General features: G+C 36.7%; 2 protein-coding genes and 3 long non-coding RNA genes across 5 annotated transcripts; all 5 read right to left on the bottom strand.

Moving 5' to 3' along the window:
* Positions 1-354: 354 nt before the first annotated feature.
* LOC125145221 lies at positions 355-1,696 on the bottom strand. Its single transcript, XR_007143555.1, has 3 exons — positions 1,598-1,696; positions 626-685; positions 355-472 (listed from the first exon to the last, which is right to left on the bottom strand). It is a non-coding gene; the product is annotated as an uncharacterized LOC125145221 (long non-coding RNA).
* A 5,037-nt stretch (positions 1,697-6,733) lies between these two features.
* On the bottom strand, positions 6,734-30,241 carry LOC113650017 (uncharacterized threonine-rich GPI-anchored glycoprotein PJ4664.02-like). The gene is made up of 13 exons (XM_047816444.1): positions 29,882-30,241; positions 29,608-29,672; positions 29,133-29,308; positions 28,845-28,957; positions 28,351-28,415; positions 11,064-11,239; positions 10,257-10,492; positions 9,985-10,049; positions 9,515-9,690; positions 9,246-9,358; positions 8,516-8,580; positions 8,237-8,412; positions 6,734-7,705 (listed from the first exon to the last, which is right to left on the bottom strand). Exons 4-13 carry the CDS (start codon positions 28,857-28,859, stop codon positions 7,614-7,616), a joined length of 1,179 nt encoding a protein of 392 aa, XP_047672400.1. The 5' UTR covers positions 28,860-28,957; positions 29,133-29,308; positions 29,608-29,672; positions 29,882-30,241; the 3' UTR covers positions 6,734-7,613.
* LOC125145220 lies at positions 17,879-19,337 on the bottom strand. Its single transcript, XR_007143554.1, has 3 exons — positions 19,220-19,337; positions 18,231-18,290; positions 17,879-18,082 (listed from the first exon to the last, which is right to left on the bottom strand). It is a non-coding gene; the product is annotated as an uncharacterized LOC125145220 (long non-coding RNA).
* A 6,305-nt stretch (positions 30,242-36,546) lies between the features above and the next one.
* LOC125145224 lies at positions 36,547-37,717 on the bottom strand. The gene is made up of 3 exons (XR_007143557.1): positions 37,634-37,717; positions 36,802-36,861; positions 36,547-36,663 (listed from the first exon to the last, which is right to left on the bottom strand). It is a non-coding gene; the product is annotated as an uncharacterized LOC125145224 (long non-coding RNA).
* Positions 37,718-60,556: 22,839 nt separating this feature from the next.
* On the bottom strand, positions 60,557-64,072 carry LOC113650041. The gene is made up of 7 exons (XM_027158073.2): positions 63,758-64,072; positions 63,464-63,528; positions 63,177-63,352; positions 62,955-63,067; positions 62,063-62,127; positions 61,765-61,949; positions 60,557-61,414 (listed from the first exon to the last, which is right to left on the bottom strand). The coding sequence occupies exons 1-7, from the start codon at positions 63,848-63,850 to the stop codon at positions 61,323-61,325; spliced, it is 789 nt and encodes a 262-aa protein (XP_027013874.1). The 5' UTR covers positions 63,851-64,072; the 3' UTR covers positions 60,557-61,322.
* Between the last annotated feature and the right edge of the window lie 8,017 nt (positions 64,073-72,089).

Below are 72,089 nucleotides of genomic sequence, written 5' to 3' on the forward strand. Positions count from 1 at the left end.
TCTGGTGTTGTAGCTGCTGTCGAAACTGTTACATTACTTGTAGTAGCATTTGCTTGTGTAGTAGCTGTAGCGTTTGTAGTTGCTGCTGCTGTAGTTGCTGTCGAAACTGTTACATTATCAGTAGTAGCATTTGCTTGTGTTGTAGCTGTAGCGTTTGTAGGTGCTGGTGTTGTAGGTGCTGTCGAAACTGTTACATTACCAGTAGTAGCATTTGCTTGTGTAGTAGCTGTAGCGTTTGTAGGTGCTGGTGTAGGTGCTGGTGTTGTAGGTGCTGTCGAAACTGTTACGTTACCAGTAGTAGCATTTGCTTGTGTTGTAGCTGTAGCGTTTGTAGGTTCTGGTGTTGTAGCTGCTGTCGAAACTGTTACATTACTTGTAGTAGCATTTGCTTGTGTAGTAGCTGTAGTGTTTGTAGGTGTTGTTGTAGATGGGTCATTTGTGCTTTGTCCAGTTACAGATCTCAGAATGATACCTATAGAATTATTATTATTATTATTATTATTATTATTATTATTATTATTATTATTATTATTATTATTATTATTATTATTATTCAAAATCTGCAGTAAGGAATTATGGGTGAAATAATAACAGTGAAAAACATCAGCCTAGAATAAGAACTTACTCAGTATGAACACGATTCTCAGTTCTTTTGTCTTCATCCTGAATGTTTCCTAATAACACCCTTAAATAATATTACACAAATCATTATACACTTTTCAGAAATCAAATCATTTTAAAATGTTGTACCACATTGTGTTCTATTGTTTTACATTATGCTATATTCTTCATCTTCATTCAGTAGAGTTATATACATTGGTAAGCAATATCAGAGACTATTAATCATTTTTCGATACCAGTGTTTTTGTTTTTTTTTCCACAGCATTTATTGAACACTCATTGACAACGCCTAAACCAGTTTGGGATGTTTTCACGATGCTGAAACACCTGCCTGCCTTCATGTGTAAAGATATTTTCCAAGAATAGATGGGAAGATATTTTTAAGATAGATTAAGAACTCACAATTCAGGTTGAGAATGAAAAAATGATATGTTTTCCTCTGCTCTTTCACTGGACACCTTTACCTAATTTTTTCTAGAACATGATAGTGCCAGGTCTCATTGGATTTCCAGAGATTGCTAATTTTTTTCATCTAAACTAGCTTGACATTTTCCTTTGCAATATCTATGATCTTAGCTGACACATACGTGTACAGTATGTATTCATATGCATTCACAGACAATTACATTTTTTTTTAAAGCTGGTTAACGGTGCACTTAGAATGCACATTACATGTATATCACAACATCCAAAAAAATTAAAAGAATTTTCAATTTAGGTCCGCCTTTGCTTATTAAAAATCTCAATAATTTTGAACAGTATCCTTATGTCTAGAATTGTACCTGATTGATAAAACAAGAGCAAAAAAGCAAATAACATTTAAATAGATGACAAAATATTTTATTAAAGTCAGTCTTATATAGAGACAATTTATATCTAATATCCTGATTATGTATTATAAATGTTATCATTATTTCATAGATATGAATACATTATTTCTTCCATCACTAATTAATATGCAAAATATTAAACTCACCCAGATGATTTGTAATCTTTGTAAGTGTTCAGTTAGAGTGTTATAAAAAGTCCTCAGTTTCAGGTCCGAATCATAGTCCCCGTATTCAGGATACTAAGGCAATGCTTGTCTTGGTTTGTGGTTTATATAGGCTATGAGTTGGCACAATAAATAAACCTATTTTTATTTCTTTGTTTCTCCTGTGATGCTGATTGGGAGATGATACGTGTCATCAGCTTTCACGGCGTCACACATGACTTGACACTCTCAGGTTTGTTCTCATTCTTGTCTTGAATGTACATTACAGACTGCATTCCACTGTTGACTTATACAAGTTCAGAGAGGGAAAGCTTCAAACTTTGAGCATGCATCATAATCCTCATTATCAATCCTATATAGAAGTATATTTCATTTACAAATTTTTGAAACAAAGCTGACAATCAACAGCTGATATTTCCATTCCAAAGAGCGGCTGTACAACAATACTTATTATAGAATCTCTCAAATTTCACCACTGTTTTTCATCACAGATTTATTGTTTGGTTCTAAAATACAGAAATCCTAAATGGCTTGGCCGGTTTCCTCCCCCGGTAAAAAGACATGCATGATAGGTTGATTGGCATCTCTGGAAAAATTGTCCGTACTGTGTGATTGCGTGAGGGTGCATCCTGCCTTGATGCCCGATGACGCCTGAGATAGGCACAGGCTCCCCGTGACCCGGGGTAGTTCGGATATGCAGTAGAAAATGAGTGAGTGAGTAAATGGCATGGATAATGTAGCAGCTTTTGTTGTATAGATAGTAACAAGAGAAAAGGTTGCCATTACCCTGAATTTACTGCAAATATGCTGTGTATATTTTATTAATACTAGGTGGGTGACATAAAGGATATAAATCACCCAAAATGTTCTTCTGTTTATGTTATATAGCCTTTCTGTAAGCTATAGCCTTCAGATTTCTTTAACTTCCAGGTTCACTTCATGGGGAGTTGAACGTGAAATGTATTAAAATTAACAATTTATTCATATTTGATTTAATGTGTATGTGAATTCTAGATTGTATGCGCTGAAAAATGTTTTTACAGACACTGACTATTTTATTGTGTGCTCTTTCCTTTGTTTAATGTTTGTTTAAACTTTCATGTTTAATAAATGCATGTCATCTGAGATATTTTTGTTTTCATATGCTGAACATATTTTTGTTTGCATTCTGAAGTCTAAAGACGTAAGACAAGGCATCAGTTTGTTATCCATCACTGAAGCATTTGTTTTCTGTTTCTTCATGTTTGTTGCTTTGAGCTACGTGATACATGACTAATAATGAAACTTCTTAGTATTAGCATCTGACTACTGACATATAAGCAAATAACTGTCATGGTAGGGAAGGTAGGTTAATTGATTTGAATTTCTTACAGAACCACAATTACCTGATTTATTTATAATGATTTAGAACTGATTTTTGTGTTTTTTAAAATTGAGTATATAAAACTGTTCATGAAGCACTTGTGTGTAGTTCTGACAGGAACAGAAAGAAAGGTGCTAGTGACTAATACTGTAGATGAATTATGTGGTAATTAAATTAGTCTGCTTGATCTTTTTCTTAATTTTCAGAATTAAATAAAGTTTTTCCCTCATCAACACATATTCAATGACAGAAAGTTGAAGCTATTTTATAAATTTTAGAAATAGCATGATGCCTATGTACAACTGACACATTTATGCACAATCGCTCCTCTTTAGGAGTTGGTGGATTTGACATTCATTTTCAACGTACTTGTCATGACGCGGGGCAGGATACGGACCCAGACGCAGGATAGCAAAACAAAACAGGGTTTAATAACAAAGGGAACACGAAACATGACACAGACTGAAGACAAGACAGGACAACAATTAGCACAATTAAATACACAAGACAATCATGAACACAATGAGGAGCAGGTGTGGTGACAGGAAGGAGCAGACAAAGGCAGGGCAGACACGTGACGAGAAACAAACAAAACTGCACGTCTCCAAAGTCCGAGCTGAATCATGACGGTACTTTAATCAGCAATTTTCATTCTTACGTAAATACATGTAGTAGCTGATGGGTATAGTGACCAACATGACATTTGTTGTATATATTAAATTAGGTTTCTAAAATAAGTTTCTATGATGTCAAAACATTGGAGGACGTTTTGAGTATACGAATTAAAAAAATGTATTCGATTCAAGTACCCCTTTCATTTTTTAGACATACTGTAGTGGCAGCTTGCTGTTTCTTGTTTAGTGGAATTGATTTGCATTCTTCTGTTGAATTATTTTATTTCTAAAGCACATTTTACACAACTAAGTTGTGTACACAACATGAAAAAATATTATCCTCAACTCAGATTGTAATCAGAAATATTTTAATTCAGATTTAGGAGTCTTCTTCATTTTCACTCCTGATGAGATTGGATGCATCTCTTTGTAAACTGGCAGACAAAATGTTCATGTTAGCTTCATCAATAAAGATAAGTGGACCTGTTTTCAAAGCAGCCATGCAAGCCCAAGCCTTGACACTACCACCATCATGTTTCACAGATGAGCATGTATCTTTTGGTTCATGAGCAGATTCTTTCGTTTTCCACACTTTCCATCACTTTGCTAGAGGTTAATGTTGGTTTCAGAAATTTCATGGCTAGTTTCTGTATTTTCTTGTGAATTCAAGTATGATATTTCTAGCCTCTGTATTTCTGCTCTTAAAGTCATCTTCAAAAGTGCAATTGAAGTACTTTATCCCCTGCCATGTGAAGGATGTGGAGATGTTACATCCGGACATAAAAGAGTGGAAAAGACATCACTCACTCATTTTCTACCGCTTATCCAATCTTCTCGGGTCACGGGGAGCATGTGCCTATCTCAGGCATCATCGGGCATCAAAGCAGGATACACCCTGGACGGAGTGCCAACCCATCACAGGGCACACACACACTCACACACTACGGGCAATTTTCCAGAGATGCCAATCAACCTACCATGCATGTCTTTGTACTGGGGGAGGAAACCAGAGTACCCGGAGGAAACCCCCGAGGCACCGGGAGAACATGCAAACTCTATTTTTTTTCCACCGAGGCAGTTTGAGTGCTGGTTCGGAACCTAATTTAGAACCAGTTCTTTCTTTTTCGACAGCCAATGCTCTGAACCAGGAAAAGTGGTTCTTAAGTAGCACCAAAACGTTGCTGGTCTAGACTTAAGATCTGCTTGCGTCAACGGGTGGGGGCGGGGCTACTGTTAGTGCATTTGATAATGTACCTTAAGTATACTAATGTTTAATTCACTTTTACTTTACACGCAATAAGATCAATTATCAGCACACATGATAGTAGGTAGCTACATGCTAAGGCGACCTTTTTTCTGTGTTAATGATAAAATAATGTTATGTACTTTATCGATTACAGCCTCCGTTTATACAAATTACACGGAGCTGCATGTACATGTTGGATTCGCCGTGTTTGGATGCCAATGTAGGTTCACAAAACCATGAGCATTAACAGTATAGCAACATCCGCCATTGGTGATGTTGTGTTTGTGTTTGCCGCTGCTGCGCTAAAGTTGCTGGGAAATGTGACACGTATACAGTGACGTCAGACTCGGCTCTGTGATGGCTCTCTAGCTCATGTAAAGGCAAACGGGTTCTTAGAAGGTTCGCCAGTGGAACCAACTTTGAACAGCACCAGCACTAGCTCTGAACCAGCACACGGTTCTTTCTGGTGGAAAGGGGGCATAATTGCCACTTTCAAGAAAACCTGTCTGATGTTGCTGTATGAATTTGGGATTAAAAAAATATAAAGAAACATGTTTTGTTCAACATTTCTTTTTTGTTAACTCTAAGAAAGCATAACAATATTTAACCACAACATGAAAATGCTTTAATCATCAGCAGAGATGATGCTAATGAAGTAGGCAGTTGAACAGAGAGGTTAAAACAGTAATAAACTAACTAGATTCTTCATAAACCAAATGCCACACTTCAGTTACGTTGTTAGAAAGCTGTGAACCACCATGAAAAATTATTATCCTCAACTCAGATTGTAATCATTCATTCATTCATTCATTCATTTTCTACCACTTATCTGAACTACCTCGGGTCACAGGGAGCCTGTGCCTATCTCAGGCGTCATCGGGCATCGAGGCCAGATTGTAATCAGAAATCTTTAAATACAGATTTAGTCTTCTTCAATTTCACTCCTGATGAGATTGGATTAGTGTTAGTTACAGTATGAGCACAAAGAACTGTATAATCAGTGTCTAGTTTTCACAGGATGAACTACTACCAAGAAGAACCAATGGAGAGTTTAAAATGATCCTAAAAGCCTCCAACAAAAATTAAAGTGAAATTCAAAAAGTTTTCACATTTCAGAGCTGATTTGGGGTTTACGATTATTAAACTTTTTTTTTTTACTGGAAATATTATTCAGTCTCTGTAAGTTTACTTGTCATGTGCATAACTAATGATATGTAATTTGCCAGTGAATTAATTAGGAAAGAATCAAATACTGAGCAAGAGATTCCCAAATAATTCGACTGGACAAATTTAAAAACCATAAGAAAGCATACATTTGTGGGCACATACTGTATGATGATTCTGAGTCTGTTTATGACGTTGATTCCGGTTATGATTCTTATTCTGTTTATTATATTGATTCTGTTTATGATACTGATTCTGGTTATGATTCAACTTATGATTTTGATTCAGTTCTTGATTCAGATTCAATTTATGATACAGATTCTCTTTATGATTCTGATTTTGTATATGATACTGAATCTTTTGTGATTCTGATTATATTTATAATAATTTTATGATATATTTTAACCAGTTTAAATCATAACATTCCCTTTGAACATTTTATGTTTTATGGATGCACAAATGTAAAATTCGTTTTTTGTCCATCACCATGAGGGTGTGCTTTAAAAATGAAAACCACTAATGGTTTATAAACTATGCCAGTCAGAAACTTAAAAATAACCACAATTAAAATGATTAGACTGGATTATTACAAATACTGGATAGTCACACCTTAAACTGGTTTGGTTAGGACATACAAGAGCAGGAGGAAAAAGCTTCATAAAGGAGTAACGACTATCTAAACAGTGATTATATGAGAGAAGATAATTGACATTAAATAAGAGCCAGTAGTATAGATTCTCATGAGTTTATTTGAAACTGATTTATGCATTTATAAATATAAAGTGCTGCATTCAATGCAAGCACAATACACCATGAATCTTATTTCAAGAAAAACATAAAATATAGAAAGATACCCTAGATACCCACTGCAGTAAATAAATACATATATAGTGATAAGCACCTTACAAAAGAACAAAAAGGAGGATTTTTTTTTGTAAAGTGCACCAGTTTATAGAACTTACAGTATACATAACATTTTCTCCTTCATTGCTTTGTATATTAGGAAAGAACTCCAGATTAAGACACGTATTAAATAAAGTCAAACCACAATTCTGTGTTTTACAGAACAGTTCATTTATGTGTTATTTCATTCATGCTTAATTAATTTTGTCTAAAACATAATTTAGGACATCGTCTGGATTATATTAAATAATTTGCAAAAACCCTCAATACTTTGTTTTTTAAGCCAAAGTGTCACATGCATCACCAAAGCTGGTTCGATAGATAATGTTTTTGCATGTGCATTTCTGTGCAAATATACTGTTATAAATAAACTTACTAATGTTAACTTAGATCTATCATAGAATAGTTTCCATTTGATAAATACAATTCCATCACTGTAAAATAGACTCCAGGATTGAGTAATCCACAATCAAATACAAAGAATATGTTACAAGATGTCAAAATAATTAAAGCTACAAGTATTGACCAATCCATATTATTGCACATTCAAACAAGTTAGCAGATTCTTATAATGCTGTTCCTATTGTACTTTTTACACATACACATTATTTAAAATCTTAGCTCGGTATATTCACATGATTCATTGAGGGAACTGGATAGTAAAACTTGGTAAAGGTTCTCATTCTTAGAGGAGGATGTGGTTTAGCATCAGCTGGACCGTGTGAACAGAAGCGACACAGCCACCATGAAGCACGCCATGAGCACACTGATCCTGCTGCTGACATCACCTGAATTAAATACTGTTGAAACAGAAATGACTTGTTAGAACAAAAGGCACTATGATAACAACAATACAGGATGATCAGTTGTTAAATAAAAATGAAAGGTGTGTTCTCTAATGCTCAGGACCAGGACCATGATGACTTATCAGTTGGACAGTATACCGTGACACAGTGATTTATAAGTTGAATTTTAAACACTGAAATAACATTTCCCCAATGTTTCGAAGTTCTTTCGAGTTTTCAATGCTGATCGGTCTTGTCTGGCGAGCGCTCCACATAATCCCCATAATTAAAAACATACTTTTAGCTGCCATAATGTTAGATATAAGGGCATTGTAAAAGAGTATGAAATGTTATTGATTTATAAACTACAAATTGCAGTCTCTGGCTAAATTCCTGTAAAGTTATAGCATGTTAACAGTTACTCTGCTTTGTACAGGGTCATGCCACAACACCCTGTCACAGGATATTATATTATTGAATATCCCTAAGTGTTTTATTCCAAGCATGGATATTTCTTACTACATAAAATATGTATGTACTACTTACCCGTGCCATTCACTGTGATACTGGTGATAGAGATCTGAAAAGGAAGGTTGCCATTTTTGGCTGCTCGAAACATAGTTTGAGCAATTCGGGTGGTGTTGGGATTTCCAGCAGAGCTGTTAAAAGCCAAGTCCATGCTGTTCAGAATTGAATCAGTAACTGCTTTAAACGTTCCGGTGCTGGTTAGACAAAGATAAAGTGAGTTAGTAAAGAGAAATGTGTGTATTGAAATTTGGTTTTATGGTCTATGAGGCAAAATGCTTAAAATAAACTTTTAATTACCTGTAGTTTAACATGGTTAAGAGACTGAATGAATTTGGGAAGTCTTGAGTGAAAAAAGGGTTAAGCTGCAAAGAAGTCAACAGTTGATTAACAAGGGAAACTTTTCTACAATTAAAATCTTGATATTAAAATTATATATATATATATATATATATATATATATATATATATATATATATATAAGGGAAAACAACATCAATAGCTTTCACATATACAAGCATATGTGCAAAGTGCTGAAATGTATATACTGTATACATCATTAAAAAAAAATACATTCTGCAAATAAATACAAGACAGGCACAACAGGACCATGTACAACTCTAGTAGGATTAGAAATAAAAACACTGCAGAGTTTGTGATCATTGTGTATCGTGTTCTTTCAGCTCTGCAGGAACCTGTAATCTAAAGGTAACAAGCTATCAGACTACACCGTCATAGGAATAATATATAAAAAATATCAAGCAAAACATAAAAAAGTATAAATCAAAACTTTTTATTTTTTATATATTATTCTTGACATACAGTACTTGACAAGTTTGCTATAGATAAAAATGTGCATTTTAGTGATTGAATCCCAAATTTGAGTGATTTATATTAGTGGAACTTACTGTGACTATTAGTCTATATCTGTATTTCTGCATTTCATGCTTGTATTTGTGAAAGCGACTAATTCTGTTTTGCATTTTCACAAGTTCACAATTAAACCAAAGGGTACTAATTTCATACTTACTCCATTTTTAATCATTAATGTTCTGGTTGTGAATGAATCTGAACTAGTATTTGAGAGATCTGCTGTAAAAGTGCCATTTGTTACAAAAATGACAGTCACACCGATTGGCTGATCTGAAAAGAGAAATATAGGGTATAAATGCAAATATTTGGAAGGACAAACATGATGCAAATACAGTGTTTTAATTTGTCATTTGATATTTTTTTTATTAGAATTCTTTTATAAATGCCAATCCTCTGAGAATTATTATTTTATAAGGTTATACTCACTAAGGACAGTGATTGCGCTGGGATCAATTAGCGCACTAAAATTACTGTTACTATTTACAGCCTCCTTCAGAGCAGTTGCTGCTGCTTGTCCAGATGGGATGGGAGTTGTGGAGTTCTCGTCGAATATCAGCTCGACATCTGCATCTGTATTTTGGTCAGCACGTGTAGATCGACCTCTGCAGGAAAAAAATGTTGTTAATATTACATTCTTGTGTTGTATAAAATTCTTTAGATTTTTTTTTAGATCTTTGCTAATTTGTCCGAACAAACTTTAACTCTGAATTTCTCTTAGGGTTGGAATTACATGAATAAATTACTCTTTTAAACAGAAAAATATTACTGTTTTACTGTTTAATTTTTAAACATTGTATCCCAGTACAGAAACATAATTTCTCATCTACAATGTATGAAACATGTAATATGCATTTAAAAAAAAAATGTGTGAATTGTAAATTTAAAATGGTTCTCACCTGAAAGCTTTGACTCTGCAGCCACGGTACTTAGAGCCAAAAAGAACTGTATAGATTTGATTCAACTGCAAAAAGATGATATTTATTGTTATCCTACAGTTAGAGCTTTTTATTACTGTCTCTGTTTAGTCAGTAGACAAATATTTTGTAAATTTATCTCAAAAAACATCTGTTTTAGATCTTAATTTTGACCACAGTAGAGAAATGTAGTTTTCTGTTCTGAATAATTTCACATTGTTTTATAATATTTCAGTGGATTGTCTGACACGTACCAGTTGAGTCACCTGTGCAGCCAAAGATTTAAATGCAGGAGTAGTTGGATCACCTAATTCTGTAGTAAAAGGAGTCATGAGACCAACACTCAGGTCGACAGTTGGCTGTGGACGAAGTGTTACAGCTGCTGCTGTTGTTGTTGTTATTGGGGAGCTGGAAGTATTTGTAAGGATTACTACCGCTGGAGTAGTTGTTGAAACTGTTACAGTACCAGTAGTATCACCTGAATTAAATACTGTTTAAATGAAACAGAAATGACTTGTTAGAACAAAAGGCACTATGATAACAACAATACAGGATGATCAGTTGTTAAATATAAATGAAAGGTGTGTTCTCTAATGCTCAGGACCAGGACCATGATGACTTATCAGTTGGACAGTATACCGTGATACAGTGATTTATAATTTGAACTTTAAACATTGAAATAACATTTTCCCAATGTATCGAAGTTCTTCCAAGTTCTCAATGCTGATCGGTCAGAAGTCGTCAATTATTTATTTTTTTGTTTTTAACTTGTCTGGTGAGCGCTCCACATAATCCCCATAATTAAAAACATACTTTTAGCTGCCATTTTGTTAGATATAAGGACATTGTAAAAGAGTATGAAATGTCATGGTTTTATAAACTACAAATTGCAGTCTCTGGCTAAATTCCTGTAAAGTTATAGCATGTTAACAGTTACTCTGCTTTGTACAGGGTCATGCCACAACACCCTGTCACAGGATATTATATTATTGAATATCCCTAAGTGTTTTATTTCAAGCATGGATATTTCTTAGTACATAAAATATGTATGTATTACTTACCCGTGCCATTCACTGTGATACTGGTGATAGAGATCTGAAAAGGAAGGGTGCCATTTTTGGCTGCTCGAAACATAGTTTGAGCAATTTGGGTGGTGTTGGGATTTCCAGCAGAGCTGTTAAAAGCCAAGTCCATGCTGTTCAGAATTGAATCAGTAACTGCTTTAAACGTTCCGGTGCTGGTTAGACAAAGATAAAGTGAGTTAGTAAAGAGAAATGTGTGTATTGAAATTTGGTTTTATGGTCTATGAGGCAAAATGCTTAAAATAAACTTTTAAGTACCTGTAGTTTAACATGGTTAAGAGACTGAATGAATTTGGGAAATCTTGAGTGAAAAAAGGGTTAAGCTGTAAAGAAGTCAACAGTTGATTAACAAGGGAAACTTTTCTACAATTAATATCATAATATTATATATATATATATATATATATATATATATATATATATATATATATATATATATATATATATAAAGGGAAAACAACATCAATAGCTTTCACATATACAAGCATGTGTGCAAAGTGCTGAAATGTATATACTGTATACATCATTAAAAAAATTACATTCTGCAAGTAAATACACATCAGGCACAACAGGACCATGTACAACTCTAGTAGGATTAGAAATAAAAACACTGCAGAGTTTGTGATCATTGTGTATTGTGTTCTTTCAGCTCTGCAGGAACCTGTACTCTAAAGGTAACAAGCTATAAGACTACACCGTCAGAGGAATAATATATAAAAAATATCAAGCAAAACATAAAAAAGTATAAATCAAAACTTTTTCTTTTTTATATATTATTCTTGACATACAGTACTTGACAAGTTTGCTATAGATAAAAATGTCTCTAATGTGCATTTTAGTGATTGAATCCCAAATTTGAGTGATTTATATTAGTGGAACTTACTGTGACTATTAGTCTATATCTGTATTTCTGCATTTCATGCTTGTATTTGTGAAAGCGATTTGCATTGTGTTTTGCATTTTCACAAGTTCATCATTTAAACCAAAGGGTACTAATTTCATACTTACTCCATTTTTAATCATTAATGTTCTGGTTGTGAATGAATCTGAACTAGTATTTGAGAGATCTGCTGTAAAAGTGCCATTTGTTACAAAAATGACAGTCACACTGATTGGCTGATCTGAAAAGAGAAATATAGGGTATAAATGCAAATATTTGGAAGGACATACATGGTGCAAATACAGTGTTTTAATTTGTCATTTGATATTTTTTTTATTAGAATCTCCCTTTACACCCTTGTTTGTTATAATAACCTCCACTCATCTGGGAATTATTGTTTTTTAAGGTTATACTCACTAAGGACAGTGATTGCGCTGGAATCAATTTGTGCACTCAAAGTACTGTCACTATCTACAGCCTCTTTCAGCACAGTTGTTGCTGCTTGTCCAGATGGGATGGGAGTTGTAGAGTTCTCGTCGAATATCAGCTCGACATCTGCATCTGTATTTTGTACAGCACGTATAAGCTGAGGTCTGCAGGAAAAAAATCATAGTTAATATTACATTCATGTGTTGTATAAAATTCTTTAGAAGTTATTTTTAATATGCTAATTTGTCCTAACAAACTTTAACTCTTAATTTGTCTTAGGGTTGGAATAACATGAATAAATTACTCTTTTAAACAGAAAAATATTACTGTTTTACTTGTATGTGAAAATTTTAAACTATGTATTCCAGAATAGAAAATTAATTTCTTACTACAATGTATGAAACATGTAATATGTACATATAAAAATGTGTTAATTGTAAATTTAAAATGGGTCTCACTTGAAAGCTTTGACTCTGCAGCCGCGGTACTTAGAGCCAAAGCGTTTTCTGTAGATTGGATTCAACTGCAAAAAGATGATATTTATTATTATACTACAATTTGTGACAGTGATGTGATATACAGCTAAGTATGGTGACCCATACTCAGAATTCGTACTCTACATTTAACCCATACAATGTGCACACACACACACCGTGAACACACACCCGGAGCAGTGGGCAGCCATTTATGCTGGGCCCAAGGGCACCTCAACCGTGGCCAGCCCGAGACTCGAACCCACAACCTTAGGGTTACGAGTCAGACTCTCTAACCATTAGGCCACAGCTTCCCCGTGTTAGAACTTTTTATTACAGTCTCTGTTTAGTCAATAAACAAATATTTTGTAAATTTATCTCACAATCTGTTAAATCAGTAAATGTGTGCACATCCCACCTTCCGGCAGGTGCAGGACAAAAGAAACTGTTAAAGTAAAAAATTTGTAATGTCCGCAACACTTTTAACCTCCCATCTTTATTAATTAATTAAAAAAAGCAACGTTTCGACCCTCTTGGGTCTTCTTCAGGCAAATGAAGCACATTTGTCAAAAAAGGGGGGATATATAGGCCTTGCAATCAACTGACCCACCCTGTGATATTAATTAACTTAATTGGGTCTAAACAAGCCCAATAACCCCACCCTTTTCTCAATTAAAAGAACATGTTCATAGAAGAACAATACAATGAAAAACCACTGCAATGGAAGAAGCAGCTCCACACCAGCATACATGCTCAAAAACAACATGAAAACCACCCCACATTTACACAAAAGACCACAGAAAAATAGTCAATAAAAAAATCTCACAAAACATCTTTTTAGATCTTACTTTTGACCACAATTGTGAAATGTATAGTTTTCTGTTCTTATAATTTCATAAATTATTTCACATAATTATATAATATTTCAGTAGATGGTCTGACACGTACCAGTTGAGTCACCTGTGCAGCCAAAGATTTAAATGCAGGAGTATTTGGATCGCTTAATTCTACAGTAAACTCAGTCTTGAGACCAATACTCAGGTCGACAGTTGGCTGTGGACGAACTGTTACGGCTGCTGCTGTTGCTGTTGTCACCACTGTTGTTGTTATTGGGGAGCTGGAAGTAGTAGTTATTGTTGTAGCATTTGCTTGTGTAGTAGCTGTAGCCTTTGTAATTGCTGGTGTTGGAGGTGCTGTCGAAACTGTTACATTACCAGTAGTAGCATTTGCTTGTGTAGTAGCTGTGGCGTTTGTAGTTGCTGTCGAAACTGTTACATTACCAGTAGTAGCATTTGCTTGTGTAGTAGCTGTGGCGTTTGTATTTGCTGTCGAAACTGTTACATTACCTGTAGTAGCATTTGCTTGTGTAGTAGCTGTTGCGTTTGTAGTTGCTGTGGAAACTGTTACATTACCAGTAGTAGCATTTGCTTGTGTAGTAGCTGTTGCGTTTGTAGATGCTGTCGAAACTGTTACAATACCAGTAGTAGCATTTGCTTGTGTAGTAGCTGTGGCGTTTGTAGTTGCTGTCGAAACTGTTACATTACCAGTAGTAGCATTTGCTTGTGTAGTAGCTGTAGCGTTTGTAGTTGCTGTCGAAACTGTTACATTACCAGTAGTAGCATTTGCTTGTGTAATAGCTGTTGCGTTTGTAGTTGCTGTTGAAACTGTTACATTACCAGTAGTAGCATTTGCTTGTGTGGTAGCTGTGGCGTTTGTAGTTGCTGTTGAAACTGTTACATTACCAGTAGTAGCATTTGCTTGTGTGGTAGCTGTGGCGTTTGTAGTTGCTGTTGAAACTGTTACATTACCAGTAGTAACATTTGTAGGTGTTGGTGTTGTAGTTGCTGTTGAAACTGTTACATTACCAGTAGTAGCATTTGCTTGTGTAGTAGCTGTGGCGTTTGTATTTGCTGTCGAAACTGTTACATTACCTGTAGTAGCATTTGCTTGTGTAGTAGCTGTTGCGTTTGTAGTTGCTGTCGAAACTGTTACATTACCAGTAGTAGCATTTGCTTGTGTAGTAGCTGTAGCGTTTGTAGTTGCTGTCGAAACTGTTACATTACCAGTAGTAGCATTTGCTTGTGTAGTAGCTGTTGCGTTTGTAGTTGCTGTTGAAACTGTTACATTACCAGTAGTAGCATTTGCTTGTGTGGTAGCTGTGGCGTTTGTAGTTGCTGTTGAAACTGTTACATTACCAGTAGTAACATTTGTAGGTGTTGGTGTTGTAGTTGCTGTTGAAACTGTTACATTACCAGTAGTAGCATTTGCTTGTGTAGTAGCTGTAGCGTTTGTAGATGCTGTCGAAACTGTTACATTACCAGTAGTAGTATTTGCTTGTGTAGTAGCTGTTGCGTTTGTAGATGCTGTCGAAACTGTTACATTACCAGTAGTAGCATTTGCTTGTGTAGTAGCTGTGGCGTTTGTAGTTGCTGTCGAAACTGTTACATTACCAGTAGTAACATTTGTAGGTGTTGGTGTTGTAGTTGCTGTTGAAACTGTTACATTACCAGTAGTAGCATTTGCTTGTGTGGTAGCTGTGGCGTTTGTAGTTGCTGTTGAAACTGTTACATTACCAGTAGTAACATTTGTAGGTGTTGGTGTTGTAGTTGCTGTTGAAACTGTTACATTACCAGTAGTAGCATTTGCTTGTGTGGTAGCTGTGGCGTTTGTAGTTGCTGTTGAAACTGTTACATTACCAGTAGTAACATTTGTAGGTGTTGGTGTTGTAGTTGCTGTCGAAACTGTTACATTACCAGTAGTAGCATTTGCTTGTGTAGTAGCTGTAGCGTTTGTAGATGCTGTCGAAACTGTTACATTACCAGTAGTAGTATTTGCTTGTGTAGTAGCTGTTGCGTTTGTAGATGCTGTCGAAACTGTTACATTACCAGTAGTAGTATTTGCTGGTGTAGTAGCTGTAGTGATTGTAGTTGCTGTCAAAACTGTTACATTACCAGTAGTAGCATTTGCTTGTGTAGTAGCTGTAGCGTTTGTAGTTGCTGTCGAAACTGTTACATTACCAGTAGTAGCATTTGCTTGTGTAGTAGCTGTTGCGTTTGTAGTTGCTGTTGAAACTGTTACATTACCAGTAGTAGCATTTGCTTGTGTGGTAGCTGTGGCGTTTGTAGTTGCTGTTGAAACTGTTACATTACCAGTAGTAACATTTGTAGGTGTTGGTGTTGTAGTTGCTGTTGAAACTGTTACATTACCAGTAGTAGCATTTGCTTGTGTAGTAGCTGTAGCGTTTGTAGATGCTGTCGAAACTGTTACATTACCAGTAGTAGTATTTGCTTGTGTAGTAGCTGTTGCGTTTGTAGATGCTGTCGAAACTGTTACATTACCAGTAGTAGCATTTGCTTGTGTAGTAGCTGTGGCGTTTGTAGTTGCTGTCGAAACTGTTACATTACCAGTAGTAACATTTGTAGGTGTTGGTGTTGTAGTTGCTGTTGAAACTGTTACATTACCAGTAGTAGCATTTGCTTGTGTGGTAGCTGTGGCGTTTGTAGTTGCTGTTGAAACTGTTACATTACCAGTAGTAACATTTGTAGGTGTTGGTGTTGTAGTTGCTGTTGAAACTGTTACATTACCAGTAGTAGCATTTGCTTGTGTGGTAGCTGTGGCGTTTGTAGTTGCTGTTGAAACTGTTACATTACCAGTAGTAACATTTGTAGGTGTTGGTGTTGTAGTTGCTGTCGAAACTGTTACATTACCAGTAGTAGCATTTGCTTGTGTAGTAGCTGTAGCGTTTGTAGATGCTGTCGAAACTGTTACATTACCAGTAGTAGTATTTGCTTGTGTAGTAGCTGTTGCGTTTGTAGATGCTGTCGAAACTGTTACATTACCAGTAGTAGCATTTGCTGGTGTAGTAGCTGTAGTGATTGTAGTTGCTGTCAAAACTGTTACATTACCAGTAGTAGCATTTGCTTGTGTAGTAGCTGTAGCGTTTGTAGTTGCTGTTGAAACTGTTACATTACCAGTAGTAGCATTTGCTTGTGTGGTAGCTGTGGCGTTTGTAGTTGCTGTTGAAACTGTTACATTACCAGTAGTAACATTTGTAGGTGTTGGTGTTGTAGTTGCTGTTGAAACTGTTACATTACCAGTAGTAGCATTTGCTTGTGTAGTAGCTGTAGCGTTTGTAGATGCTGTCGAAACTGTTACATTACCAGTAGTAGCATTTGCTTGTGTAGTAGCTGTGGCGTTTGTAGTTGCTGTCGAAACTGTTACATTACCAGTAGTAACATTTGTAGGTGTTGGTGTTGTAGTTGCTGTTGAAACTGTTACATTACCAGTAGTAGCATTTGCTTGTGTGGTAGCTGTGGCGTTTGTAGTTGCTGTTGAAACTGTTACATTACCAGTAGTAACATTTGTAGGTGTTGGTGTTGTAGTTGCTGTTGAAACTGTTACATTACCAGTAGTAGCATTTGCTTGTGTGGTAGCTGTGGCGTTTGTAGTTGCTGTTGAAACTGTTACATTACCAGTAGTAACATTTGTAGGTGTTGGTGTTGTAGTTGCTGTCGAAACTGTTACATTACCAGTAGTAGCATTTGCTTGTGTAGTAGCTGTAGCGTTTGTAGATGCTGTCGAAACTGTTACATTACCAGTAGTAGTATTTGCTTGTGTAGTAGCTGTTGCGTTTGTAGATGCTGTCGAAACTGTTACATTACCAGTAGTAGCATTTGCTGGTGTAGTAGCTGTAGTGATTGTAGTTGCTGTCAAAACTGTTACATTACCAGTAGTAGCATTTGCTTGTGTAGTAGCTGTAGCGTTTGTAGTTGCTGTTGAAACTGTTACATTACCAGTAGTAGCATTTGCTTGTGTGGTAGCTGTGGCGTTTGTAGTTGCTGTTGAAACTGTTACATTACCAGTAGTAACATTTGTAGGTGTTGGTGTTGTAGTTGCTGTTGAAACTGTTACATTACCAGTAGTAGCATTTGCTTGTGTAGTAACTGTTGCGTTTGTAGATGCTGTCGAAACTGTTACATTACCAGTAGTAGCATTTGCTTGTGTAGTAGCTGTAGTGTTTGTAGTTGCTGTCAAAACTGTTACATTACCAGTAGTAGCATTTGCTTGTGTAGTAGCTGTAGCGTTTGTAGTTGCTGTCGAAACTGTTACATTACCAGTAGTAGCATTTGCTTGTGTGGTAGCTGTTGCGTTTGTAGGTGTTGTTGTTGTAGATGTGTCATTTGTGCTTTCTCCAGTTACAGATCTCAGAATGATACCTATAAAATCATTATTATTATTATTATTATTATTATTATTATTATTATTATTATTATTATTATTATTATTATTATTCAAAATCTGCAGTAAGGAATTATGGTTGAAACAATAACAGTGAAAAAACATCAGCCTAGAATAAGTACTTACACAGTATGAACACGATTCTCAGTTCTTTTCTCGTCATCCTAAATGTTTCCCAATAACACCCTTAAATAATATTACACAAATTTATTATACACTTTTCAGAAATCAAAACATTTTCATCTGTTGTACCACATTGTGTTTTCCATTGTATTACATTACACAATATTCTTCATCTGCATTCTATAGAGTTTTATACATTGGTAATCTATATCACAGACTATTAATCATTTTTAGATACCATTGGGGTTTTTTTTCACAGCATTTTTTGAACAATTTGACATTCACTTCTGCTAAAGTTTCAACGCCTAAACCAGTCTGGGATGTTTTCCCAATGCTGAAATACCTGCCTGCCTTCATGTGTAAAGATATTTCCAAGAAAAGATGGCAAGATATTTTTAAGACAGCTTTAAGATAACTGTTAACATTTAATATCAGGTTGAGAATGAAAAACCATGTCTTATGTTTTCCTCTGCTCTTTCACTAAAAACCTTTACTTAATTCTTTTAGGAAAATTATTGAAAAACCTTTACTTAATTCTTTCTAGAACATGATAGTGCCAGGTCTCATTGGATTTCCAGAGATTACTAAATATTTTTCATCTAAACTCGCTTGAAATTTTTCTCCTTTGCAAAATAGCTGAGATGACACATACACACTTACGTGTATATATACATATGCATACACAGACATTTTTTTGTGCCTGGTTAATGGCACACATAGAATGCATATTATATCACAACATCCAAAAGAATTTAAAAAATTTTCAATTTCGGTGTGCCTTTGCTTATTAAAAAATCTCATTTAACAGTATCTTTATATCTAGAATTGTACCTGATAACATTTAAATAGATGACAAAATATTTATTATGTCTTATATACAGACAATTTATATCTAATAACCTGAATATTTATTATAAATTTGATCATTATTTCATAGGTATGAATACATTATTACTTCCATCACTAATTAATGTGCAAAATATTAAACTCACCCAGATGATTTGTAATCTTTGTAAGTGTTCAGTTAGAGTGTTATAAAAAGTCCTCAGTTTCAGGTCAGAATCATAGTCCCGGTATTCAGGATACTAAGGTAATGCTGGTCTTGGTTTGTGGTTTTTATAGGCTATGAGTTGCCACGATGAATAAACCCACTTTTTTTTCTCTGTTTCTCCTGTGATGCTGATTGGGAGATGATACGTGTTATCAGATTTCACGTTGTCACACAGGACTTGACACTTTCAGGTTTGTTCTCATTCTAGTCTTGAATGTACATTACAGACTGCATTCCACTGTTGACTTATACAAGTTCAGAGAGGGAAAGCTTCAAACTTTGAGCATGCATCATAAGCCTCATTATCAATCCTATATAGAAGTATATTTCATTTACAAATTTTTGAAACAAAGCTAAAAATGAACAGCTGATATTTCCATTCCAGAGATATCTAAAGTAAATAAACCCGAAGTACATAATTTTGAAGTACATAATTATAAAGTAAATAATGTTTTAATGTACAAATAATGCACGTGGTGTTCGCAGGCTTCTAAAATAAATGCAAAAGAGGTTGTACTACAATACTTATAAAATCTCTCAAATTTCACTACTTGGATAATGTATCAGCTTTTGCTGTATAGATAGTAAACATGAGAAAAGGTTGCCATTAGCCTTAATTTACTGCAAATATGCTGTTTCTATCCTAATAATACTTGGTGGGTGACATAAAGGAGGGTATTAAAGTTATGCACATCACCCAAAATGTACTTCTGTATATGTTATATAGCCTTTCTGTATATGTTATCAGATGTATTTAACTTCCAGGTTCACTCCATATGGAGTTGAATGTGAAATGTATTAAAATTAAAAATTTATTCATATTTGGTTTAATGTGTATGTGATTTCTAGATTTTATGTGCTGAAAAAATTAATTATTGATGAAAAAATTAATTATTTTTCTATTTTAGTGTGTGCTCTTTCCTTCTTTAATAAATGCATGTCATCTGCGTTATTTTTGTTTTCACATGAAAATTTTTTTTTGTTTGCATTCTGAAGTTTAAAGACATTTTGTTATCCATCACTGACACATTTGTTTTCTGTTTCTTCATGTTTGTTGCTTTGAGCTACGTGGTACATGAATAATAATGGAACTTCTTAGTATTAGCATCTGACTACTGACATATAAGCAAATAACTGTCATGGTAGGGAAGGTAGGTTAATTGATTTGAATTTCTTACAGAACCACAATTACTTGATTTATTTAGAATGTTTTATAAATTAGTACATTTAGAAATGTTTTTTTAAAATTGAGTATATAAAACTGTTCATGAAGCACTTGTGTATAGTTCCGACAGTCCTCATTACCAGGAAAAGAAAGAAAGGTCTGATAAGGAAGCAGTAGGTGCTAGTGACTAATAGATGAATTATGTGGTAATTACATTGGCATGCTTGATGTTTTTCTAATTTTTAAGAATTAAATTATGCAAATGAGAAACTGAGTGTTATGTTTTTTCCCTCATCAACACATATGCAATGACAGAAAGTTGAAGCTATTTTATAAATTTTAGAAATCGCATGATGCCTACAGTATGTACAACTGACACATTTACACACAATGTCATGTTATGATTCACAGCACATGTAATGTGCATGTTTCTATTTTTTCACATTCTTTACTTAATTTTGTGTTAATTAGGGTTCCTGTTTTCAGAAACATAGCTCCTTATTGTGCTATTTGTTCTACTCATCACTCCTCTTTGGGAGTTGGTGGATTTGACATTCATTTTCAACGTTCTTTAATCAGCAATTTTCATTCTTGATATTTGTTATATATATGAAATTCATTCATTCATTCATTCATTCATTCATTTTCTGCCGCTTATCCGAACTTCTCAGGTCACGGGGAGCCTGTGCCTATCTCAGGCGTCATCGGGCATCGAGGCAGGATACACCCTGGACAGAGTGCCAACCCATCGCATGGCAGAAACACACACTCTCATTCACTCACACACTACGGACAATTTTCCAGAGATGCCAATCAACCTACCATGCATGACTTTGGACTGGGGGAGGAAACCGGAGTACCCGGAGGAAACCCCCGAGGCACGGGGAGAACATGCAAACTCCACACACACAAGGCGGAGGCGGGAATCAAACCCCGACTCTGGAGGTGTGAGGCGAACGTGCTACCCACTAAGCCACCGTGCCCCCCTATATGTGGCAGGTGGAGGTCAGTAAGTTATTATTAGGCATTAGGTTATTCATTGGTTGGTGCTGATAGAGGAGGTTGGATTATAAGCAGTATATATAAACAACATGCATGTGTGACCTAAACGAGCGTCACTTCCAGGGATCCCGTTTCGCTTCCGGTTTATGGACTGAGGGCTGTTGTGATTTTGGTATGTGAAACAACTATCGCTATGCATCTCTTTAAAACACGGATTATACATGTCGGTTTTCTGCAGCTTCGCAGGACGATCGCAGCAACTGTAGTCATCTCCGTGGCTGCAGATATCGTGGCTTTGACTTATTGTTTGTGGTGTGTGTCTCACATCTGTTTATGCGACCATAATGTTATGCATTTTAATGACTGTAATGGCGTGCTGATGTACTTGCGTTTCGATAGTAACTCGTGCGTTTATTGTAGTCAATACAATGCCGTATATTGGCAGATGACGACTGTTATTTTCCCTCATGTATCCTGAGCTTCACCAGCTGAATGATTAAACTGAAACTATACTTCGCATTGCAACTATGGAGTATTATCTTCACCTCTACTGACTCCCGGGTCCCTGCTCCTGTTATATGGTGGGTCTGATTCATGTGGGTTTTATTATATAAATGTTTTATGGTGACTGGCTAACATGATTAGTTTTCCCTATGTTGTAGACTGATAGGGGCATGCAGTGATGTCACCGCTGTCTTGTTCTTCGTTGAACGTTCGTGAATGCCATTTTAATGCGGTTGTGAATCCGCTAATGGTGTGGGAGTGCTCTTTTGCACTTAGATGGTCCAATTGTGTTTTTATTTAATTGATTTATGTTATTTTTGGTTAATCTAATCTCTGTATCATTTCCAATGTACTGGTGTGATTATTTGTTTTCTCTCTGTTGTTTCAGTGACAATTGGTTTTGTGTTCTTTATTCTTTAATTTGATTTTTTTAATTTTGTTAATTCGTTATTGTGTGTTTGGCAGGTGTGTTTGGCAGGCATTAAGTGTCAGCTTTGTTGCCTGCCTAAACCTTGTTAAACATTTTTGTTTGTGTTTGAGTGTGTGAGTGTGTGAGTGTGTGAGTGTGTGTGTGTGTGTGTGTGTGTGTGTGTGTGTGTGTGTGTGTGTGTGTGTGTGTGTGTGTGTGTGAGTGTGTGTGTGTGTGCATGTTCTGTTATTCTGTTTTACAGGAGCTGCAGACCTTTTCTGAAGAGCAGGGCTGAAGTCTTTAGGTGGTGATGGTGTTTCCTCGTGGACTGCTGTGATTTACCATGTACCATGTTTGCCACAAAGTGGGGAACTTGTGCACAGTATTTTCAATCAATTCATTGGGTAAGATTCCCAGGGTTGTGTAGTCGGGTATTGTTAACCCTTTAGGGTTCTTAAATCATTTAAATTAATTTAATTCATACCCTCCCTCTGCCATCTGGCCACATATATATGAAATTAAGTTTCTAAAATAAGTTTCTATGATGTCAAAACATTAGAGGATGTCTTGATTTTACGCATTATAAAAGTAATGCAATTCAAGTACCCCTTTCATTTTGTAGACATACTGTAGTGGCAGCTTGCTGTTTCTTGTTTAGTGGAATTGATTTGCATTCTTCTGTTGAACTATTTTATTTCTAAAGCACATTTTACACAACGAAGTTGAACAAAGTGCTGTAGAGACATAAAAGTGTGAAACAACAAAGGAAAAGACATTTAAAAGAAATAAATGATATATCACTTGGTGTTTTGATTAAGTGGTTCATCAGTCCTCAGATGTTTGACGTTATTTGTTCATTTTAGTTTAAAAGTGCTGCAACTTGTATCAGAAAAAATGTGACATTAATGCCCCTTTTCCACAAAGTCAGTTTGAGTGCTGGTTCAGAGCCAGAGCCTAATTTAGAAACCGTTTTTTTCTTTTCGACACCCAAAGCACCGGCTCTGAACCAGGAAAAGTGGTTCTTAATGGTGGGGTGAAGGATGTTTGAAAAATGCTTCAGAAAACTGCGTCAGGCTGACTAACAAAACAAACGTCTAGCCAATGAGCAGAAAGGGGCGTGTCTTGTCAATATGCGGCAGAGAGAGTGTTCAGTGCGCATGTCTGACATTAGCCAAAAGCAATCGAATCATTGACATGGCGGATAAAAACAAAAAGCGAAAAAAGGCTTACAATAAGGCAAGAAGCAGGACCCGTGTTAATACAGGATCAGCTTTCAAGTGCTGCTGAGAACAAATACAATCAAATCAAATTTTATTTGTCATATACACATACATACAGGGTACGACATGCAGTGAAATGCTTTATGCAACTGCCCGGTATTAGAATAAGAAGTATAAAAAAAGGCAAAAAAATTAAATAATAATAATAAAAGAAACTATTAACAAACTACTAAAGTATAAACTATATAAGAAAACTATATAAAAAAACTATATAGAAAATATGAAAATATAAAAGAAGAACTGAACATCTTTCACGTGAAACTGAGCTAAACCTTTCACAGTACAACACACAGTACTACAAAAACACATTTGACCTGCATTACCATAGTATTACTCATTGTGATCATTTATTGATCAAAATTATCCCCTCGGCCAGCTGCCACAGCAGGTTCCGCCATAATATGCCTGGGTTACGTATGTATGTGTGGGGTGGAGCTATCAAAACAGGGGTGACACCCATTTGGGTTAGGGGCGTGATTGTTTTGGTGATTTCAAATGTCAACATTGGCTTTCAGACATCGTGCACACCACCTTTAAGTAGCACCAAAACGTTTCTGGTCTAGACTTAAGAACCGCTTGCGGCAAGGGCGGCGTTACTGTTAGCGCCTTTAATAATGTAACTTAAGAAGGGGCTGGGGTCGGGGCTGGGGGCAGGGTTACTGTTAACGCTTTGAAAATGTACCTTAAGTATACTAATGTTTAATAAACTTTAACTTTACCGCAATATGATCAATTATCAGCAAACATAATTGTAGGTAGCTACAAGCTAAGGCTACCTTTTCTGTGTTAATAATATAATAATGTTATGTATTTTCCGTTATTCTCTATTACAACCTCCGTTTATACAAATTACATGGAGCTGCACGTACACGTTTGGATGCCAATGTAGGTTTGCAAAGCCATGAGCATTAACAATAAAGCAACATCCGCCATTGTTGATGTTGTGTTTGTGTTTGCTGCTGCTGCACTAACGTTGCTGCAGTACTAACAGTCCTGTCAGAAGATAATAATGATAATAAAATCTCACAAACTAGATTCTTCGTAAACCAAATGTTACACTTGAGTTAAGTTGTTAGAACGCTGTGAACCACCATGAAAAATTATTATCCTCAACTCAGATTGTAATCATTCATTCATTCATTTTCTACCGCTTATCCGAACTTCTCGGGTCAGAAATCTTTAAATATAGATTTAGTCTTCTTCAATTTCACTCCTGGTGAGATTGGATTAGTATTACAGTACAGTATTTATAGTATTATAGTTACAGAATGAGCACAAACAACTGTATAATCAGTGTCTAGTTTAAACAGGATGAAGTACTACCAAGGAACCAACGGAGAGCTTAAAATGATCCTAAAAGCCTCCAACAAACCTCCAACATACTGAATGATGATTCTGAGTCTGTTCATGACACTGATTCTGGTTATAATACTTATTCTGTTTATTATATTGATTCTTTTTACAGATTCAAGTTAGGATTCAGATTCAGTTTATTGTATTGATTCTGTTTATGATACTGTTCTGCTTATGATTGTGATTCAACTTATGATTTTGATTCAGTTTTTGATTCAAATTCAATTTATAATACAGGTTCTCTTTATAAGGGCACGGTGGCTTAGAGGTTAGCATGTTGGGGTTGGGGGTTCGATTCCCACCTCCGCCTTGTGTGTGCGGAGTTTGCATGTTCTCCCCGTGCCTCGGGGGTTTCCTCCGGGTACTCCGGTTTCCTCCGCCAGTTCAAACTCATGCACGGTCTTTTGATTAGCATCTCTGGAAAATTGTCTGTAGTGTGTGATTGCGTGAGTGAATGAGAGTGTGTGTGTGTACCCTGCGATGGGATGAAAATGAATGAATGAATGAATGATTCTCTTTATGATTCTGATTTATAATACTGAATCTTTATGATTTTGATTCTGTATATAATATTGAATCTTTTGTGATTATGATTACATTTTTAATAATTTTATAATATATTATAATTTATAATATTTTTTCAACCAGTTTAAATCATAACATTCCCTTCGAACATTTTATGTTTTATGGATGCACAAATGTAAAATTCCTTTTGTCCATCACCAAGAGGGTGTGCTTTAAAAATGAAAACTACTTGGGGTTTTGCTCATGAGTGAGGGAAGGATGGAGCGGGAGATCGACAGGTGGATCGGTGGATCTTCTGCAGTAATGCAGTCGATATACCGGTCTGTTGTGGTGAAGAAAGAGCTGAGCCACAAGGCGAAGCTCTCTATTTACCAGTCGATCTACATTCCTACCCTCACATATGGTCATGGGCTTTGGGTCATGACCGAAAGGACAAGATCCCAGATAAAGGCGGCCAAAATGAGTTTCCGTCGCAGGGTGGCTGGGTGCTCCCTTAGAGATAGGGTGAGGAGATCGGTCACTGTCATCGGTCATCGAGAGGAGTCAGCTGAGGTGGCTCGGGCATCTGTTTTGGATGCCTCCTGGACGCCTCCCTGGGGAGGTGTTCCGGGCATGTCCAAACGGGAGGAGGCCCCGTGGAAGACCTAGGACACGCTGGAGGGACCAAGTCTCTCGGCTGGCCTGGGAACGCCTCGGTATTCCCCCGGAGGAGCTGGAGGAAGTGTCTGGGGAGAGGGAAGTCTGGGCGTCCCTGCTTAGACTGCTGCTCCCGTGACCCGACCCCGGATAAGCAGAAGAAAATGGATGGATGGATGGACTAAAGGTTGATAAACTATGCCAGTCAGAAACTGAAAACTATCCAAAATTAAAATGATTAGACTTGATTTTTACAGATACTGGATAATCACACCTTAAACTGGTTTGGTTAGGACATACAAGAGCAGGAGGAAAAAGCTTCATAAAGGAGTAATGACTATCTAAGCAGTGATTATATGAGAGAAGATAATTGACATTAAAAAAGAGCCAGTAGTATAGATTCTCATGAGTTTATTTGAAACTGATTTATGCAATTATAAATATAAAGTGCTGCATTCAATGCAAGTACAATACACCATGAATCTTATTTAAAAAAAACAGAAAATATAGAAAGACCTAGATACCCACTGCAGTAAATAAATATATATAGTGATAAGCACCTTACAAAAGAACAAAAAAGGAGGATTTTTTGTAAAGTGCACCAGTTTATAGAACTTACAGTATAAATAACATATTTTCTCCTTCATTGCTTTGTATATTAGGAAAGAACTCCAGATTAAGACACGTATTAAATCCAGTCAAACCACAATTCTGTGTTTTACAGAACAGTTCATTTATGTGTTATTTCATTCATGCTTAATTAATTTGACTAAAACATAATTTAAGACATCGTCTGGATTATATTTAATAATTTGCAGAAACCCGTAATACTTTGTATTTTAAGCCAAAGCGCCACATGCATCACCAAAGCTGGTTCGATAGATAATGTTTTTGCATGTGCATTTCTGTGCAAATATACTGTTATAAATAAACTTACTAATGTTAACTTATATCTATCATAGAATAGTTTCCATTTGATAAATACAATTACAACACAGTAAAATCGACACCAGGATTGAGTAATCAACAATCAAATACAAAGAATATGTTACAGGATGTCCATTCAAAATAATTAAAGCTACAAGTATTGACCAAACCATATCATTGCACATTCATACAGGTTGGCAGATTCTTATAATGCTGTTCCTATTGTACTTTTTATGCATACACATTATTTAAAATCTTAGCTCGGTATATTCACATGATACATTGAGGGAACTGGATAGTAAAACTTGGTAAAGGTTCTCATTCTGAGAAGAGGATGTGGTTTATCATCAGCTGGACCGTGTGAACAGAAGCGACACAGCCACCATGAAGAATGCCATGAGCACACTGATCCTGCTGCTGACATCACCTGAATTAAATACTGTTTAAATGAAACAGAAATGACTTGTTAGAACAAAAGGCACTATGATAACAACAATACAGGATGATCAGTTGTTAAATATAAATGAAAGGTGTGTTCTCTAATGCTCAGGACCAGGACCATGATGACTTATCAGTTGGACAGTATACCGTGATACAGTGATTTATAATTTGAACTTTAAACACTGAAATAACATTTTCCCAATGTATCGAAGTTCTTCCAAGTTCTCAATGCTGATCAGTCAGAAGTCGTCAATTATTTATTTTTTTGTTTTTAACTTGTCTGGTGAGCGCTCCACATAATCCCCATAATTAAAAACATACTTTTAGCTGCCATTTTGTTAGATATAAGGACATTGTAAAAGAGTATGAAATGTCATGGTTTTATAAACTACAAATTGCAGTCTCTGGCTAAATTCCTGTAAAGTTATAGCATGTTAACAGTTACCTGTCACAGGATATTATATTATTGAATATCCCTGTGTTTTATTCCAAGCATGGATATTTCTTACTACATAAAATATGTATGTATTACTTACCCGTGCCATTCACTGTGATACTGGTGATAGAGATCTGAAAAGGAAGGGTGCCATTTTTGGCTGCTCGAAACATAGTTTGAGCAATTTGGGTGGTGTTGGGATTTCCAGCAGAGCTGTTAAAAGCCAAGTCCATGCGGTTCAGAATTGAATCAGTAACTGCTTTAAATGTTCCAGTGCTGGTTAGACAAAGATAAAGTGAGTTAGTAATGAGAACTGTGTGTATTGAAATGTGGTTTTATAATATGAATATGGATGGTTTATGAGGCAAAATGCTTAAAATAAACTTTTAAGTACCTGTAGTTTAACATGCTTAAGAGACTGAATGAATTTGGGAAGTCTTGAGTGAAAAAAGGGTTAAGCTGCAAAAAAGTCAACAGTTGATTAACAAGGGAAACTTTTCTACAATAAAAATCATGATATATGTATATAGTGTAGTTTACGTAATTAGAAAAATACATTCTGCAAATAAATACAGTGCAGGCACAACAGGACCATGTACAACTCTAGTAGGATTTGAAATAAAATTGTATAAAAATTTATTGTGTTCTTTTAGCTCTGCAGGAACCTGTAATCTAAAGGTAACAAGCTATCAGACTACACTGTCATGGGACATTTTATCTATAGCAAACTTGTCAAGTATGTCAAGAATTATATATAAAAAAATATCTAAATATAAAACAAAACTTGTCTTGTATCTGTATTTCTGCATTTCATGCTTGTATTTGTGAAAGCGACTAATTCTCCACAAATTCACCAATTAAACCACTTATTACTTATTTCATACTTACTCCATTTTTAATCATTAATGTTCTGGCTGTGAATGAATCTGAACTAATATTTGAGAGATCTGCTGTAAAAGTGCCATTTGTTATGAAGAGCACAATCACATCAATTGGCTGGCCTGAAAAGAGAAATATAGGGTATGAATGCAAATATTTGTAAGGACAAACATGATGCAAATACAGTGTTTTAATTTGTCATTTGACATTTTTTCATTAGAATTCTCCCTTTAACCCCTTGTTTCTTATAATAACCTTCAATACCTTTGGGAATTATTTTTTTAAGGTTATACTCACTAAGGACAGTGATTGCGCTGGAATCAATTTGTGCACTCAAATTACTGTTACTATCTACAGCCTCCTTCAGAGCAGTTGCTGCTGCTTGTCCAGATGGGATGGGAGTTGTGGAGTTCTCGTCAAATATCAGCTCGACATCTGCATCTGTATTTTGTGCAGCACGTTTCAACTGAGCTCTGCAGGAAAAAAAATGTTGTTAATATTACATTCTTGTGTTGTATAAAATTCTTTAGAAGTTATTTTTAATATGCTAATTTGTCCTAACAAACTTTAATTCTGAATTTGTCTTAGTGTTGGAATTACATGAATAAATTACTCTTTTATACAGAAAAATATTACTGTTTTACTTGTATGTGAAAATTTTAAAACAATTTATCCGAGTATAGAAACATAATTTCTTATCTACAATGTATGAAACATGTAATATGCATTTAAAAAAAAAATGTGTGAATTGTAAATTTAAAATGTTTCTAACCTGAAAGCTTTGACTCTGCAGCCACGGTACTTAGAGCCAAAGAGAACTGTATAGATTTCATTCAACTGCAAAAAGATGATCTTTATTATTATCCGACAGTAAGAGCTTTTAATTACTGTGTCTGTTCAGTCAATAGACAAATATTTTGTAAATTTATCTTACAAAACATCTATTTTAGATCTTAGTTTTGACCACAGTAGTGAAATGTATAGTTTTCTGTTCTGAATAGTTTCATATAATTACATAATATTTCAGTAAAATGTCTGACACGTACCAGTTGAGTCACCTGTGCAGCCAAAGATTTAAATGCAGGAGTATTTGGATCGCTTAATTCTACAGTAAACTCAATCTTGAGACCAATACTAAGGTCGACAGTTGGCTGTGGACGAACTGTTACAGCTGCTGTTGTTGTTGTTGTTGTTGTTGTTGTTGTTGTTGTTGTTGTTGCTGTTGTCACCACTGTTGTTGTTATTGTGGAGCTGGAAGTAGTAGCTACTGTTGAAGTACTTGTACTTGTTGTTGAAATTGTTGCATCAGTAGTAGCATTTGCTTGTGTAGTAGCTGTAGCGTTTGTGAGTGCTAGTGTTGTAGATGCTGTCGAATTTGTTACATTACTAGTAATAGCATTTGCTTGTGTAGTAGCTGTAGCGTTTGTAGGTGCTGGTGTTGTAGATGCTGTCGAGACTGTTACATTACCAGTAGTAGCATTTGCTTGTGTAGTAGCTGTAGCGTTTGTAGGTGCTGGTGTAGATGCTGTCAAAACTGTTACATTACCAGTAGTAGCATTTGCTTGTGTAGTAGCTGTAGTGTTTGTAGGTGCTGGTGTAGATGCTGTCGAAACTGTTACATTACCATAAGTAGCATTTGCTTGTGTAGTAGCTGTAGCGTTTGTAGGTGCTGGTGTAGATGCTGTCGAGACTGTTACATTACCAGTAGTAGCATTTGCTTGTGTAGTAGCTGTAGCGTTTGTAGGTGCCGGTGTAGATGCTGTCGAAACTGTTACATTACCAGTAGTAGCATTTGCTTGTGTAGTAGCTGTAGCGTTTGTAGGTGCTGGTGTAGATGCTGTCGAAACTGTTACATTACCATAAGTAGCATTTGCTTGTGTAGTAGCTGTAGCATTTGTAGGTGCTGGTGTTGTAGATGCTGTCGAAACTGTTACATTACCAGTAGTAGCATTTGCTTGTGTAGTAGCTGTAGCGTTTGTAGAAGCTGGTGTAGATGCTGTCGAAACTGTTACATTACCAGTAGTAGCATTTGCTTGTGTAGTAGCTGTAGTGTTTGTAGGTGCTGGTGTTGTAGATGCTGTCGAAACTGTTACATTACCAGTAGTAGCATTTGCTTGTGTAGTAGCTGTAGCGTTTGTAGGTGCTGGTGTAGATGCTGTCGAAACTGTTACATTACCAGTAGTAGCATTTGCTTGTGTAGTAGCTGTAGCATTTGTAGGTGCCGGTGTAGATGCTGTCGAAACCGTTACATTACCATTAGTAGCATTTGCTTGTGTAGTAGCTGTAGCGTTTGTGAATGCTGGTGTTGTAGATGCTGTCGAAACTGTTACATTACCAGTAGTAGCATTTGCTTGTGTAGTAGCTGTAGCGTTTGTAGGTGCTAGTGTTGTAGATGCTGTCGAAACTGTTACATTATCAGTAGTAGCATTTGCTTGTGTAGTAGCTGTAGCATTTGTAGGTGCCGGTGTAGATGCTGTCGAAACTGTTACATTACCAGTAGTAGCATTTGCTTGTGTAGTAGCTGTAGCGTTTGTAGGTGCTGGTGTAGATGCTGTCGAAACTGTTACATTACCAGTAGTAGCATTTGCTTGTGTAGTAGCTGTAGCGTTTGTAGGTGCTGGTGTTGTAGATGCTGTCGAAACTGTTACATTACTAGCAGTAGCATTTCCTTGTGTAGTAGCTGTAGCGTTTGTAAGTGCTGGTGTTGTAGATGCTGTCGAAACTGTTACATTACCAGTAGTAGCATTTGCTTGTGTAGTAGCTGTAGCATTTGTAGGTGCTGGTGTAGATGCTGTCGAAACTGTTACATTACCAGTAGTAGCATTTGCTTGTGTAGTAGCTGTAGCGTTTGTAGGTGCTGGTGTTGTAGATGCTGTCAAAACTGTTACATTACTAGTAGTAGCATTTGCTTGTGTAGTAGCTGTAGCATTTGTAGGTGCTGCTGTTGTAGGTGCTGTCGAAACTGTTACATTACCCGTAGTAGCATTTGCTTGTGTAGTAGCTGTAGCGTTTGTAGAAGCCGGTGTAGATGCTGTCGAAACTGTTACATTACCAGTAGTAGCATTTGCTTGTGTTGTAGCTGTAGCATTTGTGAGTGCTGGTGTTGTAGATTCTGTCGAAACTGTTACATTACCAGTAGTAGCATTTGCTTGTGTAGTAGCTGTAGCGTTTGTAGGTGCTGGTGTAGATGCTGTTGAAACTGTTACATTACCAGTAGTAGCATTTGCTTGTGTAGTAGCTGTAGCGTTTGTAGGTGCTGGTGTAGATGCTGTCGAAACTGTTACATTACCAGTAGTAGCATTTGCTTGTGTAGTAGCTGTAGCGTTTGTAGGTGCTGGTGTTGTAGATGCTGTCGAAACTGTTACATTACCAGTAGTAGCATTTGCTTGTGTAGTAGCTGTAGCATTTGTAGGTGCTGGTGTAGATGCTGTCGAAACTGTTACATTACCAGTAGTAGCATTTGCTTGTGTTGTAGCTGTAGCATTTGTGAGTGTTGGTGTAGATGCTGTCGAAACTGTTACATTACCAGTAGTAGCATTTGCTTGTGTAGTAGCTGTAGCGTTTGTAGGTGCTGGTGTTGTAGATTCTGTCGAAACTGTTACATTACCAGTAGTAGCATTTGCTTGTGTAGTAGCTGTAGCGTTTGTAGGTAACGGTGTAGATGCTGTCGAAACTGTTACATTAATAGTAGTAGCATTTGCTTGTGTAGTAGCTGTAGTGTTTGTGAGTGCTGCTGTTGTAGCTGCTGTCGAAACTGTTACATTAATAGTAGTAGCATTTGCTTGTGTAGTAGCTGTACTGTTTGTAGGTGCTGCTGTTGTAGCTGCTGTCGAAACTGTTACATTAATAGTAGTAGCATTTGCTTGTGTAGTAGCTGTAGTGTTTGTGAGTGCTGCTGTTGTAGCTGCTGTCGAAACTGTTACATTACCAGTAGTAGCATTTGCTTGTGTAGTAGCTGTAGTGTTTGTAGGTGCTGGTGTTGTAGGTGCTGTCGAAACTGTTACATTACCAGTAGTAGCATTTGCTTGTGTAGTAGCTGTAGCATTTGTAGGTGCTGGTGTTGTAGTTTCTGTCAAAACTGTTACATTACCAGTAGTTGCATTTGCTTGTGTAGTAGCTGTAGCGTTTGTAGGTGCTGGTGTAGTAGATGCTGTCGAAACTGTTACATTACCAGTAGTAGCATTTACTTGTGTTGTAGCTGTAGCGTTTGTAGGTGCTGCTGTTGTAGTTTCTGTCAAAACTGTTACATTACCAGTAGTAGCATTTGCTTGTGTAGTAGCTGTAGCATTTGTATGTGCTGGTGTTGTAGTTTCTGTCAAAACTGTTACATTACCAGTAGTAGCATTTGCTTGTGTAGTAGCTGTAGTGTTTGTAGGCGCTGGTGTTGTAGGTGCTGTCGAAACTGTTACATTACCAGTAGTAGCATTTGCTTGTGTAGTAGCTGTAGCATTTGTAGGTGCTGGTGTTGTAGATGCTGTTGAAACTGTTACATTACCAGTAGTAGCATTTGCTTGTGTAGTAGCTGTAGTGTTTGTAGGTGCTGGTGTAAATGCTGTCGAAACTGTTACATTACCAGTAGTAGCATTTACTTGTGTTGTAGCTGTAGCGTTTGTGAGTGCTGGTGTTGTAGATGCTGTCGAAACTGTTACATTACCAGTAGTAGCATTTGCTTGTGTAGTAGCTGTAGCATTTGTAGGTGCTGGTGTTGTAGATTCTGTCAAAACTGTTACATTACCAGTAGTAGCATTTGCTTGTGTAGTAGCTGTAGCGTTTGTAGGTGCTGGTGTAGATGCTGTCGAAACTGTTACATTACTAGCAGTAGTATTTGGTGGTGTAGTAGCTGTAGCATTTGTAGGTGCTGGTGTAGATGCTGTCGAAACTGTTATATTACCAGTAGTAGCATTTGCTTGTGTAGTAGCTGTATCGTTTGTAGGTGCTGGTGTAGATGTTGTCGAAACTGTTATATTACCAGCAGTAGCATTTGCTTGTGTTGTAGCTGTAGCGTTTGTAGGTGCTGGTGTAGTAGATGCTGTTGAAACTGTTACATTACTAGTAGTAGCATTTGCTTGTGTAGTAGCTGTAGCGTTTGTAGGTGCTGGTGTTATAGACGCTGTCGAAACTGTTACATTACCAGCAGTAGTATTTGTTGGTGTAGTAGCTGTAGCGTTTGTAGGTGCTGGTGTAGCATTTGCTTGTGTAGTAGCTGTAGCATTTGTAGGTGCTGGTGTAGATGTTGTCGAAACTGTTACATTACTAGCAGTAGTATTTGGTGGTGTAGTAGCTGTAGCATTTGTAGGTGCTGGTGTAGATGCTGTCGAAACTGTTATATTACCAGCAGTAGTATTTGGTGGTGTAGTAGCTGTAGCATTTGTAGGTGCTGGTGTAGATGCTGTCAAAACTGTTATATTACCAGCAGTAGTATTTGTTGGTGTAGTAGCTGTATCGTTTGTAGGTGCTGCTGTAGATGCTGTCGTAACTGTTATATTACCAGCGGTATTATTTGTTGGTGTAGTAGCTGTAGCATTTGTAGGTGCTGGTGTAGATGCTGTCAAAACTGTTATATTACCAGCAGTAGTATTTGTTGGTGTAGTAGCTGTATCGTTTGTAGGTGCTGGTGTAGATGCTGTCGTAACTGTTATATTACCAGCGGTATTATTTGTTGGTGTAGTAGCTGTAGCATTTGTAGGTGCTGGTGTAGATGCTGTCAAAACTGTTATATTACCAACAGTAGTATTTGTTGGTGTAGTAGCTGTAGCGTTTGTAGCTGCTGGTGTGGATTCTGTCGAAACTGTTACATTACCATTAGTAGCATTTGCTTGTGTAGTAGCTGTAGCGTTTGTAGGTGCTGCTGTTGTAGGTGCTGTCGAAACTGTTACATTACCAGCAGTAGTATTTGTTGGTGTAGTAGCTGTAGCGTTTGTAGGTGCTGGTGTAGCATTTGCTTGTGTAGTAGCTGTAGCATTTGTAGGTGCTGGTGTAGATGTTGTCAAAACTGTTATATTACCAGCAGTAGTATTTGTTGGTGTAGTAGCTGTAGCATTTGTAGGTGCTGGTGTAGATGTTGTCGAAACTGTTACATTACTAGCAGTAGTATTTGGTGGTGTAGTAGCTGTAGCATTTGTAGGTGCTGGTGTAGATGCTGTCGAAACTGTTATATTACCAGCAGTAGTATTTGGTGGTGTAGTAGCTGTAGCATTTGTAGGTGCTGGTGTAGATGCTGTCAAAACTGTTATATTACCAGCAGTAGTATTTGTTGGTGTAGTAGCTGTATCGTTTGTAGGTGCTGCTGTAGATGCTGTCGTAACTATTATATTACCAGCGGTATTATTTGTTGGTGTAGTAGCTGTAGCATTTGTAGGTGCTGGTGTAGATGCTGTCAAAACTGTTATATTACCAGCAGTAGTATTTGTTGGTGTAGTAGCTGTATCGTTTGTAGGTGCTGGTGTAGATGCTGTCGTAACTGTTATATTACCAGCGGTATTATTTGTTGGTGTAGTAGCTGTAGCATTTGTAGGTGCTGGTGTAGATGCTGTCGAACCTGTTACATTACCAGCAGTATTATTTGTTGGTGTAGTAGCTGTATCGTTTGTAGGTGCTGCTGTAGATGCTGTCGTAACTATTATATTACCAGCGGTATTATTTGTTGGTGTAGTAGCTGTAGCATTTGTAGGTGCTGGTGTAGATGCTGTCAAAACTGTTATATTACCAGCAGTAGTATTTGTTGGTGTAGTAGCTGTATCGTTTGTAGGTGCTGGTGTAGATGCTGTCGTAACTGTTATATTACCAGCGGTATTATTTGTTGGTGTAGTAGCTGTAGCATTTGTAGGTGCTGGTGTAGATGCTGTCAAAACTGTTATATTACCAACAGTAGTATTTGTTGGTGTAGTAGCTGTAGCGTTTGTAGCTGCTGGTGTGGATTCTGTCGAAAGTGTTACATTACCATTAGTAGCATTTGCTTGTGGAGTAGCTGTAGCGTTTGTAGGTGCTGCTGTTGTAGGTGCTGTCGAAACTGTTACATTACCATCAGAAGTATTTGTTGGTGTAGTAGCTGTAGCATTTGTAGGTGCTGATGTAGATGCTGTCGAAACTGTTATATTACCAGTAGTAGCATTTGCTTGTGTAGTAGCTGTATCGTTTGTAGTTGTTGGCGGTGTAGATGCTGTCGAAACTGTTATATTACCAGCAGTAGTATTTGTTGTTGTAGTAGCTGTAGCGTTTGTAGATCCTGCTGTAGATGCTGTGGAAACTGTTATATTACCAGCAGTATTATTTGTTGGTGTAGTAGCTGTAGCATTTGTAGGTGCTGGTGTAGATGCTGTAGAAACTGTTATATTACCAGCAGTAGTATTTGTTTGTGTAGTAGCTGTATCGTTTGTAGGTGCTGGTGTAGATGTTGTCGAAACTGTTACATTACCATCAGTATTATTTGTTGGTGTAGTAGCTGTAGCATTTGTAGGTGCTGGTGTAGATGCTGTCGAACCTGTTACATTACCAGCAGTATTATTTGTTGGTGTAGTAGCTGTATCGTTTGTAGGTGTTGGTGTAGATGCTGTCGAAACTGTTATATTACCAGCAGTAGTATTTGTTGGTGTAGTAGCTGTAGCGTTTGTAGGTGCTGGTGTGGATTCTGTCGAAACTGTTACATTACCAGTAGTAGCATTTGCTTGTGTAGTAGCTGTAGCATTTGTAGGTGCTGGTGTGGATTCTGTCGAAACTGTTACATTACCAGTAGTAGCATTTGCTTGTGTAGTAGCTGTAGCGTTTGTAGTTGCTGCTGTTGTAGATGGGTCACTTGTGCTTTGTCCAGTTACAGATCTCAGAATGATACCTATCGAATTATTATTATTATTATTATTATTATTATTATTATTATTATTATTATTATTATTATTATTCAAAATCTGCAGTAAGGCATTATGGATGAAATAATAACAGTGAAAAACATCAGCCTAGAATAAGAACTTACTCAGTATGAACACGATTCTCAGTTCTTTTCTCGTCATCCTGAATGTTTCTCAATAACAACCTTAAATAATATTACACAAATTATTATACACTTTTCAGAAATCAAAATGTTTTCAAATCTTGTACCACATTGTGTTTTCTATTGTATTACATTACACAATATTCTTCATCTGCATTCTATAGAGTTTTATACATTGGTAAGCAATATCACAGACTATTAATCATTTTTAGATACCAGTGGGTTTTTTTTTTTTTCACAGCATTTATTGAACACTCTGACTTAAACTTTAGCAGAAGTGAATGTCAGAGTGTTCAATAAATGCTGAAATTCTTTTTAAAAAATCCTAATTTTCCTTAATTCTTTCATGAAAATGAAAGAAAAACCTTTACTTAATTCTTTCTAGAACACGATAGTGCCAGGTCTCAGTGGATTTCCAGAGATTACTAATTATTTTTCATCTAAACTCGATTGAAAATTTTCTCCTTGGCAATATCTATGATCTTAGCTGACACAATACGCACATACAGGTATATACGTATACATATGCATTCACAGACAATTAAAATAATTTTCGATTAGGGTCTGCCCGTGCTTATTTAAAAAACTCAATAACATTTAACAGTATCTGTATATCTAGAATTGTACCTGATTGATAAAACAGCAAAAAAGCAAATAACATTAAAACAGATGACAATTTTTTTTCTTAAAATCAGTCTTATATACATGCAATTTATATCTAATAACCTGATTATGTATTATAAATTTGATCATTATTTCATAGGTATGAATACATTATTACTTCCATCACTAATATGCAAAATATTAAACTCACCCAGATGATTTGTAATCTTTGTAAGTGTTCAGTTAGAGTGTTATAAAAAGTCCTCAGTTTCAGGTCAGAATCATAGTCCCCGTATTCAGGATACTAAGGCAATGCTTGTCTTGGTTTGTGGCTTTTATAGGCTATGAGTTGCCACGATGAATAAACCCACTTTTTTTGTCTGTTTCACTGTGATACTAATCGGGAGATCATCGGCTTTCACGTTGTCACACATGACTTCACATTTTCAGGCTTGTTCTCATTCTTGTCTTGAATTTACGTTAAAGACTGCATTCCACTTTTGACTTATACAAGTTCAGAGAGGGAAAGCTTCAAACTTTGAGAATGCTTCATAAGCCTTATTATCAAACCTATATAGAAGTGTATTTCATTTACAAATTTTTTAAACAAAGCTGGGGGCACGGTGGCTTAGTGGTTAGTACGTTCACCTCACACATCCAGGGTTGGGGGTTTGATTACCTCCTCCGCCTTTTGTGTGTGGAGTTTGCATGTTCTCCCCGTGCCTCGGGGGTTTCCTCCGGGTACTCCGGTTTCCTCCCCCTGTCCAAAGTCATGCATGGTAGGTTGATTGGCATCTCTGGAAAATTGTCCGTAGTGTGTGATTGTGTGAGTGAATGAGAGTGTGTTTGTGTGCCCTGCGATGGGTTGCCACTACGTCCAGGGTGTATGCTGCCTTGATGCCCGATGACGCCTGAGATAGGTACAGGCTCCCTGTGACCCGAGGTATCTCCCTGTGACCCGAGGTATGACCCGAGGTATTTTCCTAAGCGGTAGGAAATGAATGAATGAATGAAACAAAGCTGAAAATCAACAGCTGATATTTCCATTCCAGAGATATCTAAATTAAATAATCCTGAAGTGCATCATTTTGCATCAATAATGTACGTGGTGTTTGCAGGTTTCTAAAATATATGTAAAAGAGGCTGTACAACAATACTTATTATAGAATCTCTCAAATTTCACCACTGTTTTTCATCACAAATTTATTGTTTGGTGCTAAAATACAGAAATCCTAATTGGCTTGGATAATGTATCTGCTTTTGTTGTATAGATAGTAACAAGAGAAAAGGTTGCCATTAGCCTTAATTTACTGCAAATATGCTGTGTATATTTTAATAATACCAGGTGGGTGACATAAAGGAGGATATTAAAGTTATGTACATCACCCAAAATGTACTTTTGTATATGTTATATAGCCTTTCTGTATATGTTATCAGATTCTTCCAGGTTCACTCCATGGGGAGTTGAACGTGAAATGTATTAAAATTGACAATTTATTCATATTTGGTTTAATGTGTATGTGATTTCTAGATTTTATGCACTGAAAAATGTTTTTAAAGACAAGGAATTAATTTTCTATTTTAGTGTGTGCTCTTACTTGTTTAATAAATGCATGTCATCTACTACATTTTTGTTTTAACATTTCACAGTTTGCATTCTGAAGTCTAAAGACGTAAGACAAGGCATCGGTTTGTTATCCATCACTGACACATTTGTTTTCTGTTTTTTCATGTTTGATGCTTTGAGCTACGTGATACATGACTAATAACGAAACTTCTTAGTATTAGCATCTGACTACTGACATATAAGCAAATAACTGTCAGGGTAGGGAAGGTAGGTTAATTGAATTTTTTTTTTACATGAGTATATAAAACTGCTCATGAAGCATTTGTGTATAGTTCTGACCGTCTCTGCCTTACCAAGAACAGAAAGAAAGGTGCTAGTGACTAATAGATTATCAAGAAGAATTAAATCATTCAAATGAGAACCTGAGTGTTATGTTTTTTCCTCATCAACACATATGCAATGACAGAAAGTTGAAGTGATTTTATAAATTTTAGAAATCGCATGGTGCCCATGTACAATTAACACATTTACGCACAACTTCATGTTATGATTCACAGCACATGTAATGCACGAGTTTCTATTTTTTCACATTCCTCACTGGTTTACTTAATTTTATGTTAATTAGGGCTCCTGTTATCAGAAATATAGTGAAACATAGATCAGAAACATAGCTCCTTATTGTGCTATTTGTTCATACTCATCACTCCTCTTTGGAAGTTTGTGGATTTGTCATTGTCAATGTCCTTTAATCATGAATTTTCATTCTTATGTAAATACATGTAGTAGCTGTCGGTGTCAGGGATCAGCCCAGACTTTCGGCGATGTGCTGTAGTTATTGTTATTGTTGTTGTCACGTGTCTGCCCCGCCTTCGTCTGCTCCTCCCTGTTTCCACATCAGATCCTAATTGTATCTCTTTGTCTTTTGTATAAATGTGAGCATTGGTTACGTCTAGTCAAGGTTAGGTTACGTCATTTGTATTGTCTTAGTCCTCGTCATTTACTGTCTTTGTCTTTATCATTTATTAAACCCCATTCATTTGAAGCTATCCTGTGTACGGGTCGGTCTCCCTCCTTCCCTGGTTGTGACAGAATGATTCCGCTGACAACTCCGACTAAGCAGGATAGCTTCCAGCTCAGACCGGCTTTTTTTTTTTTTTTTTTCGTTATCCCCCCATCCTAATCGTCGTCTTCCTCCGGACTGTTCCGTCAGTCTATCTAGATCCATTTTAATCGTCGTCTCTCCCTGGACTGTTCCGTCAGTCTTCCTGGATCTATTTTAACCGTCGTCTCCACCGGACTGTTCCGTCAGTCTTCTTGGACCTTTTTTTTTCTTTTTTTTCCGGTGCCCTGTGGCATCGCCCCGCACTTAGGTCCAGTGAGGGATGCTGCTCCATTTCCGGTTCCGCCGAGGAGGACATCGCCTCACTTCATCCGTGGGGGGTGTTGCAGGCCCGTGGTGGATGATCTTTCCTGCCCTCCCTCTCTTTTCCTCAGTTCGTCGAGGCGAGGGTTTGGCATGTTAGCTCGGCTGTGGACATTGCTCGGCCCTTCAGCTCAGCGATGGACATTGCTCGGCCCTTCAGCTCGGCTGTGGACTTAGCTTGGCCCTTCAGCTAAAATGCGGACGCTGCCTCGGCCCTTAAGTTCGGCTGTGGACATTGCTCGGCCCTCTCTGGCTGCGCCGCCTTGTGCCCTGCTCCCCCCAACTACCTCGCCGTGTGCTTTGGCTCCCCCCGCCTACCTCACCGTCCCCAACTTCGGTACACAACTTCGGTTGTGTACACAACTTCGGTACAACATGAAAATGCTTTAATCATAAGCAGAAAAAGCAGAGATGATGCTAATAAAGTAGGCAGTTGAACAGAGAGGTTAAAACAGTACTGTCAGAAGATAATAATGATAATAAAACCTCACAAATTAGATGTCACACTTCAGTTGTTAGAGAGCTGTGATCCACCATGAAAAAATATTATCCTCAACTCAGATTGTAAACAGAAATCTTTGAATTCAGATTTAGAGTCTTTTTCATTTTCACTCCTGATGAGAATGGATGCATCTCTCTGTAAACTGGCAGACAAAATGTTCATGTTAACTTCATCAATAAAGATAAGTGGACTTGTTTTAGAAGCCCAAGCCTTGACACTACCATCATCATGTTTCACAGATGAGCATGTATCTTTTGGTTCATGAGAAGATTCTTTCTTTTGCAACACTTTCCATCACTTTGCTAGAGGTTAATGTTGGTTTCAGAAATTTCATGGCTCATTTCTGTATTTTCTTGTGATATGTATGTATGATATTTCTAGCCTCTATATTTCTGCTCTTAAAGATTACTAGGTAGATTACTAAGTATAGTACTAAAGTACTTTTTCCCTGCCATGTGAAGGATGGGGAGATGTTACTGACTGTTGTTTCTGGGTTTTTCCCTCATAGTGTCATGATTGTTTATATCTTGTTCCCTGCACTTCTGTGTGGGTTCTCTAGTGGGTTTCCTCCACCAGATCCATATCCTGTTCTGAGCCATGCAGACATGTTCCCCATTTCTTGCTATTTACCCTCCTATTTATTTTGTTTGTGCTTTTGCTGAGGCCTCATCTTTTGTTAACTCGTGTTTTCTAGATTGTTTTTGGTTTTCTTGTATCTTGTTTTGTTTTTGTTGCTCATTTTTTTCCCCTACAGTTTTTCTGTGTCTGTTGCTCTTGTGATTTTATTAATAAATCCCTGTCTGTTTTTTGCTATCCCTGCATCGGTCTGGTTTTTGCCCCTGTTGAATGCACCCCTTTCCTAACACATAGTTCTAACAAATTATCTGTCCTCAGCTGATTCTGCTTCCCCTACTTGATTTTTATCTGTGGTTTCTTTCAAGTTATTCAACATCGTTGTATTGGCTATGCATCTTGTTTAAGTAATGCCTTAAATTGGCTTGTCTTTCTCCCAAAGACAGCTCTCTGTTCTTTATGTTGGCTTCTCATTTTTAACAACAAATGCAGTCTCACAGATTTAAACAATCAATCTAACAGGAAAATATTTTTGCTCAGAGAAGAATTGGGTGGTCTGATAATGTCCTATGTTCAACATTGTTTAATATATCTATATATAAATAAAAAGATAATAAAGGCTGACCTGATCTTTCTTCTTATTTCTTATATTTAACTTTTTGATCTTAAACCCAAATGGCTTCAGTCTACAGCAAAAAGAGGATAATTTCTTCTGTCCATTAGTTTCAGAGGGGACTGTATAAGAGAATAGAGAAAGGACATGCAGTAATGTGAAAAGTTAATTTTGCATGGGTCAATAGTTCACTAGAAATCTGGATGAAAATGTTTTGGATTTACAAAACACACTTTTGCTGTTCCCTAGACACTGGTATGCTACTCCACCTGAATATTTATACAGGTTTCACAGAAACACTATCTTGTCACTATCTGGCCTGATTCTATCATCACACATTTCAACACAATAATTAATGCCTTTGGTGTCAACATGAAAAAAAACCCTCATGTACGTCACAAATTCTTAAAGCCAGTTTGGTGACACGAGATAATCAACAAAGTTTTACCAGAAAAATAATTGAACCAGCATGAATCATGTCACAACTAGAAAACAACAAATCTTTGAACAATAAATAGAAACAAAATGTACAAGAACATTAAATACAGATTTAAATAAATACGTTTTTTCACACACTTCCCACTCACAGGTTTTTGATAGGATTTAGAACTTAGAAGGATTTAATTGTGCTATTCCAAAATGCTGATCTCTCTCTGAAGGCATTGCTTCATGGCCGCACCATCATGCTGGAAGTTGAATTTCTGCCACAGTCTAAGAGTTACTCTATCTAAAAATATGTACAGTAATATATACAGCACACTACAAACTTTCACACAGGCTGAACCTGACAAGTGAGAAATGTCTATACTCCTGTTTCTCAGTGCTGCTTTTATTAGCCAAAACTTGAAAATTTAACAGATCTTTTAATAAAGATCCTCATACTATACTTCATCATTCCTCATACTTTATCATTTAGTAGTTGCTGAAGATGATTGAATTTTCTGGACTGCAGGCCCACCAAGAACAGAATGTTCTACTTTCACAGGTATCAAATCAAGGAACTTAACCAAGGTGCAGATAACTCTGGATTTGGTTTCATAACCATACCACATTATTGTGAACTATCAGGTGAAATAGGTGAAATCTGAGCAAGAAAAATATGCTTCCTTCTTTCCCAACGCACTGCTGATCTGATTAAGAGCTATTAAAACTATCAGTATGTATCTTCACAGTGTTCCTGTACCTACAGTAAATAGGTACTCTGAAATCCAGTCTGAACTGAGTTGAAAGATCTTTCATTTTAGTTGAATAGCTCTTTTTAAAACAGACATTGTCATTGGCAGCTTGACAGAAATTTAAACATAGATTTAGATCCTTAAATAACAAAGCTAAATAAAAGCTAAAAAAGAGCTGTCAATAACAAGGAAAAACGTTCAGATGACATGAGGAAGAAACGTATCATTATAAATGTATCCAAGGACATATATATTAATTGTAATGGGCTGCAGAAGTGTACAAAAAAACAAAGGAGTTTGTGGGTTTAAAAATAAAACACCAAATACATAAGCAAATGTGTTTCAATGAACCTTAAATAACCGTCATTCAGGAATTGTTGTGGTTTAGTGTTTGTAGGGAATGTGAATTGTACGTGACTCACACTGTATGTCACTATGTGACTGAATATTTTGGCATCTACAGTATACAAACACAGTTTATTACAAGCTTACAAGTGCTATACACAATTCTTAATTGTTATATGATGTTCAGAAAGCTGCAGATACACCAATAACTAGAGATTTAGTGCTCATTTAGGTGCTTAGTAAAAAAAGATATAGATCATTATGTCTAAACCCAAATAAAATGAACCAATTCATGATGAAAGAAAGTATTTTTGAAATCCTGCATAGGTGTCATAACCAGTCTTACAGAATAGATGTTTAAAAATGAAGTATGAAACAAGATAGTAAGTGAGAATTAAGTCCTTAATGAGGCACCTATTTATTATTCTTGTTAGAATAGGTAATTATTGTTAGATGTTTCCTACAATTAGGAGGATTTGTTAAAACTAATTTGGTTCTTTCATTCAATTATTCAGTCAGTCAGTCAGTCATATAAAGAGTTTTACTGTAGTCAGGAGGAAACTGGGCACTATCTACTGAGTGAGATGTGAACTACAAAGTGCACACTCTCCTTAACATTTATGTTATTTATATATATCTTTTACTAGTATTATGGATATGCAAGGAAACCTAGAACTAACCATAGACCATAGACCATAGAACTAAAACCTAATCAACACAGGGACATGTTTTGAAACTCAGCAATCAGTAACCAGAGCAAACCAGGACAGATGTGAGAGGGTGACTGGAAACCTGAAGATACCAAAAATAGTCCCAGAAAAGTAAAAATTTCATTGTCATACATGTGTGGGCATGTGCAATCATCACATGCATTTGCTTGGTGTGGTTACATCGTGGAAAAAGACTGAGAAAAGGATGGGATTTGGGTATGATGTGTGTACGTTCAAAGCCAACAGCGACTACAATGACAATGTAGTGAAATTGTATGGGGTCGAATTTAGGTGGAGCTTCATGAAAAGCAGTGTCAACAAACAGCAAACAATACACCACAAAGAGCACAGTGCTGAACAAACTACAGACCTAATGTAATGTAAGGTTAATGTTAAAGTATGTATTTAAATATTTATAATTTTCACCATTACAAACTTATTAGAGTGGAACATGTTTGTAATCCTTATACTGTAAAATGAATGTGAATGTGGGTCAAAGACATACTGTACTACTGACTTGGTTTACACAAGTTATCAATTCACTTTTTATACAGTAGGTGTGTTCTTGACGTATAAAGAATGACAATGCGGGTGGGTATAGCTTATACAAGGCTTTGTTTCATTGTTTAGTTTTGCTGTGTGAACCACAAAGATTTCTTTGTTATGTCCCTCCCTAACATCAAATCCAACTGACATTGTATATACAGTTCACACCTTGTCTGACAGATTAATCCTTGGACCAAATTTATTTAGTCTGATCATTTATGACCAGGATGTTTATTTAACATTTTTGCCAATATTATAGATATAAACCCTTCTCAGACAGAACATGTTTAAAAGTTTGGTCCAATTACTATTTCCCAATCTTAATTGTATGTCTTTGGCTGTAAATACACTAAAATAATGTAATTTAAAAACATATCATTGTTATTCCAATGGCAACTACTGTAAGTGAAAATTAATGTGTCTGATTTTAGGTGAAGTACAGTAGCAAATACAAAGAACACAGCATTGTATAAACTAAGACTTATGATGACTTATACAGACTATTATTGCTTGTTAACAAAATCTGTAATAAATTAAAATTGTAAATATTCTATATTTGGAACCAAAATTCTCTCATATATTTATGCATATACCTAATTAGAAGGCTATTACAAAGGGATATCCCATAAAGTTAATTTATGCTGCATTTTGATATTATACTAAAAAAATCAAAAAGAAATATTTAAATTTTAGACCACTAGCATTTATTTTCATTAAATAATTTTACAATAAAGCCCTGAAAGATTTCACAGTGAAATAATAAATATAATTCTTAATAAACTGATTTTTGGTTTGATTTAGTATGTAAATGTATGCATATCTATTTAATTGTAGCCTCATTTCTGTAAATAAATGTATTTATTTCAAAAGTTCAGAAGGCCAAACATTTACTGTGATATCTGTTGGTTTAAATAATGATCCTATTCACTTGTAGTGTCTGGTGGTAAATATTAAAACAATTCCCAGAGTTAGAAGCTATAAAATACTGCAGCACTGACAACAAACGTCATTTCAGGCATAGTGTTGTTACAATACTTTCACTAATTGATTATGGATGAGTCATAATATGGATGAGTCATTTCTAGCAGGGCTCTCAAGTTTTGAAGACAGGCAAGAGTGACATCTCCACCTCCACCCCTCAAGCGACGACATTAAATCTTACCCAGATACAATAGTGCTATTTTCTGATTGGCTATTATGTAGCCTCTTTTTTTGATTGGCTGATAAGTGTCAGGCTCGACTAAGAATTCCAGAGGATTCCTGCCCGGTTCCATAGAGACAGCGGTGCGGACAGATACATTTTTGGCACTGCGGCATATTATATATATGATAGATAGTAAGTTTATCTGCGTGAGAAATACGATGTGTGGTGGGAGAGCGTGACAAAAGACCCAAATGCGTGACTGTCACTCTCAATGCGTGACACTTGACAGCCCTGGTGTCTAGTCTTAGTTTATTTTGCTTTTTTGTTGTGTATATTGTGTTATTCAGTTTACAGCCCAAAATGACAAAAATCACAACCTCTGAGAAAATACCTTAACACAAACTGACATAGAAATGACATAATTTGTGACAGATAGCCAAGCAAAAAATATTGTTTAAATAATGTTTTGGAATCAAAATTGTATGATGAAGTGATTTGGATATTTATTTATAATAATTTGTAATATTGTCTCTATTATCTCAAGTGCTTCCATGATTCAATACAGTTCAATACAGTTTTATTTGTATAGTGCTTTTAACAATACATATTGGCTCAAAGCAGCTTCACAGAACATAAGAAATAAAGATCCAGAATAATATAATACAAAAGTTCAAGATTGATATTAGACTTATATTTAAATGTGATTGTATTTATCCCCAGTGAGTAAGGCTGTGGCAAGGGGAAAAACTCCCTTAGATGAAATAGAAAGAAACCTTGAGAGGAACCAAAAGGGAACCTTATCCTCATTTGGGTGACACTAAAGGGTGTGATTATCAATTGTTATAAACACCAGAGGGTGTTATTATGAATAATGTGCTTTCTACAGTCATATACACTCCGACAGTTGTATATTGATTAGGAGGTTGTTGTTCTCAAGACCACAAGTTGGCATCTCTTTGAATGTCCGAAATCTTCATGATGCGGAACACAACTGGAGCTGGAACATTTCTGGATGCCTCGGGATGGGTAGAAAATAAGAAGCAAGTGGAGAGGAATTAGCATAGCTGCTTTTCATGATATTAACCAGCATTAGACAATAATGTGCATTTGATCAGATGTACTGGAACACAAGGTTATGGGATGAGTTATGTGTATGCTAAAGAGATATGTCTTTAATCTACATTTAAACTAAGAAAGTGTGTCTGGGCCCCAAACACTGTCAGGAAAGATGCTGCAAAGTTTAGGAGCTAAATACAAAATGCTCTAGTAAATATGCACATTTTGTATGAGGCTGCAATTACTCAAAATGAATCGGTTACTGATATTTTACATGGCTTTAAGTATCAAGAGAGCTTCATGAGAGTTGAGTAACTTTTGTGAAGTGAGGAGTTATACTGAAATTGTGCACACAACACTAGAGATATTGATGTTACGGGCATTACACATCTTTGGTCTGTAATACACTTGAGAAAAGTATGTAATGCAATTTCAGGCCAATAGTAAATACCTAAATAAGATATTTACAATTACGGCATTTAGCAGACACCATTATCTAGAGTTCAATTTCAATTCAATTCAAGGTTATTTGTATAGCGCTTTTTACAATTGACATTGTCTCAAAGCAGCTTTACAGAACATAAACATAGAACAAAAGGTTAATATAAAGATTAATAGAATGCAAAATTCAAGATTAATATTAGATGCATTTAGTTCACAATGTGTATGTATATATCCCCAATGAGCAAGTCTGACGTGACTCAGGCCGCAGTGGGAAGGAAAAACTCCCTTAGATGGTGAGGAAGAAACCTTGAGAGGAACCAGACTCAAGGGGAACCCATCCTCATATGACACTGGAGGGTGTGATTATGAAAATACAGTCAAACAGATGTTGTATAGATGCAAAAGTTCACATGGAGTTCACATCTTTTTAGCATAGCAGAGTCTAAATGGAGCTGGTAGATCTCTAGATGCCTCAAGATTCGCTGATTCGGCCTCATCTCAGTGGAGGTCCAAAATCTCCTTCGCATGGAAGACGATCGGAGCTGGTACAGTTTCTGGATGCCTCTGATGGGTACAAAGAGAGAAGCAGTGGAGAGGAATTAACATATCTGCTGTTCATAATATTTGCAAGTGCACAGTACTATGGGATGTATTATGTGTACGCCTGACTAAAGAGATGAGTTTTTAATCTACATTTAAATTGGGAAAGTGTGTCTGAGCCTCGAACACTATCAGGAAGACTATTCCAAAGTTTGGGAGCTAAATATGAAAACTTTATCACAAATGTGGCTTTACCACATTTAATAGACTTTGTTATTCTTGGAACAATCCAGAAGTCCTGAGTTTTGTGATCTCAGAGAGCGTGAAGGATTGTAACGTGTTAGAAAATTAGTTAGATACATGGGAGCTAAACCATTAAGAGCCTTATATGTGAGTAGCAGCAGTTTGTAATCTTTATAGTTACAAATGACTTGTTCTTAGCTTTGGACTGAGACTGTATGTCACTATTAGTTCTACTTGACCTTACTGCTGCATTTGACACTAAAGATCACAACATTCTTAAAGATCGCTTACAAAATTTCACAGGTATTCATGGACAGGCCTTAAGTTGGTTTAAATCCTACCTGTCTGATCGATACCATTTTGTGGAATTAAATGGTGAATCCTCCAGTTTATTGCCAGTTAATCATGGGGTCCCTCAAGGATCAGTCCTTGGATCCCTGCTCTTCTCGATTTACATGCTTCTGTTAGGGAACATTATTAGAAGACATGGCATTACTTTCCACTGTTATGCTGACGGTACACAGTTATATATCTCATCAAAAACAGATGAAATAGCTGAATTGTCCAAATTAACTCACCGCCTTAGAGAGATAAAAGATGGCATGCAGCCTTTCAACACAAAAGGCTTTACAGATCCTACAGTTTGCATTCAACACTACCGGCAAAATGTTGTAAATTACCAAATATTTTCAGTTTACTTTACTAGGAAGGTTACTAGGAAGGTTACATAATGAAATGTTAAAAAGATGTAGAATAACAGATAAAAATTATAATAGTTATAATAATAATAGTTCTATGATATCATTATTTAGTATATTATTATTATAATATAATAATATTATACTAGACAATTAGGAAACAGTAGCTTAGTGTGTGAAATCATGCAGATACAGAGCAACTAAATTACAAGTGCAGATTCTGTGCTATAATGGGGCCTGAAACGTGAATGAAACTATTCAAAGATATTGTTCTCCTGTAAGAAGTAGCACAGTTGAACAGAGACAACCTTTTCTAGTATTTTAGACATAAACGGAAGATGTGAGATAGGTTTGTAATTTGATAGTTCATTAGGATCTAAATTAGGTTTCTTAATGAGTGGCTTAATAACTGCCAACTTGAAAGATTTAGGGACGTAACCTAAAGATAGCGAGGAGTTAATAATATTAAGAAGAGGCTCACCAGCTTTATATAACACTTCTTTCAGTAATTTAGTTGGGATGGGGTCTAGTGAACAAGTTGTATTTAGCTGTAGTAATAAGCTTATCTAACTCTTCCTGTCCTGTACTTGTAAAGCACTGTAGTTGTGAGTGTAGAGCTTTAGGTGAGACTGGGTCACAAGCTGCTCTCACATGTTGAACATCACCTATTTTGTTCCTGATGCTTTTAATTTTATCAGTAAAGAATCTCATAAAATCCTCACTACTCAACTGTGACGGAATGTGTGTTCACATTTCTGATTTCTTTTGTTAATCTAGCCACTGTGCTAAATAAAAACCTGGGATTGTTCTGGTTATTTTCTATTAGTTTGCTCAGGTGCTCAGCCCTAGGAGCTTTTAGACCCTGTCTATAGCTGGACTCGAGGTTACTGGTTTCTCTCTTGAGGGTGTGAGTATGACTATTATACTACGGTGCAGGTGTTTTGTCTCTAACCTTCTTTAATCTGATTGGGGCAACAGTGTCTAATGTGCTAGTGAATATAGCGCCTATGCTGTTAGTCATTACATCTAGGTCATTTGTGTTTAAGGGTACAGTAAGAAGTCCAGACAGATCAGGCAGGTTATTTGTGAATCTGTCTTTAGTGGTCAGAATAATAGTTCTACCGAGTCGATAACGTGGTGAGACACAGTTAGTCTGTTATATAGGTAGTGTGTACATTATTAGGTAATGGTCTGTGATGTCATCACTTTGAGGTATGATATCTATATCAGTGACATCTATTCCGTGTGATATTATTAAATCTAGTGTATGATTAAGACAATGAGTTGGTCTAGTGATGTCTTGTTTAAGCCCAAATGAGTTTAGTAGGTCCATGAATGTGAGTCCTAAAGCATCGTTTGTATTGTCAACGTGAATGTTAAAGTCTCCTACAATTAATGCTTTATCAAAGTTAACCAATAGGCCCGAAAGAAAATCGCCCTGGGGGTCTATACACAGTCGCTATAGCAAAAGACATCATGGATTTTTTCATGTGCATATGCAAGAGTGCAGCATTAAGAACAAGCACTTCCAAAGAACTAAATCTGTCTCGGGTAAATCCACCACATGAAATTACTGTTAATTAACTTAAACATGCATAATCTCAGAATACAAGCAACTTTCCCTGTGTAAATACTTACATATGCTTTGGACTTAAGTTGTGAGCTCTGACTTAGTTCATAATTATATACCAGTTTTTTCCAACACATATTTATGCACATTTAAGAAATTTGTTCTTGTACTTGTAAGAATGTTAGCTACAAGAACTTACTGTATATGCAACCCTTTCTACATAATTGTTCCTGAATTCCAGACATGCAAGGAATGTGCTGATAATTTCTTACTAAAATATTACTACAGAAAAACTTTGACATTTTTATGAGATTTCTTATAAGTTGTCACCATCAGTTAAAAATATTTTGGGGTATGTGCTGCATAATAAAGTGCTGTTTGTCCAGAGTTTATATCCATATGTCTCCTTAATAATAATAATAATAATAATAATAATAATAATAATAATAATAATAATAATAATATACCTCTCTTTGATAACTGAATTTTACAGGCAACTTATATCATGTCTATGTGCATGTGTCATTAGTACAACAGTGAATACTGTATAAAAATGATGATTTCATGACTTCTGATTAGTTTTTGTTATTATGTACTGTATATTACTATAAACAGACATTTGAGAGCAAAACAAAAAACATTAATGTGGAGGTCTAGACATTTTTGTAAATCCTGCATTCTCGACAATATTCTCTGAAATATGAACTGGAGTGAACTTTGAAAATGTACGTGAATGTCTTTGGGATAAAATGTTTCTTCAGGTTAGCTTGTTTAAACATTGCTACAAAAATTAAAAACATGTACGAAATGCTGTTTTCTGGGTTGCTTCAATGCAGAGATCTTCAAACCAGGTTTCTCCCGTGGGGCCACATTTTTTTGGTGTCTTGCATCTCAAATATGCTTTCTAAAAATGTATGAAAAAAGGTATGGAATCTATAGAAAGACTCAAATAGAATATTTTAAACTTATGACATAAATTGTGCGTTGTAAAATTACCACTTTGTTTAAAATCCTAAGCATGAGCATTGCTTTAGGCTGTGCTCTTTTTTTTATTAGGCAGTTCCACCTGTAAGCAGAAAAAGTCTCATCAACTTTATTATCATGATAAAGATAAACATTTGTGTGCAGTGTAACAGGATGCCAAGGAAGCATCAACCAAGAAGTTGAAAAGATGTAAATTAAATACAGACAGGGTGGATAAACAAAGAAAAGGGTTCACACTGTACAGATATAAAGTGCAGCATGACTCAAGGGTTCATTGTCATATGTACAGCAAACAAGTCTGTTCCACAAGGAACAAAGTCATTCTTACTCTGTGATTCGTCCCATGACATAAATTCTAAGGTTATAAGGAAATAAAGGAAAAAATACATAAGACATACTTTACAATTCAAATACAAAAAGAAGATAACATACTATACATAGGTTAAAATATCTATTGTGTAGAATTAATGCATTTCAGATGGTTTAGAAGGGATTTCCACTCACAAAAAAGTATTTTCTTTTCTGGATGAAAGAATAACAAAGCATGCTAGTTTTGATTTTAAAGTGAATCTGAGCGCTTAGATGGGTTTACATTCCTGTTTATAAGTTTGCGAGCTCTTATGAATAAAAAGTTTTCAAAGCTTTCTTCCAGCTCCAGCTACGTCATGTGTGTAGTCTTTATGCACTTAAAACACCAATCGAACTATTGGTGAAGAAACAAACAAAGTGTCCAAAAAAACAACAGTACTGTCGGCCCTTATTCCTGACTGTTGTTGCCAAACCATGTTGCTTGTCATTTCCAAAAAATATAAATATTGTGAGCATGCGTCTTTGGATACTTTCACAAGCCATATTGCTCAATTCAGAAAAAACACAATCCTGTTTCATGGTCAAGATGAAAAAAAAAAAATTTTTTTGGATGTGTGTTTGTGTGCGTGTGCGTAGTCATGTTTTCACTTGTTAATTATCTGATCCTTTGTTTAAGGAGACACAGAAACTCGATAACCCTGAAACAAAAATGAATAGTGACAAAAGACACCGTGAGACATTGACGACAAAGGCTAGACAAACTATGCTACACGAGGCAGTCTATGCTGCCAAAGCCTTACTTCAGGACAGGCACATCATTCTGAAATATTTTAATCAACAAATATTAATATTTCTTACAACACAGGAAATTGTCTTAGCTTAGCCAGAGCTTCTGTGCTCTTGTGGCCTTTCAGCACAAACAGCTTTACAGATCCTACAATTTGCATTCAACAATACCAGCAAAATGTTGTAAATTACCAAATATTTTCAGTTTAAATTACCAAATATTTTCAGTTTACGTGTTGATAATTTCTTACTAAAATATTACTACAGAAAAACTTTGACATTTTTATGAGATTTCTTATAAGTTGTCACCATCAGTTAAAAATATTTTAAATTAAACCATGTAATTTTGGGGTGTGTGCTGCATAATAAAGTGCTGTTTGTCCAGAGTTTATATTCATATGTCTCCTTAATAATAATAATAATAATAATAATAATAATAATAATAATAATAATAATAATAATATACCTATCTCTTTGATAACAACTTATATCATGTCTATGTACATGTGTCGTTAGTACAACAGTGAATACTGTATAAAAATTATGATTTTATGACTTCTGAATAGTATTTTGTTATTATATACCATATATTGGGGCAAGTCGTGGCCTAATGGTTAGAGAGTCTGACTCGTAATCCTAAGGTTGTGGGTTCGAGGCTTGGGCAGGCCATGACTGAGGTGCCCTTGAGCAAGGCACCGAACCCCCCAACTGCTCCCTGGGCGCTGCAGCATTAATGGCTGCCCACTGCTCCGTGTGTGTGTGTGTGTGTGTGTGTGTGTGTGTGTGTGTGTGTGTGTGCACACTTTGGATGGGTCAAATGCAGAGAACGAATTTTGAGTATGGTTCACCGTACTTAGCCGTATGTCACGTCATTTTCACTTTCATATGAATATAAACAGACATTTGAGAGCAAAGAAAAACATTAATGTGGAAGTCTAGACATTTTTTGTAAATCCTGCATTCTCGGCAATATTCTCTGAGATATGAACTGGAGGGAACTTTGAAAATGTACGTGAATGTCTTTGGGATAAAATGTTTCTTCAGGTTAGCTTGTTTAAACATTGCTACAAAAATGAAAAACATGTACGTAATGCTGTTTTCTGCGTTGCTTCAATGCAGAGATCTTCAAACCAGGTTTAAGGATAATAAGCTTCAAAAAACTAAACTGTACAACAAAATTGCTCAGGAGCTGAGAAAAAACACAATCCTGTTTCATGGTCAAGATGGAAAAAAACACATTCACAACACATCAGTCATTCGCAAAAATTTGCTTCATTTGCTTCTCATTCAAATAATGTCGAACATTCAATTTAATTCAGTTTATTTGTATAGCACTTTTAACAATTTCCCATTGTCTCAAAGCAGCTTTACAGAAGTTTGGAAACAGAAGAGAGAGAACAAGAAATAAATATAATAATAATAATAATAATAATAATAATAATAATAATAATAATAATAAGAAGAAGAAGAAGAAGAAGAAGAAGAAGAAGAAGAAGAAGAAATAAGAATAAAATAAATAAGTGAATATAAACAATTAAAGTTTAAAATTAATTTTAAAAAGATACTTAAAATTTAAAATATATATTTATGTCTATCCCTAATCAGCGTTGGTAAGGAAAAACTCCCCGAGATATGAGGAAGAAACCTTTAGAGGAACCAGGCTCAGAAGGGAACCCACCCTCATTTGGGTGACACTCTACAATAAATAGTGTAAATTTAAATAATTTCTAATAATAATTTCTTTCTACAACAGTTTATATTACTGCAAATGAGAGCTCCTGAGGAACTAATGGGTCGTCGTAAACTCGAAGTTCAGCACAGACCTGATTGCTGAAAAAGACCAGACCATACAACTGATACATCATGAGCATACATAACAGCTAACATCATCTTACACCATTTTTCTCAGTGACTGTCAGGGTCTCATAGGAATTTGTGATTCAGATGAGTTTGAATGATGTCTACGATTATTTTGAAAAATCTCTGCCTTCTCTGTATTTTTTTTAAGTTACTCCATACGAAGGATTCACATGCGTCACCACCAAAAAAAAAAACCAGTTTGCCTGTGAAAACAAGTCTGATAAAGTGAAGTTGCATCACAGACATGATTATGGCACCTGAACATCAGAAAAATTACTAACACAGAGAAGAGTAATGTTGAAAAGTTAGAAGAGTTGCCGGTTGGAATTCTGAGAACATCGGAAAACGATTATCATTTGGAAGTCATCTCTTTTAGAACCATCTGAAAATCCATAAGAAAACCAACTTTCTGTGTAACCTTTAAACAAGAATGCTTCTGCTATTTAAAAATAGACTTTATAGATGTTAACTGACTAGCAAACAGGTTTAGCAAGAAAGCATACTGTACCAGGTCAGAAGAAGGTATTTTATTCATTCAGATTTGTTAGGCCTTCTGTTAAATAGCAACAATAATTTGATAAACTGTAGATGAAAAAAATTCTGAAACCTCAAAATACTATAAAAGGTAATAAAAACCTTTCCTGTAATTTTTACAGTATTAGTTTGTAAAAATACATGCATTTTGCTGGATAAAATACGTACTTACTTCAAACGTGAAAGTGAAAAAACACCATGTGTTAAAAAAAATTATTCAGTGCTTTACATGGTCAAAGTGTACAGTATACAGACTTCTAAAAAAATCAACTATATAATATTAATAGTTTCTCCAAAAGAAAACTCATGTTACAATAATACTACATTACAAAAAACGGATGTTGAATTTTAAAAATATTTTTACATTAGTTGATGATTTTAAAAATGTGTGGGTGTGGGTGTGTTTGTGTGCATGTGCGTAGTCATGTTTTCACTTGTTAATTATATGATCCTTTAAAAAGACACAGAAACTCGATAACCATGAAACAAAAATGAATAATTGTGACAAAAGACACCGTAAGACATTGACGACAAAAGCTAGGCAAACTATGCTACACGAGTCAGGCTACTTCATCACAGGCACGTCATTCTGAAATATTTTAGTCAACAAACATTAATATTTCTTACAACACAGGAAGCTGTCTTAGCTTAGCCACAGCTTCTGTGCTCTTGTGGTCGATACACTGAGATGGCATGCAGCCTTTCAACACAAAAGGCTTTACAGATCCTACAGTTTGCATTCAACACTATCGGCAAAATGTTGTAAATTACCAAATATTTTCAGTTTACTTTACTAGGAAGGTTACATAATGAAATGTTAAAAAGATGTAGAATAACAGCTAAAAATTATAATAGCTATAATAATAATAGTTCTATGATATCATTATTTATTATATTATTATTATAATATAATAATATTGTACTAGACAATTAGGAAACAGTAGCTTAGTGCATGAAATCATGCAGATACAGAGCAAGAGCTTCCTTTTGAACGTTCAAATCAACATCTGAATGAGAAACATTTTATCTCAGTGACTTTGACTGTGGCATGGTTGTCAGATAAAAATGATTTACTGAGATTTTCACACACAACAGATAATACACTGGGTGTGTAAATCATATGCAGTGATAGGCAGCTGTGCAGGTGGAAAATGCTATGCACTAGCCAGACTGGTTAGAGATAACACTGTGATAACTCACAAACCCATTATTACTACCATGACCAGCAGAAAAACATCTCAGAATGCACAACACAACCGTGAGGTGGATGATCTGCACTTACAGAAGGCATTATTGTGTTAAGCCCAAATTAGATCTCCAAGTAATGTGTAGTAATAAATAGACTTAAAATCATTAATTAAAGTTTGCAATAGGTTTCTGCTAGAAAAAAATGCTAGAAACCTGTGGATCTAGAACGACTTACACATTTGTTGCTCTGTTACATTCCTCTTCAGGGTGGATCTTTATCCACAGCATGACTCAGAACCGTTGATTGTTCTAGAACCCAAAAATGCATGTATGTGACAGGTGTCAGTGATTTTTTCCTGGTCCTGAGCTGATGCTTCCTGTGTGTTGGTATCAACAGAGATGATACACAGGTGATTCTATATTGGTGTCTTCTGTATATATAAAACCACTGGACCAGAATAAGATGTGTATCTTATGTAGAAGATGAGGTGGAGGTCTTAGACACAACCTGTCTCTTATTTTTTTTATCCTCCTCTTTTGTGCTGCTCAACCATCTCCAAACAGATCAAGACCTCTTCACAGGTTCACCTGGAAAGCCACACCTAAGAACCCAAATCCACACTTAATTCTCTGATTGTTACCCATAATACTTCAATACATTCTCTCCCTACTCTCTGTCTTTGGGGTCATAATATCCTAATGAGTCTCCCTTACGTCTAACGACTCCCCTCACTCCCACATTCTCCTTGTTCCCTTAACAAAGCTATCCAACCAGGGAGGGGAGGATCCTCGACACTGGAGTATACAAGTTTGTGGAATACTGCCAACTTTCCTCAGATGAGTAGTGAAACGTTTTTATCTATATCTATATCAAAGTCCAGTTGACTTAACATTCAAATAACTGCAGCTGGATGACTGAGAATCTTCACAGACAAACCTTTCTAAAACTTTGGCTGTTCACAAGAAACATCACTAATACTAGAATTAAAAAGCTTCTATATCTTTCATGATACTTAAAGTGAAAGCATGATAATTAGGGTTTCTGAGTGGTGCAATCATCTAAGGTTTTATAAGGTCTTCTATATTCTATATTGACATCTGAGTGAATATAACAATTTTTGCCTGGATAAAAATGACAACCTCGTGTTTTTACCAGTTGTTCAGCACAGGCTGTTGTATGGAACCATTTTTAGAGAATTCTACATTGCCAAACATCATCATCTCACTTGACCATCACACTCATATCTCAGGCTTTCCTAAGTTTTGTCTTTGCACTGTAGGTTGTAGCAACAATTTCCTTTCAGTGAAACCATAGGGTCCAAACATGTTTATGTCATGTATAAAAATGCTACGGTGCACAAAGATCTCCTTAGCTGACATTAGTACCTGACCTCACTGGCTGAAAGAACACAAATCCCCACAGTCACACACCAAAATCTATTGGAAAGCCTTTCCAGAAAAGTGAAAAGTGTACTTATTATAACAACAATGGTTGAGTGGATCACTACAGTGGATGGAGCGTTTAACAATAATTAATTGCAGCCACATGAATCACATGAAAAGCACACTAATTAGAGTTTTGTACCACTCACTTTGTCCTTTTTGCAACATCAAACTGAAACTACTGTACATCTTTCATGAAACAATGTATTGCACAACACCTTCAAACTGGTTTTGAAAAAACTTTGCATACCTTTGTTTGTTTAACAGAAAGGCTTTTATTACACAAAGGGTAGGGCAGTTTTGATTCTTGTAAAGACTAAATTTAACACATCCAACGTCAAAGGGCATGTGATCAACATGTTTTCTATTTATGTTTGCCGACAAAATATGTTGACATGCAGGTACCTCACAAGGACTGTAACTCGTATTCAGATTGTCAAACCAGTAAAAACAAGATAAAAAATAAGTAATAATGTGTATTTGGAAACTACCAGCAACAGCTAAAATATAATTTAGTCTATTTAGTCTATATCTAAAATATTAATATCTAAATTAAATAGAATTATCTATATTAAAATATCTATACATTAATCTCAAACATTTAGTAATTCACATTACCAAACAACATAAAATCTTACATAGATAGGAGTCATTTATAAAATGACTAAAAAACAAAAAATAAGCTTAAAATTCCACAGTCACAACACACAGCAATAAAAAAAACACACAAGCATTAGAGCAGGACAAGAGAGAAATAGAAGAACACAGCCTGTTCTGATGAAGCACTTGTACTTTAACATCATGTAAACAACTGGGTGTGTGTGTGTATAAATGCATCTCTTACCTTGCAAAGAAATGTCACCAGGATGCAAGATGACAAGCCAGCATCCAGGAAGTGAGATTCGCTGAGCAATGTTCTGCTCGGAAACGTTGAGTCCCGATATTCATGTGAATGTTACCCTTTGCCACCGACTGTCACATTTTTGCAGACCAAGTACATCCCTTCATAAGGTTATTCCTAATGGCAGTGGTCTCATTTAGCAGGAAGTTGTGCCCTGATACATTGCACATGACATGATGTAGAGTTCACCAGATCTTAATCCATATACATATCTCCCAATCCATTCATCCATCCATCCATATTCCGTACTGCTTATCCAACACAGGGTCAAGTGGAACATGGAGTCTATCCCATGGGACTCGGGGAACTAGGTGAGGACACCATGAATGGAACGGCATCTCCTTGCAGGTCACAATCACACACACTAACAAAACCATTTACATACTTTGGACGATTAAAAGATGCCATTCAGCCTATAATGCATGTCTTTGGACTGGGGGAGGAAAACAGAGAATCCAGAGGAAATCCCCAAAGCACAGGGAGAACATGCAAACTCACGCTCAGGGTGGAGATGGGAATCAAACCCCTAACTGTGGAGTTGTAAGGCAAGTGTTTCCAGGAAGTATTGAGTGCCATTCTCTGTGTTGAACGTAAGTGCTACTACATTACCATAGTTCATTAATGTGGTTTTATAATAGAGCTCAATTTTATGATATAAATCAGGTTGTTTAACAGCTTACATAAAAAGACTTTCAATATTTACAGGTTTTAAAAGTAATAATTACAATATCAGCTATAACGCAATTATAAAACAAAATTTAAATCTGTACATATTTCACATAAAATTAAAAATACTATATATATATATATATATATATATATATATATATATATATATATATATATATATATATATATATATTAGGACTATATACTGTACACAGAGAGCCCTCGAATTTCCGTAGATCTAGTGGTCTATTTTTATGGAGATTACGCCATCTTGTGTTTATACAAGGAGACATTGTAAAATGGAAATCTTAATAACTTTTCTTCCAGATGCGACACCGGACGTTTGGGCTGTCACATCTGGAAGAATGTATGGCTCAGGCATTAATTAGATTGCGAAAGCTGACATGAATTTATTTATTTTATACTGGTTTATTAGTGAGAGGGAGAAAACATTGTCTGTGTGCATAAATAGAGTTCAAAACTAATAATCATTTAACAACTGCGACAATTATAAATAAATATCTATAAATATATAGATTTTTTTAAATGTAACAATAATTTACAACAACAGTAGGCCTATACTTAAAAAAGAAGAAATTTTAAGTTTAAAAATTCAGGAAGTGAATTTAGATGTATAGTCATTTCTATGCCACTAGATGGCATCTTAAGGTTTTTATGGACAAGACACAAATGATGTTTTTATGTTTTAGTAACGTTTTAAGTATTTAAGCTAGATTTACATTTATACAACGGAACTCTTTTAGTTGTATATACCACATTGTCTTCATTCTGTCTATGGGTCATGTTTCTGAGGTTTGCAAAAATTCTAAAATTTCTAAAATTCTTATTAATATTGTATTATTTTGCTATAATATTCTAATTCTTATTATTTATTTTTTTAAATATAATTTCAAAGTAAATAGAATTCACAAAAGGACCCTAACCTTCATGTAACTGATAAAAATCAGTTTAAGAGATACAGTGGCATGAATATATTTTGGGCTGAGGAAAAGCAGCTAATTAAATGTTTTGAGTTAAAACCTTGTCTGCTATTTTGTGTAATTGTATAATGTCATTTCGAAATAGCATTATGTTTAACTGCAACTCACTATTCTTGCCGGAAATGCTTTGTCCCTCGTGCTCTCTAGAGTAGGTTATCTCTGAGATACAAGTCTCTGAAAAAGACAGACTAATTCTATGCCTGAGAATTATATAATGAAATTGTAATACTGTTTAATCCTTTCCTGAAGCCTAATAACATTAATGAAATGTTTAACAATAAATCTTAACAATAAAAAATGTGGTGCAGCTTCCCATAAGTTTATTGAACACTGAGTTGTACATTTATAAATATGAAGTTTTACAATTAATGCATATTATAGCATACACATAGTTTAATATTTTAAATATCTCAATAAATACATTGTTCTTGGAGCTAGATACTGAATTTAGTAAATAAATACATAGTGCTGAGTGCATTAGAGAATAAATCATGAACAAAAAAGTGCATAAGTTCAGATAATTCAGACATAAATAATAACAGTTTAAGTCTATTAGCTGCTGCTTTACAGAACATGTGAAAATACAATTTTTTATTTGCTGGGAAGCATGCCAGATTAAACACTGATAGACCGGTATTCAAATGAGCTATTGTAGGCATCCTGTGTTTAACAGGAAACAGTATTATGTGATTAATTTAAATTTAAAATACTAGCTTGCAAAAACCTGTAACACGTATTTCAGATACAGTATATTTAATGGCATGAAGGACAAAAAAAAATAATGATAAATTAAGTCTAAAATACTACACAAATCGTAATAGTGTTGTTGCCATTTTAGCTTTTCATGTTTTTGCATGACAAAGAAATTCCTTCATGTTTGCCGGCAGGATAGAATAGAATTATTTAGAAAATGCCCATCACCAACTATAGAAATTCTTAATATAAGTACTAACCAAACCCTATAATATAAGCATGGTGACTAATTGTGTCATATATATTGCATAGAACATAAAACCTGGTGACGGTTCTCATTGAGAGGAGAGGAGGTTCTCATGAGAAGAGGATGTGGTTTAGCATCAGCTGAACCTTGTGAACAGAAGCGACACAGCCACCATGAAACACGCCATGAGCACACTGATCTTGCTGCTGACATCGCTCGATGAAAATACTGTCGGAATAAAATATAAACTTGTTAAAATGTTGATTTATGGGTTTTTAATTACAAATTTGGACAGTATACTATGATTCAGTGATTTATCATTGGAGCTTTAAAACAATTAAAATAATTTGCCCAAAATGTGTTACAAATCATTATATGTTGGCCTCTTGATTCTGATTGATTCAGAAGGTGTTGATTAAAATAACAGCTCAATATAATATGCTTGTTTTAATAATTGTAATGCTAATATTTTTTAATGGAGATGCTTTGCATCATGCCACCCTGCCATTGGTTATTAGATTATTAGATTATTGCAGAATGGTTTTATTGCTTACAAAGGACAGGTATGTAGTACTCACCCGTGCCATTCACTATGATATCCGTGAGGTAGATCTTGAATGGAAGGCTGTCATTTTTGGCTGCTCGAATTATAGTTTGCGCAATTTGGGTAATGTTAGGATTTCCACCTGATCTGGCAAAAGCCAAGTCCATAAAGTTTAGAATTGAATCGTTAGCTGCTCTTAAAGAACGATCAGTTCCGTTGCTGGATTGGAAAAGATAAAGTGTTTTATTAAAATGCATGGTGCAAAATGACTTTTGGTTATAAATGTTAACATGACTGGGAGTTGATGCACAAAATGCACATAGTTTAAATACCTGTAGTTTGACATGGTTAAGATGCTGAATGTAGTACGGAAGTCAGCAATGAAATATGGGGTAAGCTGCAAACAGATCAGGAACATGTGGTTAAAGGTACAATAGAAACTGAAAAATAACATAAAACATTCAGCAGTATCTTTTTCAGATTTATCTACTCATCAACAGAAACCTAATCTTTACAACATTTTAAAAAATATTACATAATACACCTTTATAAAAGGAAAAGCTAGTATATACACTAGTGCTATAAAATACCTATATATATTTTTTTTTTTACATAGAACAATACTAAACATGAAAAGAAATATAGTAAGGTAAAATGGCATCAATAGCTTTCACAAAATTCAAGCTAATGTGAAAAGAGAAATAATATATATAATCAGAAATCAAAATGTACATATAAATGGTACAGGGATGGTACAAATGGACCAGGTAAAACGATTGTGGTGTAGATTATTTCTATGTAATTATAGTGAAGTGTCTTTCATTTGAACAGGTAAGTGTAATTATAATAATTATCATATAGTTATCCTGAACCTAAAAACTTTCATGCCTTCAGGCCTCAGTCATAGTTCATAAAATTATGAAGCTGTCATGAGTGCTACCATTAACAAACATAATCGTGGCTGCTCACAAATAAACATGACAGGTTTACACAAACAAAGTAATAATGCAAAACTTATTTTGTATTATTTTTTTATTCTTCACCTTTGCAGATTCTGCATTTATTTGTGGAATGTGTTATGCTCATTGTGTCTGTATTACTGTGAATATTAAAGGTCCATATTTGTATTTCTGCATTTTATGCTTGTATTTGTGAAAGGCACTGATTCTGCATTTGTCTACAAAGCTCATCTGTTAAACCAATGTGTGCTGATTTCATACTTACTCCGTTTTTAATCATGATTGTTCTGTTTGTGAATAAATCTGAACCTATTTTTGAGAAGTCATTTACAAAAGTGCCATTTGTACGGAATCGCACACCGACACTGTATGGCTGATCTAAAGACAGAAATATAGGATATAAATGAAAATATCTGGAGCAATAAAGGTATAAATACAGTGTTTTATATATTTATATATGTTTCATAATATACATTCATATACTCACTGAGGAGAGTGACTGCATTGGGATCAAATGTCACAGCAAATGTGTTGTTATTGTCTGCAATATTTTTCAGAACACTCACTACGTCTTCACCAGTTGGGATGGGTATTGTGCTGTTCTCATTGAATACCAGCTGGACCTCTGCTTCCGTATTATTAGCTGCACGTTTGGTCATAGGTCTGTTGGAAAAATTCTTTGTTAATATCAAATTCCTGCAATTTCTTAGCAGCAGCTTATGTAAAATAATATGTGAATTATGTAAATTATACATTTGAAGCAATAAGTCTCACCTGAAGGCAATGATAATGATCAACTTCAACCTAGATCCATATTTATTTTTATAGATTACTTCCAACTACAAATAAAACAAAGTAGGGATTATTATTATTATTACGACCATTAGAACTTTACTGATTTTCTATATAATAAAAGCAATAATGAGTAATAAATGTTTTTTTGTAAATTTGTCTTACAAATATTACATTTTAGATATTAGATTTTACCACAATTATTAAATGTATTAATGTCACATATATTGTGTTTGAACTGAATATTTAACATTCAGTGGATGGTCTCCCACTTACCACTTGTATCACAGTGACAGCCAGCTCTTTAAATTCTTTACTGTTTGTATCACTAAGTTCTGAAGCATAAGGATACTGGAGGCCAACATTCATCGCAACAGTTGGTGCAACTGTTGCTGTTACTGCTGTTGTTGTGGCTGTAGTGGTTGGTGGTTGTGGTGTTGTAGTGGTTGTAGTAAGAGTTGTGGTGATAGTAGCATTTGTTGGTTGTGCTGCTGTTGTGGTTGTTGTAGCATTTGTTGGTTGTGCTGCTGTTGTGGTTGTTGTAGCATTTGTTGGTTGTGCTGCTGTTGTGGTTGTTGTAGCATTTGTTGGTTGAGCTGCTGTTGTGGTTGTTGTAGCATTTGTTGGTTGTGCTGCTGTTGTGGTTGTTGTAGCATTTGTTGGTTGTGCTGCTGTTGTGGTTGTTGTAGCATTTGTTGGTTGTGCTGCTGTTGTGGTTGTTGTAGCATTTGTTGGTTGTGCTGCTGTTGTGGTTGTTGTAGCATTTGTTGGTTGTGCTGCTGTTGTGGTTGTTGTAGCATTTGTTGGTTGAGCTGCTGTTGTGGTTGTTGTAGCATTTGTTGGTTGTGCTGCTGTTGTGGTTGTTGTAGCATTTGTTGGTTGTGCTGCTGTTGTGGTTGTTGTAGCATTTGTTGGTTGTGCTGCTGTTGTGGTTGTTGTAGCATTTGTTGGTTGTGCTGCTGTTGTGGTTGTTGTAGCATTTGTTGGTTGTGCTGCTGTTGTGGTTGTTGTAGCATTTGTTGGTTGTGCTGCTGTTGTGGTTGATGTAGCATTTGTTGGTTGTGCTGCTGTTGTGGTTGTTGTAGCATTTGTTGGTTGTGCTGCTGTTGTGGTTGTTGTAGCATTTGTTGGTTGTGCTGCTGTTGTGGTTGTTGTAGCATTTGTTGGTTGAGCTGCTGTTGTGGTTGTTGTAACGTTTGTTGGTTGTGCTGCTGTTGTGGTTGATGTAGCATTTGTTGGTTGTGCTGCTGTTGTGGTTGTTGTAGCATTTGTTGGTTGTGATGCTGTTGTGGTTGTTGTAGCATTTGTTGGTTGTGCTGCTGTTGTGGTTGTTGTAGCGTTTGTTGGTTGTGCTGCTGTTGTGGTTGTTGTAGCATTTGTTGGTTGGGCTGCTGTTGTGGTTGTTGTAGCGTTTGTTGGTTGTGCTGCTGTTGTGGTTGTTGTAGCATTTGTTGGTTGTGCTGCTGTTGTGGTTGATGTAGCATTTGTTGGTTGTGCTGCTGTTGTGGTTGTTGTAGCATTTGTTGGTTGGGCTGCTGTTGTGGTTGTTGTAGCATTTGTTGGTTGTGATGCTGTTGTGGTTGTTGTAGCATTTGTTGGTTGGGCTGCTGTTGTGGTTGTTGTAGCATTTGTTGGTTGTGCTGCTGTTGTGGTTGTTGTAGCATTTGTTGGTTGTGCTGCTGTTGTGGTTGTTGTAGCATTTGTTGGTTGTGATGCTGTTGTGGTTGTTGTAGCATTTGTTGGTTGTGATGCTGTTGTGGTTGTTGTAGCATTTGTTGGTTGTGCTGCTGTTGTGGTTGTTGTAGCATTTGTTGCTGGTGCTGCTGTTGTGGTGCTAGTATTGTTTGTTGCTGGTGCTGCTGTTGTGGTGCTAGTATCGTTTGTTGTTGGTGCTGCTGTTGTGGTGCTAGTATCGTTTGTTGCTAGTGCTGCTGTTGTGGTGCTAGTAGCGTTTGTTGCTGGTGCTGCTGTTGTGGTGCTAGTAGCGTTTGTTGCTGGTGCTGCTGTTGTGGTGCTTGTAGCGTTTGTTGCTGGTGCTGCTGTTGTGGTGCTAGTATCATTTGTTGCTGGTGCTGCTGTTGTGGTGCTAGTAGCGTTTGTTGTTGGTGCTGCTGTTGTGGTGCTAGTAGCGTTTGCTGCTGTTGTGGTGCTAGTATCGTTTGTTGCTGGTGCTGCTGTTGTGGTGCTAGTAGCGTTTGTTGCTGGTGCTGCTGTTGTGGTGCTAGTAGCGTTTGTTGTTGGTGCTGCTGTTGTGGTGCTAGTAGCGTTTGCTGCTGTTGTGGTGCTAGTATCGTTTGTTGCTGGTACTGCTGTTGTGGTGCTAGTAGCGTTTGTTGTTGCTGCTGCTGTTGTGGTGCTAGTGTCGTTTGTTGCTGGTGCTGCTGTTGTGGTGCTAGTAGCGTTTGCTGCTGTTGTGGTGCTAGTGTCGTTTGTTGCTGGTGCTGCTACTGTGGTGGTTGTTGTAGCATTTGTTGCTAGTGCTGCTGTTGTGGTGCTAGTGTCGTTTGTTGCTGGTGCTGCTGCTGTGGTGGTTGTTGTAGCATTTGTTGCTGGTGCTGCTGTTGTGGTGCTAGTATCGTTTGTTACTGGTGCTGCTGTTGTGGAGCTAGTATCGTTTGTTGCTGGTGCTGCTGTTGTGGTGCTAGTATCGTTTGTTGCTGGTGCTGCTGTGGTGGTTGTTGTAGCATTTGTTGCTGGTGCTGCTGTTGTGGTGCTTGTGTCATTTGTTGCTGGTGCTGCTGTTGTGGTGCTAGTATCGTTTGTTGCTGGTGCTGCTGTGGTGGTTGTTGTAGCATTTGTTGCTGGTGCTGCTGTTGTGGTGCTAGTATCGTTTGTTGCTGGTGCTGCTGTTGTTGTGCTAGTGTCGTTTGTTGCTGGTGCTGCTGTGGTGGTTGTTGTAGCATTTGTTGCTGGTGCTGCTGTTGTGGTGCTAGTATCGTTTGTTGCTGGTGCTGCTGTGGTGGTTGTTGTAGCATTTGTTGCTGGTGCTGCTGTTGTGGTGCTAGTATCGTTTGTTGCTGGTGCTGCTGTGCTGGTTGTTGTAGCATTTGTTGCTGGTGCTGCTGTTGTGGTGCTAGTGTCGTTTGTTGCTGGTACTGCTGTTGTGGTGCTAGTGTCGTTTGTTGCTGGTGCTGCTGTGGTGGTTGTTGTAGCATTTGTTGCTGGTGCTGCTGTTGTGGTGCTAGTATCGTTTGTTGCTGGTGCTGCTGTTGTGGTGCTAGTGTCGTTTGTTGCTGGTGCTGCTGTTGTGGTGCTAGTAGCGTTTGCTGCTGTTGTGGTGCTAGTGTCGTTTGTTGCTGGTGCTGCTGCTGTGGTGGTTGTTGTAGCATTTGTTGCTAGTGCTGCTGTTGTGGTGCTAGTGTCGTTTGTTGCTGGTGCTGCTGCTGTGGTGGTTGTTGTAGCATTTGTTGCTGGTGCTGCTGTTGTGGTGCTAGTATCGTTTGTTACTGGTGCTGCTGTTGTGGAGCTAGTATCGTTTGTTGCTGGTGCTGCTGTTGTGGTGCTAGTATCGTTTGTTGCTGGTGCTGCTGTGGTGGTTGTTGTAGCATTTGTTGCTGGTGCTGCTGTTGTGGTGCTTGTGTCATTTGTTGCTGGTGCTGCTGTTGTGGTGCTAGTATCGTTTGTTGCTGGTGCTGCTGTGGTGGTGCTAGTATCGTTTGTTGCTGGTGCTGCTGTTGTGGTGCTAGTGTCGTTTGTTGCTGGTGCTGCTGTGGTGGTTGTTGTAGCATTTGTTGCTGGTGCTGCTGTTGTGGTGCTAGTATCGTTTGTTGCTGGTGCTGCTGTGGTGGTTGTTGTAGCATTTGTTGCTGGTGCTGCTGTTGTGGTGCTAGTATCGTTTGTTGCTGGTGCTGCTGTGGTGGTTGTTGTAGCATTTGTTGCTGGTGCTGCTGTTGTGGTGCTAGTGTCGTTTGTTGCTGGTACTGCTGTTGTGGTGCTAGTGTCGTTTGTTGCTGGTGCTGCTGTGGTGGTTGTTGTAGCATTTGTTGCTGGTGCTGCTGTTGTGGTGCTAGTATCGTTTGTTGCTGGTGCTGCTGTGGTGGTTGTTGTAGCATTTGTTGCTGGTGCTGCTGTTGTGGTGCTGGTATCGTTTGATGTTGGTGCTGTTGTTGTGGTGCTAGTGTCGTTTGTTGCTGGTGCTGCTGTTGTGGTGCTAGTGTCGTTTGTTGCTGGTGCTGCTGTTGTGGTGCTAGTGTTGTTTGTTGCTGGTGCTGCTGTTGTGGTGCTAGTATCATTTGTTGCTGGTGCTGCTGTGGTGGTTGTTGTAGCATTTGTTGCTGGTGCTGCTGTTGTGGTGCTAGTATCGTTTGTTGCTGGTGCTGCTGTTGTGGTGCTAGTATCGTTTGTTGCTGGTGCTGCTGTTGTGGTGCTAGTATCATTTGTTGCTGGTGCTGCTGTGGTGGTTGTTGTAGCATTTGTTGCTGGTGCTGCTGTTGTGGTGCTAGTATCGTTTGTTACTGGTGCTGCTGTTGTGGTGCTAGTATCGTTTGTTGCTGGTGCTGCTGTGGTGGTTGTTGTAGCATTTGTTGCTGGTGCTGCTGTTGTGGTGCTAGTGTCGTTTGTTGCTGGTGCTGCTGTTGTGGTGCTAGTGTCGTTTGTTGCTGGTGCTGCTGTTGTGGTGCTAGTGTTGTTTGTTCCTGGTGCTGCTGTTGTGGTGCTAGTATCGTTTGTTGCTGGTGCTGCTGTTGTGGTGCTAGTATCATTTGTTGCTGGTGCTGCTGTGGTGGTGCTAGTGTCGTTTGTTGCTGGTGCTGCTGTTGTGGTGCTAGTGTTGTTTGTTGCTGGTGCTGCTGTTGTGGTGTTAGTATCGTTTGTTGCTGGTGCTGCTGTTGTGGTGCTAGTATCATTTGTTGCTGGTGCAGCTGTGGTGGTTGTTGTAGCATTTGTTGCTGGTGCTGCTGTTGTGGTGCTAGTATCGTTTGTTGCTGGTGCTGCTGTTGTGGTGCTAGTATCGTTTGTTGCTGGTGCTGCTGTTGTGGTGCTAGTATCATTTGTTGCTGGTGCTGCTGTGGTGGTTGTTGTAGCATTTGTTGCTGGAGCTGCTGTTGTGGCGCTAGTATCGTTTGTTACTGGTGCTGCTGTTGTGGTGCTAGTATCGTTTGTTGCTGGTGCTGCTGTGGTGGTGCTAGTATCGTTTGTTGCTGGTGCTGCTGTGGTGGTTGTTGTAGCATTTGTTGCTGGTGCTGCTGTTGTGGTGCTAGTATCGTTTGTTACTGGTGCTGCTGTTGTGGTGCTAGTATCGTTTGTTACTGGTGCTGCTGTTGTGGTGCTAGTATCGTTTGTTGCTGGTGCTGCTGTGGTGGTTGTTGTAGCATTTGTTGCTGGTGCTGCTGTTGTGGTGCTAGTATCGTTTGTTGCTGGTGCTGCTGTTGTGGTGCTAGTATCGTTTGTTGCTGGTGCTGCTGTTGTGGTGCTGGTATCGTTTGTTGCTGGTTCTGCTGCTGTTGTGGTTGTTGTAGCATTTGTTGCTGGTGCTGCTGTTGTGGTGCTAGTATCGTTTGTTGCTGGTGCTGCTGTTGTGGTGCTAGTATTGTTTGTTGCTGGTGCTGCTGTGGTGGTTGTTGTAGCATTTGTTGCAGGTGCTGCTGTTGTGGTGCTAGTATCGTTTGTTGCTGGTGCTGCTGTTGTGGTGCTAGTATCGTTTGTTGCTGGTGCTGCTGTGGTGGTTGTTGTAGCATTTGTTGCAGGTGCTGCTGTTGTGGTGCTAGTATCGTTTGTTACTGGTGCTGCTGTTGTGGTGCTAGTATCATTTGTTGCTGGTGCTGCTGTTGTGGTGCTAGTATCGTTTGTTGCTGGTGCAGCTGTGGTGGTTGTTGTAGCATTTGTTGCTGGTGCTGCTGTTGTGGTGCTAGTATCGTTTGTTGCTGGTGCTGCTGTTGTGGTGCTAGTATCGTTTGTTGCTGGTGCTGCTGTTGTGGTTGTTGTAGCATTTGTTGCTGGTGCTGCTGTCGTGGTGCCAGTGTCGTTTGTTGCTGGTGCCGCTGTTGTGGTGCTAGTGTCGTTTGTTGCTGGTGCCGCTGTTGTGGTGCTAGTGTCGTTTGTTGCTGGTGCCGCTGTTGTGGTGCTAGTGTCGTTTGTTGCTGGTGCCGCTGTTGTGGTGCTAGTGTCGTTTGTTGCTGGTGCCGCTGTTGTGGTGCTAGTGTCATTTGTTGCCGGTGCTGCTGTTGTGGTGCTAGTAGTAAAATTGTTTACTGTAATTAAAATTAAAAGATACGATTAACATACTACAGAACTAAATATGTTTTGAGATATCTTATAATGACTTTACACTGAAAATGTTAATTTAAATGCTACTTCATGTAAAAAAAATTGTGTAAACAAATATGTAATTCTTACTTACCAAAAACATTTGTAATGTTAAAACCTGTATCTGCTGTTTCTATTGTGGCAGTGATATTATCATTAGTGGGAATACCCTCAAGAGACATAAACGCTAAACTCATATCTGTGATGGTTGATCCAGGCCTATCCAGACAAACAAATAAAAGCAAACAATTTATTAGTTACACATGGCTTATGGAAAAGTCATATAGAATTTTAAAGAAATCTATAGTCAGAAAAAAGATCATTACATACCTGCACCTAAGCACCTTTAGATCTCGGAAGTTAACATATTTTATCCTGAGGATTGTTCCAATCTATAAAGAAATGAGTGCCAAAGCATTTATTATTAGAAACTAATGATAGCAAACCCTTACAGGCCATTGATTCCTTAAAGAATCACAATCATCATCAATTCTCCAAATTACTGCCACAAGGATTTTAGAACTTATCCAAAAGGCACTTAACATATTTGTTTTTATGAAAAGATTACATAATAACCAAACCAATGACTGAACTTTTATACATCATTTACCTATACAGCACCCTTACAAAGTACTGGTTATATATAATATTACTCATTTAAAAATCATGAAAATCTCAATATGTTGTAGACATTCAGTTGTTGCATACCCAAAAATATGCTTGACAACTAAATATTGTTAAATTTAGTTTACAAAATAACCTATTATTGTTAATTATTTTAGAGAAAAGATGGAATAGATAATTATATTAATCATTTTTAACTTGAATGTTAAATTAATATATGTACAGATCAAATACAGTTACAATTTTATACATAAGACATACCTTTGAATTGACTTCGGCTTCTCTGGCAGCAAAGGCAGGTGAAGACTGGTTTGAAAGCTCAGTCAAAAATGTCTCATTTGTGGTAAAGCTAATGTACCGAATATCAGGTGCACTTGATGTAGATAGATCTGTAAAATCAGATAGGGAAAAAGTATTTAAAAGTAAATATATAAGGAAAAAGTATACATGAAAAATACATATTAGGTTTAGGATTGCTAGTATATAAGATTTGGTAAATAAAACAATGTAATGCTAGACCATATTCCAGTGTAGTACCTGTAGTTATTGTGGAAGAAGAAATTGGCACTGATTGGGATGTGACAACAGTTGAAGCTTCTGATGTGATTACTGTAGTTGGTATGGAAAGAGTGCTAGAGGCTGGTACTGATGTAAAAACAGTTAGGGCTTCTGTTGTAACAGTTGTGGAGGTTTCTGGTGTGATTACTGTAGTTGTTTCTGAAGGAGTGCTAGATGCTGCTTCTGTTGTAACAGTTGTGGAGGTTTCTGGTGTGATTACTGTAGTTGTTTCTGAAGGAGTGCTAGATGCTGCTTCTGTTGTAACAGTTGTGGAGGTTTCTGGTGTGATTACTGTAGTTGTTTCTGAAGGAGTGCTAGATGCTGCTTCTGTTGTAACAGTTGTGGAGGTTTCTGGTGTGATTACTGTAGTTGTTAATGAAGGAGTGCTAGACGCTGCTTCTGTTGTAACAGTTGTAGAGGTTTCTGGTGTGATTACTGTAGTTGTTAATGAAGGAGTGCTAGATGCTGCTTCTGTTGTAACAGTTGTGGAGGTTTCTGGTGTGATTACTGTAGTTGTTCCTGAAGGAGTGCTAGATGCTGCTTCTGTTGTAACAGTTGTGGAGGTTTCTGGTGTGATTACTGTAGTTGTTACTGAAGGAGTGCTAGATGCTGCTTCTGTTGTAACAGTTGTGGAGGTTTCTGGTGTGATTACTGTAGTTGTTACTGAAGGAGTGCTAGATGCTGCTTCTGTTGTAACAGTTGTGGAGGTTTCTGGTGTGATTACTGTGGTTGTTTCTGAAGGAGTGCTAGATGCTGCTTCTGTTGAAACAGTTGTAGAGGTTTCTGGTGTGATTACTGTAGTTGTTTCTGAAGGAGTGCTAGATGCTGCTTCTGTTGTAACAGTTGTGGAGGTTTCTGGTGTGATTACTGTAGTTGTTACTGAAGGAGTGCTAGATGCTGCTTCTGTTGTAACAGTTGTAGAGGTTTCTGGTGTGATTACTGTAGTTGTTACTGAAGGAGTGCTAGACGCTGCTTCTGTTGTAACAGTTGTAGAGGTTTCTGGTGTGATTACTGTAGTTGTTACTGAAGGAGTGCTAGACGCTGCTTCTGTTGTAACAGTTGTAGAGGTTTCTGGTGTGATTACTGTAGTTGTTACTGAAGGAGTGCTAGACGCTGCTTCTGTTGTAACAGTTGTAGAGGTTTCTGGTGTGATTACTGTAGTTGTTTCTGAAGGAGTGCTAGA

The sequence above is a fragment of the Tachysurus fulvidraco genome, chromosome 7, assembly GCF_022655615.1.
Source record: "Tachysurus fulvidraco isolate hzauxx_2018 chromosome 7, HZAU_PFXX_2.0, whole genome shotgun sequence".
NCBI classification, from domain to species: Eukaryota; Metazoa; Chordata; class Actinopteri; order Siluriformes; family Bagridae; genus Tachysurus; species Tachysurus fulvidraco.

What these genes read in the sequence shown, in the direction of transcription:
- LOC113650017 (XM_047816444.1), bottom strand. An exon ending in TTAAGCATGTTAAACTACAG is followed by an intron (nt 11,240 to 28,350) that starts GTACTTAAAAGT and finishes TTGTCTAACCAG; the next exon opens with CACCGGAACGTTTAAAGCAG. An exon ending in TGCAGAGTCAAAGCTTTCAG is followed by an intron (nt 9,691 to 9,984) that starts GTGAGAACCATT and finishes TTTTTCCTGCAG; the next exon opens with AGGTCGATCTACACGTGCTG.
- LOC113650041 (XM_027158073.2), bottom strand. Translation starts at nt 63,850, where the DNA reads ATGAATGTTGGCCTCCAGTATCCTTATGCTTCAGAACTTAGTGATACA. An exon ending in CTGTCACTGTGATACAAGTG is followed by an intron (nt 63,529 to 63,757) that starts GTAAGTGGGAGA and finishes TTTTATTTGTAG; the next exon opens with TTGGAAGTAATCTATAAAAA. An exon ending in CAATCATGATTAAAAACGGA is followed by an intron (nt 62,128 to 62,954) that starts GTAAGTATGAAA and finishes ATCTGTTTGCAG; the next exon opens with CTTACCCCATATTTCATTGC.